This window comes from Thamnophis sirtalis, unplaced genomic scaffold (genome assembly GCF_051295495.1).
Source record: "Thamnophis sirtalis isolate CommonGarterSnake01/CBP01778 unplaced genomic scaffold, rThaSir2_p1.2 scaffold_2, whole genome shotgun sequence".
NCBI classification, from domain to species: domain Eukaryota; kingdom Metazoa; phylum Chordata; class Lepidosauria; order Squamata; family Natricidae; genus Thamnophis; species Thamnophis sirtalis.
The window spans coordinates 5711123-5772157 of NW_028261382.1; the positions used below are offsets into that span (position 1 = coordinate 5711123).

At 46.8% G+C, this 61035-nt stretch overlaps 2 protein-coding genes across 9 annotated transcripts; both read right to left on the reverse strand.

The window, feature by feature from the left end:
- Nucleotides 1-9387: 9387 nt before the first annotated feature.
- Nucleotides 9388-43323, reverse strand: PARP6 (poly(ADP-ribose) polymerase family member 6). Of its 6 annotated transcripts, none has more exons than XM_087704103.1 (22): nucleotides 43077-43323; nucleotides 40197-40274; nucleotides 39628-39722; nucleotides 36729-36789; nucleotides 36428-36518; nucleotides 35627-35693; nucleotides 34954-35103; nucleotides 33033-33183; nucleotides 30096-30149; nucleotides 28403-28498; nucleotides 27988-28080; nucleotides 26227-26352; nucleotides 24957-25022; nucleotides 24278-24345; nucleotides 22343-22391; nucleotides 20756-20865; nucleotides 19190-19262; nucleotides 16105-16174; nucleotides 12453-12532; nucleotides 11916-11979; nucleotides 10048-10132; nucleotides 9388-9861 (listed from the first exon to the last, which is right to left on the reverse strand). In XM_087704103.1, the coding sequence occupies exons 1-22, from the start codon at nucleotides 43077-43079 to the stop codon at nucleotides 9759-9761; spliced, it is 1833 nt and encodes a 610-aa protein (XP_087560229.1). In that variant the 5' UTR covers nucleotides 43080-43323; the 3' UTR covers nucleotides 9388-9758. The 6 variants fall into 6 exon arrangements, 5 of the variants coding, with proteins under 5 accessions (XP_087560229.1, XP_087560228.1, XP_087560227.1 ...); XM_087704102.1 differs by having other exon boundaries at nucleotides 20756-20868; XM_087704101.1 differs by having other exon boundaries at nucleotides 33006-33183.
- Nucleotides 43324-47746: 4423 nt separating this feature from the next.
- Nucleotides 47747-59861, reverse strand: SHF (Src homology 2 domain containing F). Of its 3 annotated transcripts, XM_087704106.1 has the most exons (8): nucleotides 59365-59861; nucleotides 58836-59091; nucleotides 56046-56178; nucleotides 54576-54806; nucleotides 52913-53107; nucleotides 52244-52373; nucleotides 50842-50961; nucleotides 47747-49514 (listed from the first exon to the last, which is right to left on the reverse strand). In XM_087704106.1, the coding sequence occupies exons 1-8, from the start codon at nucleotides 59628-59630 to the stop codon at nucleotides 49307-49309; spliced, it is 1539 nt and encodes a 512-aa protein (XP_087560232.1). In that variant the 5' UTR covers nucleotides 59631-59861; the 3' UTR covers nucleotides 47747-49306. The 3 variants fall into 3 exon arrangements, with proteins under 3 accessions (XP_087560232.1, XP_087560234.1, XP_087560233.1); XM_087704108.1 differs by lacking the exon at nucleotides 54576-54806; XM_087704107.1 differs by lacking the exon at nucleotides 59365-59861 and having other exon boundaries at nucleotides 58836-59233.
- Nucleotides 59862-61035: the final 1174 nt, after the last annotated feature.

Here is a 61035-nt window from a genome sequence, read left to right on the forward strand (position 1 = left end):
AAGGCCAGCTTTTCTCCAAAGCCATCCAAAGCTCCACTCTACAGTTTTTCCAGATACATTCACAAAAAAAGAAGACCATGTTATATCTATAAAGACAAATCTGTACGTTAGATTTATGGACAGTCCTGGTTAGTCTCTGCCGGATATGTCACGCTTGATTTGTTTTTGGCCAAGTTCAAGGAGGGTGGGGAAGGACAACGTCGAAGGGCTCTTCAAGAAAACCTGTCAAGGAAATCTGTCATATATATATTTTTTTCTCCATTATATTAAAAGCACAGAATGATGCATGCCACTTCCAGTAATATCCCTTCTTTGCCAACCATTTCTTTTTCCTCCCAGATATTTGATCAGGAAAATATGAACACTAAACGGTGGGATATGTTGGATGCACATCCAGTGGTGGGATTCAGCCGGTTCGCACCTTATTCGGGACAACCGGTTGTTAACTTTCTAAGCACTTCGGAGAACCGGTTGTTGGAAGAAATCTCATTTTGGTTTTTTTTCCCCCACTTTGCAGGGCTAATCCTGTAAGGGAGGCAGGAAGGAAACATTCTGGTGTTGTTTCTAGCTTAATCTTTACTGCCTTGCTTACAGAAACTGCTTCTCCCGTTAACCCCGATTACATTGTAACTGCTAAGGCGAAGCGCTCATCGACGGGAGTAACGTTGAGTTGGCCACTCCCACCCGGTCACATGACCACTGAGCCACACCCACCCAGCTGATCATTAGGGCAGAGAACCGGTTGTTCAATTATTTGAATCCCACCACCGATGCCCATATTGTGCCGTTGCTAATGTTGCGGGTTACTATTTACTGTACCCATTCTCTATCGCTGCTTGAATACCTTTAAACACCGATGACCAAGGACAAGGAGAAAGATTGATACCTCTGATTTTGTCAGCTCCCTAAGCCTTGTCAGAATGAAGGGATCTGAGTTTTGCCTTACAGCAAAGCGTTTTTTTTTAAAAATGTAAATAACATTCCTTTTAGTTTTAGTAAAAAATAAAATAAAAAGAAGTCCAGGGATGGGTGGAAACGAACATCTTTGCAGGGTATTGAGATGAAGGCAGACAACTTAAAAGTGCCAAAGCCTGAATGTGTCCAGTTCTGTATATAAAATGGAAGACAGAGAACATATTGTGGTATCTCCTTGTTATTTCTGATTTAAGGACCTTCTGAAACATAGGGACCCATCTAGGTTAAGGGGCCTTCAACTTTGGCAACTGTTAAAGCTTGTGGACTTCAATTCCCGGAATCCCTCAAACAGAAATTCTGGGAATCCACAAGGGTTAAAAGTTGCCAAAGATGGAGAGCCCTTCTTCTAGATGGATTGACTTTCAAATTCAAGAGTTTTCAGCAGTGGTGATGCCACTCTGAGCATTCCGGAATTTTAAGTCCACGCACATCCGAAGAGTGTAAAAGAATGCTATCCATTCTGTTGGCTCAACCCCCAGTGTCCATAACTCCAGAGGGAGCAATGAGTGGTATGGCGTGTGGGTCAGAGGTGGCCTCCACCTCCTTATTTTAATTTTTTTTTTAATGCTAAACCATAGAAATTGCGCCCACAAAAATCGCGATATAATGCTTCATTTCGGCTTGACGCCTTCGAAAGCATTGCAAAGCACACGACAGGGGGGAACTGGGCCAATGGCCCTACTCCATGCGTGCCACCACAACCTGGTCAACTGTGGGTCTGTGGTAACTGGTGGACGTGGGGAAGATGGGATTAGCTGTGTCCTGGGGAAAAAGGCGACAGGGTTCAGGAAGGGGTTTAACTCTCCCTGGAAGGAGGTGAAGTCATAGAGTAGCCCTCCCCACAAAAGAGGGGGTGTGTGAGCTTGTCTGTGGATTCTGCCTCGAGTTTTACTTCCCATCATCCCACAACCATCTTAAGGAAGGGAGTGATAGGAAACATTGTTGTTGATCCTGTTGTAACTACCCTGTTTCCCCCCCAAAATAAGACCTCCCCGGATAATAAGACCAATTAGGCTTTTGAGCACATGCGCTGAAATAAACCCTCCCCTGAAAATATTGCAGCGCAATATTGCAATGAGGTGACCACGCTTGCCGCCTCCTGCACCTCAAAAATAATAAGACCTCCCTGAAAATAAGGCTTATTTTGGGGGTGGGGGGGAATCAAAAGAAAATAAGACCCTGTCTTATTTTCGGGGAAACATGGTATTCATTTCTAAGCTTCATTTCGAAGACTTTTTTTTTTTCAAGAAAAGGAAAGAGCTGGCCTGCCATTTTTCCATCCAGATATGAGGGTCCTCCTCTCCTTACCCAGACTAATGGCTGACTGGATCAGCCTGGTCAATTAGCCAAACCTTTAATCCGGAAGTGAGGACTCAAGGCACAGACTTATCCCACCGAAAAAACGGTTGCCCACTACTGCCATAAAGCACAAACCGCTTACATCTTTTAAGGGCTATGTTTTTGCTATTATGGTCTAGACGTTAGATGGGACGCAGAGCGGGGCAGTGGGTCTTACTGCAAAGCTACCTCCGATACATCCTCCTTTTTTTGTGTGTGTGTAGCCAAGTCCTTGCCGAAGATTTTGTTTACTCGTCGTTTCCTAGAAAGCGTGACGGTTTTTGAAGAAGGTGACTTTAAAAAGGGTGTTTTTTAAAAAACAAACAAACATATAAGGGATACTGTAAAGGAATATCCATGAAAACAAAATGTTTTGGAACTTGAGGGATAATTAGGCTATGCCGTGAATTCCGATGGGATCAAGTATGAATTCTAGCAAAACTTGTCCTTGCAACTTAAATAGTAGGTCTATTAAAACATACTTTGCTCAATACCCATCATCAGAAATAGCGCCGTAAAATTAAATCTTCCCTTCTGGTTTCTTCAGTAAAAGACAGCCTCCATATAGCTGGAGTTAAAAGATCTATTGGATCAAAGATTAAAGCCTTCCAGAGAGCCACTTTCCCTACATGGGGTACAAAACCAGATCTGGAATGCTCGTGTTTGTTACATCATTTTAGGGGTCAATGGGTCAAGGCCTACAATTCCCCCCTGCCCCCTTGAAACATCTTCCTTGGTTTTGGCCACACTTGGAAGTCATGAGGACCCAAGGGATGAAGTCTATGCCAAATATAGCCGTAACCTTTCTTGATCGCCAAATGGATGGGGGATGTAGCGATGACCAACACCCATGTGTCTATGCACCTCAAAAGAGGGAAGAGGGCTTCTTTTCATTGGGACAAATCGGTGCGTCTAGAATTTAGCCCATCAACAGAGGGTGTGGGGAAAGAGGCCACAGTTTCTGATATGATGTTTGAAGGCCGCCACCACCACCGAAGTGGTCAGTTTATGCAAAGGACTGTGTTGGGGGGGGGGAGGAGGGGGAAATGATCCGTTTCAAACAAACTTTCCACAATTGTTGTTCCTTTAGCAAGATCATGGTATGAATTGTAAATTTGGCTTTCTGTATGCAAGATATTTTCTGTTCTTTTCTCCCCCAAAGTCCTCGGATGACCATCGGCTTTTCCATCCCAGATTACAAGCACAGGGGAGTGGAAAAAATTGGTTGTAAATGCGGTGATATTGCTGAGTCAAAAACCTTTGAAGAAAATCTGTACCTCCTGCATTGTTTCCCCTCCGCCCCCCAAAAAATCGGGGTTATTTGAAAGCTGCCAACTCGAGTGGGCACATGGGATTTCAATAAAAATCACACACACGCACCCCCACGCACTCCACTCACTTCCTCTCATGCTCTTCCGCATCCCGTCTTGCTTAATCGTGTTGTTTTCTTTCAGCCCCACCAAGATTTTTTTTTAAATGTCAGCAACAGGAAGAGGTCAACCACTTATTCCCCACTTCCTAAAATGTTAAGGTATGCAGGAATTACATGCAGGAAATGGGGAGGTTTTGGGGAGGTAAGAAAGGGATGTAAGGAAAATGGGGGGAAAAAATTAAGTCATCATTCCCCAAGGTGGTACCTGCTTAGTAGCTGGTAGAAATTCAAAATATCTCCACGATGGGGAAATCTGAATGAAGTGAGAGTTGATAAAACAGCCAAGTGAAGGTCCTCCTCATTCAACGTCTACTGGTTGGACCAACTGGTGAGATTCCCCACCCCAGTAGTTGGTTATTCCTTTAAATCTTTGGCTATGGAATTCTCATCCTACATAACCAGACTGATGTCCCATTGAAGGTCCACATGTAATGATAGTTTGTCCCTAGTTTGTTTCTCTGAAGGGCAATGCTCCCAATCTTAAGTCTCTTCTTCTGCCCTTCCCCTCCCCACCCACTCCTGAATTTTGGGAAGAGGAGCTTTCTTTAGGCCATCTCCCCCACCCCTCCATTCCCATTCCCCCCCCCCACACACACAAACACACAACTCATGAGCTTTCGGTTTCCATCCTACAAAGGAACACACTGCCTCCCAACGGTGGGGAGCATTTTTTTGGCATTCCAGTGGATTATACGAATTCTTTTCGATTGGTCTTTCTTATGATTTCCTTGTAGTATAAATAATAAAGACAGACAAATGGGCGTTGTGATCTCTGTAGCTCTGTAGTTTAAAAATGATATTCTGCTTAGACTGAAATAAAGCACAGTCCAGTGGGAATTTGAGCGGATGGCTTGCGTGAGTATTCTTGCTGGGCGACACAGCACTAAAAACTTCCATTGGCTCGTCTTCATGCTTCCTCTTCCCAGTCTCTGGGGAAAGAGCCGAGGTGGCGCAGTGGTTAGGGTGCAGTACTGCAGGCCACTTCAGCTGACTTGTTATCTGCAGTTCGGCGGTTCAAATCTCACCGGCTCAAGGTTGACTCAGCCTTCCATCCTTCCGAGGTGGGTGAAATGAGGACCCAGACTGTGGGGGCGATATGCTGACTCTGTAAACCGCTTAGAGAGGGCTGAAAGCCCTATAAAGCGGTGTATAAGTCTAACTGCTATTGCTATTGCTAAATTCTTCAGCAAAGCCCAGTTGAATCTTGGCAGCAGTCACCAACTGGTGGTCCGCCAGAAAATTTTGGTGGTCCACAGAAAAACCTTTTGCATTTTTTATATTGCACTAAATCAGGGATAAGGTGGCTAAGACGCTGAGCTTGTTGATCAGAAGGTCGGCAGTTCGGCGGTTCGAATCCCTAGCACCGCATAACGGAGTGAGCTCCCGTGACTTGTCCCAGCTTCTGCCAACCTAGCAGTTCGAAAGCACGTAAAAAATGCAAGTAGAAAAATGGGTGGGAAGGGAACAGTGTTCTATGCACCTTTGGTGTTGAGTCATGCCGGCCACATGACCACGGAGACGTCTTCAGACAGCGCTGGCTCTTCGGCTTTGAAGAGATGAGCACCGCCCCCTAGAGTCGGGAACGACTAGCACGTATGTGTGAGGGGAACCTTTACCTTTAAGTCAGGGATCCTCAAATTACGGCCCCTGGGCCGGATAAGGCCCGCCAAAGCAATTACTCCCGTTCACTGATGGGATTTGGGGGGGGGGGTCCTTCAGGCACTTAGTTCAGCTGCCTGTTTAGTAGCCCCAGCCCTTCTCCTCCCTCCCTGGGAGTCCAGGCGCTTCAGTGAGCGGCGCACGAAACTTCGGATTGGTTCCTCAAAAGTAAAGTTTGCAGGAGGCTGATCAAGGCAAACATTCATTCTTGGCTGTATTTGAGATTCCTAGCTGCAACGGACAGCAAACCCAGGGGTGACCCCAGGTGCTTCTCTCCGCTAACAGGCGGCCAAGCTAAGTGCCTGAAGGACCCCATCCCGACACTAATTCATATTAGTGGTCCGCGGGATTTAAAATTACAAATTTAATGGTTCCTTGAAGTCCGAAAGTTTGGCAACCCCTGAATCTTTTGAGAAATAGGAATCTCCTGGCTCCACAGGATCATAAATAGGCTTTTGGGTTGCTGCGGGGTGGATAATTTGTCCGCAAGAGCCTCTGTTTTGAGTCCAAGGCAGAAACTTCCCTAGCCCCAAAGGAAGCAAGGAGGTGAGGCCACAATCTGACCAGGTGTTAAGAATCCGAAATGCACCTCCTCATCAACAGCAGCTCACGGGAAAGGAGGAGGATCCATTCCTAGATATTATTATCTGATAAGCACACACTGGACCAGAGTTTGGAACACTGGTAGGTCTCCCAGATGACATATTGTGTAGGCCGGTCTTCCTCAATCTTGACCACAGTGGACTTCCACTCCCAGAATATCCCCAGCCAACATTCTGGGAGCGGAAGTCCACTCGTCTTAAAAGTAGCCCGGGTTGAGGAACGCTGGTCTAGAACCTCTTCTGCTTGACGTCAACTTTGTCCCTTATTTATTTTTTATTTTTTGCTCCAGGGTCGGTCTAGGGCAGGGGTAGTCAAGCTTTTTATACCTACCGCCCACTTTTGTATCTCTGTTAGTAGTAAAATTTTCTAACCGCCCACCGGTTCCACAGTAATGGTGATTTATAAAGTAGGGAACTCAATTACATTAAAAAAAGGAAAGTGCTTCAGTATCGGACGAAACCCCTACCGCCCACCATGAAAGCTGAAATGCCCACTAGTGGGCGGTAGGGACGGTTCCACCACAAAACCGCGCTCGACTAAACCGCGTCACCGATGTCAACAGGGCGACAACAGCGCGGAGACAGAAGCACGCTGTAAATCCTAACCTAAAATTAATCCCTAACCCTAACCCCCCCTAAACCTAATCCTAAACCTAATCCTAAACCTAATCCTAACCCTAAAGCTAACCCTAAACCTAACCCTTACCTTAAGTTGAATCGGCTTGCTTTCAAAGTGCTATTTAAAGCGCCCTTCTTTCTCCGCGCTGGCTGTTGTCGCCCTGTTGATGACGTCAGGCGCGGTTTAGTCGAGCGCGGTTTTGACGGGTTACGGGTAAGGACCAGGTTGACTACTACTGGTCTAGCTTATGAGGACTGGATTCCAGGTTCCTACCCCCCCCCCCAAATTCCTAACACCACAACTTTTCCCCCCCGAGAAATCTGAATTATCTCTCTTCCATCTTTCGTTTTCTTTCCTATCGGCCCTTCCTAAGACAGCATAGAGCACAGCAGGCAACCGTAAGTGGGAGGGGGAAGATCCAGGAGCCAAAGGGGGACAGGGACCATAACTGCATCTTCTCCTCATCCAAAAGTCCAAAACATACAAAGGAGAGTTGCAGGATTTGGGCTTGGCTAGTCTAGAGGAAAGAAGGACCGGGGGGGTGGGGGTATGATAACCAGTATTCCGGTATTTGTGAGGCTGCCACAAAGAAGAGGGGGTTAATTTATTTTCCAAAGCACCAGAAGGCGGGACAAGAAACAATGGAAACTAACCCAAGGAGAGACGCAACCTGGAATGAAGGAGAAACTTCCTAACAGGGAGGACAATTAACTGGTGGAACTGCTTGCCTGAAGAAGTTATCGGTGCTTCATCACTGGAGGTTTTTAAGAAGAGACTGTCTGAAATAGCATTGGGTTTCCTGCTTGAGCAGGGGCTGGGCTAGAAGACCTCCAAGGTCCCTTCCAACTGTATTCTGATTCTGAAGTGGGCAACCGGCAGCCCCAAAGAACCATGCTAATTATGTTGGCTGAAACCCCATCGTGTTTTTTCTGCCATTTGCAGCAAATAAATCAAGTTGTCACAGTTCAGAAACAGCCACAGATTCCCACCTCCCACACTGATAGGTTCATCAATATATGTGATACGGCCACTCCTCCTTCCCTCCCTCCAACCTGCCACCCCCCCCCCCTCAAAAAAATGGTCAAATGCAGCCTTGGGTTTCCCAAAAATGGATTCCCCAGTCCATCTGGGCAGAGGGAGGTAGATTTCTATAGGGGGAGGGGGAATATATGTGAATAGAGTCCTTTTTTCACGCACTCTGAGAAAAGTGGAGAATAACAGGAATCCAGATCTTGGTATATCCTAAATCTGAATGAAAACTGGATTGTTCGAAGGGCTGAAAGTACAATTGCAACAACCACAAAAACACCTAGTACCACTCTTATAAAACCCTAGTAAGGCCACACCTAGAGTACTGCACACTATAAAAAAGATGTTGAGATTCTGGAAAGAGTGCAGAGAAGAGCAACCAGGATGATGAGGGGACTGGAGGCTAAAACATACGATGAACAGTTGCAGGAACTGGGCAGGGTTAGTCTAGTGAAGAGAAGGACCAGGGGAGACAGGAGAGCATCTTCCAATATTTGAGGGGCTGCCACAGAGAGGAAGGGTCAAGCTATTTGGTCATTACACTATAAAAATATGTAGAGACTCTGGAAAGAGTGCAGAGAAGAGCAACCAGGATGATGAGGGGCCTGGAGGCTAAAACATAACAATGGACGGTTGCAGGAACTGGGCAGGGCTATCTAGGGAAGAGAAGGACCAGGGGAGACAGGAGAGCATCTTCCAATATTTGAGGGGCTGCCACAGAGAGAAGGGGGGGTCAAGCTATTTCCCAAGGCCAGACGATAGAAACTGAACAAGGAGAGATTCAACCTAGAAATAAGGAATTTTCTGACAAGGAGAACAATCAACAGAAGTTGCCTTCAGAAGTTGTGGGAGCTTCATCCCTGGAGGCTTTCAATAAGAGGCTGGACTGCCATCTGTCAGAAATGGTGTAGGGTCTCCTGCTTGGGTGGGAGGGGGGTTGGACTAGATGACCTACAAGGTCCCTTCCAACTCTGGTATTCTGTATTCAACGGAACAGGAGTTGCCTTCGGAAGTTGTGGGAGCTTCATCCCTGGAGGCTTTCAAGAAGAGACTGGACTGCCTATCTGTCAGAAATCGTGTAAGGTCTCCTGCTTGGGTGGGAGGGGGGGTTGGACTAGATGACCTGCAAGGTCCCTTCCAACTCTTGATATTATTCTGTTATTCAGAAGTTGTGGGAGCTTCATCCCTGGAAGCCTTCAAGAAGAGACTGGACTGCATTTGTCAGAAATGGCATAGGGTCTCCTGCTTGAGCGAGGGTTGGACTAGATGACCTCGAAGGTCCCTTCCAACTCTTGATATTATTCCGTTATTCAGAAGTTGTGGGAGCTTCATCCCTGGAGGCTTTCAAGAAGAGGCTGGACTGCCTATCTGTCAGAAACGGTGTAGGGTCTCCAGCTTGGGCAGATGGGGGGGGGGGGGCTGGACTAGATGACCTATAAGATCCCTTCCAACTGTAATCTGTTAAACCTATCACACACACACACACACACACACACACACACGGAGAAAGAGCGTGCAAAGGGAAGTGCGGCGCCGTTCTGCGTAAACAAACGAGGAAAAAACCGCCAACATCTGTTGGCGGCTTTTGAAAAAGGACGGGCGCAGGTGACACCGAGCGTTGCTTCTTTTTTTCCCAAGAGAATTTTAATAAGCTAAAACCGCTTGCTTGCACGCGCGCGTACTCTCTCTCTCTCTCTCTCTCCGGGGCTCTGTATCATTGTGGGGTGTGGGGGTTGGTTTCGTTTTTTTGCTCGTTTTCGCGGTTCGAAACGCCGCCGACGCCGCCAACGTGGGCACGCAAACTCTTCAACCATTCCGACCGTTCGCAGGAATTGGTTCCGGGTTCCTCCCACGCAACTCTACGGAAGGGGAGGATGGAGCTGCCGCGCTTCCCCCACTCCAGGGCTGTCGTCCGTCCGTTCCCCCCACCCCCACCCCTCCGCTCCCGGTATCCGCAGTCCAGACGTTGTCAGTGGTTGCTCCCTCCGCTGGGTCTCGGTCTTCAGCCGGGCAGAGTCCCTTTATGGTCTCCAACAACGGTCCCTTTTCCTGCCCCCCGGGGACAGCGCCAGCACAGTCTGAAGGGAGGGGCTCCTCCACCCCCTCAGTTTGTATAGACCTGAGTGCCGATTACACGCATGATCTCCTTCTGAATTTTAGGGTCCTGAGTATTGATGTTGGCGTCCCCGACTTGGCCGTCTTCATACCTGTGAGGATTGGCGGGAGAGAACTATGAAACGGTCTCTTTTCGGGGAGGGGAGGTTTTCCCTCCTTCCCATCAAGCCCGCCGCTGGGGATCTGGGCTCCCGAGCCATCCCACGGAGGGAGGGAGGGAGGGAGAGAGAGAGCGGGCCCTCCTCCCACGTGGTTAAGGAGACCGAGTTTTTACTCACACAAAGAAAAAGCGAGTGCAGACGTGGTCGGAGACAGGACAAACCCAGATGTTGCCATGCTTCTGGAGATCCTTTGATGTGATCACTGCAAGGGAAGAAGGGGGGGTTCAACAAGGGAGCAGGGACAAGTTGACAACGCTCGCAACTGTTGGCCCCTTTGTGCCAGACAGCCAGACTGGGCAGGGTTCCAGGGTAGGAAGCGCACTTAAGACTTGTATACCGCTTCACGGTGCTTTTACAGCCCTCTCTAAGCAGTTTACAGAGTCAGCATATTTCCCCCCAACAATCTGGGTCCTCATTTTACCTACCTGAGAAGGACAGGAGGCTTGAGCCCATTAGAATCAAACTGCTGGCAGTGGGCAGAGTGAGCTTGCAATATTGCATTCTAACCAATGCCCCACCATGGTCCTTCCTTCCTTCCTACCTACCTACTTAGCGATATAAGCATACTTGTATACTTATATACTGCTTCACAGTGCTTTTACAGCCCTCTAAGCAGTTTACAGAGTCAGCATATTTCCCCCCAACAATCTGGGTCGTTATCTTACCCACCTCGGAAGGATGGAAGGCTGAGTCGACCTTGAGCCAGTCAGGATCGAACTCCAGGCTGTGGGCAGAGTTTACCTGCAATGCTGCATTCTAAGCACTGTGCCATTATGATCCCTCCTTCCTTCCTTCTTTCCTTCCCTCCCTCCCTCCTTCCCACTTAGCAATAGACTTATATACCGCTTCATAATGCTTAAGAGCCCTCTCTAAGCAGTTTACAGTGTCAGCATATTTCCCCCCAACAATCTGGGTCCTCATTTTACCCACCTCCGAAGGATGGAAGACCAAGTCAACCTTGAGCCATTCAGGATCAAACTCCAGGCTGTGGGCAGTTTGCCTGCAATACAGCATTCTAAGCACTGTGCCATCATGGTCCGTCCTTCCTTCCTTCCTTCCTTCCTTCCTTCCTTCCTTCCTTCCTTCCTTCCTTCCTTCCTTCCTTCCCTCCCTCCCTCCCTCCCTCCCTCCCTCCCACTTAGCAATAGCACTGAGACATATACAACTTCATAATGCTTAACAGCCCTCTCTAAGTGGTTTGCAGTCAGCGTATTTCCCCCAAGAATCTGGGTCCTCATTTTAGTGACCTCAGAAGGATGGAAGGCTGACTCGACCTTGAGCGGGTCAGGATCGAACTCCAGGCTGTGGGCAGAGTTTACCTGCAATACTGCATTCTAAGCACTGTGCCACTATGATCCTTCCTTCCTTCCCACCTAACAATAGCACTTAAGACTTATATACCGCTTCACAGTGCTTTTACAGCCCTCTCTAAGCGGTTTACAGAGTCAGCCTCTTGCCCCCTACAATTTGGGTCCTCATTTTACCCACTTCGGAAGGACAGAAGGCTGAGTCAACTTTTGAGCAGGTGAGATTCGAACTGCCAAACTGCAGCTAGCAGTCAGCTGAAGTAGCCCACAGTACTGCATTCTAACCACTGCGCCACCTGGGCTCTACGGCCTGCCCACTGTTAGAATGGACTGCAGGAGTAATTGGGACTTCAGATTAACTCAGCAAAGCCTGCATGATGCCCCCAAAGGTTATTTTTTCCAAAGACAACTGGACTTCCTTGGCATTTCCCTTGAAAAGAACTGAAGAAGCTCATTGGATGAGAAGCGAAATGTTTTCAAGGGGGAGAAAAAAACTCCCCCAAGAAAGCTCCGTTGCCTTGTTGTCTGATGGTTGAGAATCTCCATGGACAAGATTTTTTTCCCACCTCTTTTCTTTCTGCGAATAATCCCATCGATTAGCATTTGCGCGAACAAGGAAGTCAGTTGACCGCGGTGTGTGAGTGGACAGGCATGATGATCTCACAGGAGTGAACTCACCTTCACAAAGTGCGATGCAGTTCAGATTGCGACTCTGCAGGAATCTGGACTGGATGGATCGCGTCTGGGGACGAAAGCAGAGATCCAGAAATCAGCCCCCCCTCCCCCACCTTGCTTGGGCCTTGCCCCCAATTTCCCCACCCTGCCCTCCTTGAGTGCCTGTCCCTGAGCCCCCACAGGTGCTCTCTCTAAAGAAATGGGCGTCTCCATCACAACAAACATGCAATGAGGAGAGAGCGTGGGAAATCGGGAAATCCAGGCGGTTCAAACGAATAGAAGGGTTTGATTTGCAAGCTTAAGTTCTCTACAAGAATCTGACCTACTAACGGTCAAAGCATATTGGCGGTAGAGAACTCAACGGAATTCAAGGTGGGCTGGACTTAAGATCTCTCGTGGGCCTGAAGGGGCTGGTGATGTGGCTGGCCCCCTCCTTTGGACTCGGCCAGGTCTCCTCCTACATTTGCTTAGGACACTCAATGTGGCAGATCCACGGCAGATCCAAAGATCGGCATAACGCCTGTGCATGCAATCCGTTACCTGGGGAATCGTGTTCATTCTGTTGTACCTCTGAACCAGCTCATCCTTGGAGGGCATCCGGTGCTGCCCTTTCCCCATCCCTGCATGGGACAATAAAGTGGGTAAGAAGAAGCCGCCATGGGGGAACACCAGGATTCGGTTGATCTCCTAGCCCCGTGACGGCCAACCTATGGCGCGCGTGCCCGAAGTGGCATGCGAAGCCATGTTGCCCGGCACATGCGGCCTTGCCTGTTTGTCTTCCGTGTTTCTGGCACGCACGCACGGACGACGATCAGCTATCCCTCACTGCGTGCAGCAGTGCCGAAAACCGGTGTGTGCGTATGTGCAGAGCCAGCTGATCATCGGGCGCACATGCACGCTAGAACTTGGGACTTTGGCTTTTCCGGAGCACATCCCCGTTGAGCATGTGTGCGCGAGCGCGACATTTCCGCAGGACCTATTTGGCACTTGGTGCTGAAAAGGTTCGCCATCCCTGTCCTAGCACTCATGCGAGCGGTGCAAAGCTTTGTGGAGAGCGGAGTGATGCAAACAGTGAACATGATCAAAAGTGATCCCACATATCAAGAGAGCAGTGAGTCAAGCGCCCTTGATCTCACATGTGGCTTCGGAACAGATTCCTTGCTGCCTGCCAAGTCTCCTCCCCCCCCCTTTTTTTCTTCTTCTTTTAATCTTTCCATTAAAAGAACATGAACTCGAAGATAACACGCTGCAAAGCTAAACCCCAGCCTCACAGATATATTTTGTATCTCAGAAAGACTCCAGATTTTTAGAAAACAAAAGACTTCATAAATGGCTACCAAGAAACAGGTTCATCGCAACTATTCTCAACTTAAGTTGTAAGGCAAGGTCTAAACCAGAGGTCTTCAAAGTTGGCAACTTTAAGACTTGTGGACTTCAACTCCCAGAATTCTCCAGCCAAGTTGCCAAGTTCGCTGGCTGGAGAATTCTGGGAGTTGAAGTCCACAAGTCTTAAAGTTGCCAACTTTGCTGGCTGGAGAATTCTGGGAGTTGAAGTCCACAAGTCTTAAAAGTTGCCAAGTTTGGGGACCCCTGGTCTAAACATTCATTTGATGCATGGTTGGCACCCAACTGCCTTCTTCAATTCCTACTCAGGAAGAGACCTCAAAGTCTGCATTCATCAAGCATATGTAACCTGGTTACCGAATTAACCCTTGTTCAGGCTTTGCACAATACATTAAACTTTAAAACTAATCAACAAGCTTGAGTTCACGCAGCGTGTATTTTGCACCTCTAACATCGGGCAGGAGACAACGAAGCACAGCTTAATAGGTTTAAAAATAGTTTCTATCCTTGGGCTGTCAGTTTTAAACACAACCACAATCACTCCACGCACACGGGGAAACAAATGACTAGCTTTTTCTTTTTCTCCTAATTACTTGCATAGCGATTATTCTTTATGCTATTTATGTTGTTTGTATTTGTTGTTATGGATTTCACCAGTGAGGCTAAAACCAATTTTGTTGTATACATGATGTACAATGACAATAAAGGCTGTACTCTACTCTACTCTACTCTCGTACATAGTATATAGTATATACCATACTATAGTATATACTACACTATAGTATATATTATATACAGCTACAAAAAAAGGTTAAAAATTAATTTAACACGTTGCCACCTGCAACGTGTTAAGTACTCTCAAGTACCTGGGTACTTGAGAGACCACCTGCTGCCAATTACCTCCCAAAGACCCATTAGATCGCACAGGGTCGGCCTCCTCCGGGTTCCGTCTACCAGCCAATGCCACCTGGCTACTACCTGGGGGAGGGCCTTCTCTGTGGCAGCTCCGGCCCTCTGGAATGAACTCCCCGCAGGGATTCGGACCCTCACACTCTTCATGGAAGTGGGCCTGGGTATTTGAGAGACCGCCTATTGCCAATTACCTCCACTAGACCGATACGATCGCATCGATTAGGCCTCCTCCGAATTCCATCTACTAGCCAGTGCAAACTGGCAACTACCCGGAGGAGAGCCTTCTCGGTGGCTGCTCCGACCCTCTGGAACGAACTCCCCGTGGAGATTCGGACCCTCACCACCCTTCAATCCTTCCGCGCCCTTTAAAGATCTGGCTGTCCCGGCTGGCCTGGGGTTAAGATTTCAACCCCACCCGAATTGTGTGACTGTTGTGCTCTTTTTTAATATGTTGTATTGTTTCCATATTGGAATACTGTTTGTCTTCCCCCCCCTCCCTTTTTGAATTGTGAGCTGCCCTGAGTCCCCCCAGGGAAAAGGGCAGCATACAAATATGAATTTTGAAATTCAAAATTCAAAAAATTCAAATTCCAGGCCTTCCGAAAAGCCGTCAAAATCTGGCTTTGCCGGCAGGCCTGGGGTTGATGAGTTCCCCTCCCCTCTCGACTTGTGTGGTTGTGTGATTCTTGGCTATTTTAACTTTGTTATTGTGTTCTATGTTTCCCTTTCCCTCTTGAGTTGTTCACCGCCCTGAGTCCCTCCCGGAGAAGGGCGGCATACAAATAAAATAAATCTAAATCTAACCCTTTGAGCCCCTCACCTCCTCACTCCAGAACCACATCATGTCGTTGCTGTGAAACAAAAAGCAGAAGATATCTATCTGTCGATCTCCATTCTTGGGAGGAGGAAGGGCATTTTTTAAAAATAAAAATAATTAAAAGGGCTTTGTGACACTGTCACAGTCGGTGTTTTTCAATCTTGATCCCTCTGCTTCAAGAGCCAGCCCACAGATTGGATGAAGGAGGAGGCTATGGCGTCTATTCTTAATTTTTAAATAAATAAATAAATCGGAGGATAAAACAAAGGAGCATGAGGTCAACCCCCAGCTTTTCCCTCCTGTTCTTGTTCCGTTAGCTGCATTCCAAATGTGTTTCTCTCGGTTGCGGAGGGAAGAGTTTGGGGGAACCCAACCTATCTATAGGACGTCGATTTCAGGAAGCTGGAGACGACCTCCTGGCAGCCAGCAGAATAAAAACGGTAAAAAGCAGCAAGTTCTAGGAGAGTCAAAGGCCAACCGCGTCTCACTTGAAAAATTAAGTCTCTGTGGCAAACGTGCACATTAAGGCGGTCCCCCGGTGCATGATGCAACTGTGACAGGGATCACACCTGTCCCGATTGTGCACCTGGGTTACTTGGGACGTTTACTGGCCGTCTTCAAACAAGCTTTACGCCAATCCACGCCGTATCCCAAACTTCCATGACAAGCCGCTGTGGCAACGCAGCAGAAACCCCACCCCTCCCGATGGCCTCAAGCTAGCAACCTGCTCCGCGCGAACGCAACCGTCTCAGGCCACAGCGGAGGGAAATCCTTCTCAACCTTTTCAGAAGGACAGGGAGCCCTATGGGGGGGGGGGGGTAAGGCTCCCCAACACAAAAGAGAGAGTGGGGGGAGGAGGAGAAGACAGAGCCAAGGTTAGTACCGGCTGCCACCCCCAGTTCGAGACGCTCGAGATGCCCGCCAAAGGAATCGACCCCAGATGCGTGGCGTGAATGGTCCCTTCCCCGCCCTCGGGAGCATGTGGATGAAGAACACAGGGGGGGGTGGGGAGGGGAGGGAGGGGAGAGGGGTGAGAGCGGCTCTTGGATGCAAGGCAAGCGCATGTGCAGGACATGAGGTGCACTGACAGATGGAGGGGACGACGGGAGAGCCGCTTACCTGAGTATCCAAAGGAAATACTGGAGATGGGGCTCAGATAGATGCCTTTGCCATAGGCTGCTCCATGCAGCTTGCAGAAAAACACCAATGTGAGCCAGAAAAAACAGAACAAAACAAAACAAAACAAAAAACAAAACAAAAAACAAAACAAAACAGGCTAGGGCAGGGGTGTCAAACTTGCTTTCCTGGAGGGCCGTCATCAGGGCTGTGGCTGACTGGGTGGGCGTGGCCAGCCTGACGCCTCTCCTCAAACTGCTGGCACGTTTCCTCTTTGCACTGGGTAGACTGGGCCGAAGCCACGCCGGCCTGATCTTTCCTCCTCGCATTGGGTAGGTAGACCAGGACGGCCCCGTGGGCTGTATCCAACCACAATGCGGCCATGGGCCGTGAGTTTGACACCCCCGGGCTAGGGGAAATAGGACCCAAAATGGTCTGGTCCCTGAGAAACTGCGATGTTGTCTCTCTCTCTCTCTCTCTCTCTGGAATTATCTAGAAAGAGTGGCCTTTCTCCAGCCTGGCTGTGGATTTCCCCTGCCGAGCCTAGTACTGTATTTTCCAGACTATAAGACGCATCGGTGTGTAAGACACACCAAGATTTCAAAGTGGTTAAGTAACAAAAAAAAAACGTTTTTGGCTCCCCTCAGCGCCCAGCAGCACTCAGAAGGCTTCAGGAGGGCTGAGGGAAGGCAAAAACGCCTCCGTTTTTGCGAAAAACGGGGAGCAGGGCTTCGGGAGGCCAAAAATGGCTGTATTTGGTGTATAAGGTGCACCGACATTTCCACGCTCTTTTAGGCGGGGAAAGGTGCATCTTATACTCCGAAAAATATGGTAAGTTCCATTCTGTGCAGTAGCCAATCACTGGTCAGATCTTCCGATGCGGGGCTCTTCCCCCAGGCTACCTTATCTAGAGAAAGCCGGCTGCAACTGAGTCAGCCTTCCAGGCGGGGGCCCGGGATGGTGCATCCCAGCCCACCCCTCCCGGAGACAGATGTGGGGCAGGGCTCTCCTCCGAGGCCGCTGCTCCCTCTCAGCATATAAGAGCCAAGGTGGCGCAGTGGTTAAATGCAGCACTGCAGGCTACTGCTAGATCAGCAGTTCAGCGGTTCAAATCCCACCGGCTCAGGGTTGACTCAGCCTTCCATCCTTCCGAGGTGGGTAAAATGAGGACCCAGATTGTTGGGGGCAATATGCTGACTCTCTGTAAACCGCTTAGAGAGGGCTGAAAGCCCTATGAAGCGGTATATAAGTCTACTGCTATTGCTATATAAGCACGTTAAGGGCGTGGCTTCGATCTGTTTGATGATAGAGCCGGCCCTGGGCACTGACCTCTTCAAATTAGACGGGGGTGGGGGGGAAGCACGCACGGAAATGGAAGAGTTAAAAACCTTTAGGGGAGGGTGGCTGAAATGGCCTCCTTCCCCTAGTATTTCCTTCTTCGCTCTGTCCTCTTTTAAAATAGTCAAGTCAAGAGTCTGTTCTTGGACACACAACCCCCTACCCCCGAATTACTTGGGTCTTTCCAGGTCTCCTTTTATGAACACAGAATCATCGCTTCCCCCCGCTCCCCCAAATCTCCCCACTGCTAAATGCCTGCTGCAGCTATTCACTGTCTCATAATCAGAAGAAATTGTCCCTCCACCAGAACGGATTCCGTGGTTTAAAGAGAGATAGTTGCTGCAAGGAACTATTTAAACTATTTAAAGTTGTTGTTGTTATTATCGTGTTTCCCCCCAAAAATAAGACAGGGTCTTATTTTCTTTTGACCCCCGAAATAAGAACTTGGCCTTATTTTCGGGGAGGTCTTATTATTTTTGAGGTGCAGGAGGCGGTGAGTGTGGTCACCTCCTGGCTGCTACCGCATTGCAATATTTTTTTGGGGGGGCTTATTTTAGCGCATGCGCTCAAAAACCCGATTGGGCTTATTATCCAGGGAGGTCTTATTTTCAGGGAAACAGGGTATTATTATTATTATTATTTTTAAGAACAGGGAGAACGACGTGTCCTCTTGAATTCCTCAGAAGAAAGGGTACACAGAAATAAAACCAGATTTTTTAAGGCCATAACGCACTTGTATGGAAGAATTTGAGTGCCTGTAGGTATGCGGGTGTGTTTATTTCAACGAACACAACCAGGAGGTATGAAGTGCCACAGCATTTCCTCCAAGAAACACCATTAGGGATGCGATGCAGTTAATCCACGCTGAGTTGCTAACTCATGCCAGCCTCCAGGACGGGCACAAGCGGCCCTGTTGCATTGAGCCACACGATGCTACTTCCCCATGGCACCGAGGGGATTGAAGCCAGCTGTGCAGCCCAGCACACGGAGCCCTTATGCTCTACCAGGGGGAGTCAGACTGCTGAAGGGCTGGGAAGGAGAGGTCAGTGTCCAAAGGATCATTCAGAGAGAATCTTGGGAGGGGGGCAGGAGTACCACGGGGGCAGGAGTACCACGGGGGCAGGACTGGAGGTAGATATCTAGAGCTGCCTGTAGCCAATTGGACAGGAAGGGATCCTAGATGAAGCAGGACAAGTCAGTGTCAGGCCTGCATTTATATTCCTTTTAGAATTTTGGCCTGCCACACTTTCTCTTATTTCGTTATGCTGTTTCTTTAGTATAGTTGATGGGAGGGGGGAATAGACAGGAGTAGGATTGTGGAATGTATTGTTTTCATTCTTTACTAGAAGCCAAGATCATCCTTTTGAGCCCGCATCAGTACACCTGACCGGAAGAAGCTGGGTGTGGATGCCAGCGTGGAAGAAGAAGATTGGACCATGTGATGGATTGTGGGTGTGGGGACAAGATCATAAACTTTTAACTGGGTGGGATTCTGATGTCATTTCCAATATTGGGATTAACACAGATGTGCTAAGATGTCTGCTTTATTAAATTGGAACTTTAAGGATCGTTTTGCCTTTGATTCTGATTTAATTCTACATGATACTTGGAACGCTGACAGTCAGCCGTGATTATCATTTGAAGAATTGGGGTGGGGGTGGGGAGTTTGTTGTTAGCCCAGGAAGCCGATAGCCTCCTGTGTTTTGAGCGGTCCCGCTGAGAACGTCAGGAGCCCGCCACAATCTCTTACCTGCAATTTGGTGTAGGATGCATTGACCAGGCCATTGCGCAGAATGGAATGCCAATTCTCAATGTGAGAGCCACTGGGTGGGTGGGGAAGAAGGGGGGTGAGGGGAAGAGAGAAAGAAACTCGTCACTCACCAGTCCTGTCTGCCGCCACAGATAATCAAGTGAGCATCAATATTAAGACCTCGTGGCAGAGACCACCTCCCCCTCCCCAGGCTAAGTGAATCTGCAGAAATTGCTTGCAAAACCACTGCGTTTCTCAAAGCAAAGGCAAAAAATGAGGAGAGAGAGAGAGAGAGAAGAGAAAAGAAAAATCAAGGAAAATAATTGGTATATATATGAAGTGACTATTTAGAATACCTTGTTGAAAAATGAAGGAATAACATCTCTGTTTGAATGTATGATGTACAAGGACAATAGCGAACATAAGCATACTCGATAGCTGATTGGTGGGATTATACATAATTGAAAACAGTGATATACAAATATAAATGGTTGGTAAATCTTTTTTTATATCAGGATATGTGATCATATAAAGGTACATTGTTATTAAACAGACAATCAAGAATGTAAGGGAATTAGGTTTATTGGAAAAAAAACATTAATTGTAATTGAATATACCTTGCACAATGAAAGTGAGGTATCTATGAAAAATCTGCGATTGCAAATGTAACTGAGAATATGGATGGAAAAATACTTGTAACCAAACGACATGCTGTATGTAACGGATGAGAATTTTTTTTAATGTTTTTTTATGTTTAAAAATAAAAACAAATTGCAAAAAAAGAAAAAAGAAAAAAGGAAAGAGAAAAAGAAAGAGGAAAAAGGAAAGAGAAAAGGAATGGAAAGGAAAAAGGAAAGGAACGATAGAAGGAAAGGAGAGGGAAGGGAAGGGAAGATAGAAGGGAAGGGAAGGAGAGGGAAGGGAAGAAAACGAAACGAAAGAAAAGAAAAAGAAAAGAAAAAAGGAAAGAGAAAAGAAAGAGGAAAAAGGAAAGATAAAAGGAATGGAAAGGAAAAAGGAAAGGAACGATAGAAGGAAAGCAGAGAGAAGGGAAGGGAAGATAGAAGAGAAGGGAAGGAAAGGGAAGGGAAGAAAATGAAACAAAACGAAAGAAAGAAAAGAAAAAAAGAAAAGAAAAAGGAAAGAGAAAAAGAAAAGAGGAAAAAGGAAAGATAAAAGGAATGGAAAGGAAAAAGAAAAGGAACACTAGAAGGAAAGGAGAGGAAAGGGAAGGGAAGATAGAAGGGAAGAAAACAAAATGAAACGAAAGAAAGAAAAGAAAAAAAGAAAAGAAAAAAGGAAAGAGAAAAAGAAAAGAGGAAAAAGCAAAGATAAAAGGAATGGAAAGGAAAAAGGAAATGAACGATAGAAGGAAAGGAGAGGAAAGGGGAGGGAAGATAGAAGGGAAGGGAAGGAGAGGGAAGAAAACGAAACGAAAGAAAAGAAAAAAGGAGAAAAGAAAAACCTGAACAGTCTCTTGCCAAAGGCCCCCCCCCCCCCACATCCCACCTTCTCATCCTGGATAGACTGGGAGGGGGGACTGGGAAACGGAGCCGGGAGACTTACTGAAAGGCGAAGGTGCTGCCGTACAGTTTCTTGGCCGTCCGAAAGCGAGCCTCCTTGGCCGGAGGACTGCTCAGCAGGAGAAATTGGTGTGAGGTGTGCATGAATTTCAGCTGCTACCAAGGGAAACGGACCCACGTGAAAAAGAGAAGGGGGGGGGGGGGGAAGTGGGGCACAACAGCAGAGAGAGAGAGAGAAAGAGAGAGAGAGAGAAAGAGAAAAAAAGAAGGACCATCATGCAAGGTAGTTTTTTTGCCGACGAGCCCAAGTTCCGATTTAACAGCCTGCCTTTTCCTAATCCAGGGGTTGTTGTTGTTTTTAAAAAAGAGGTTTTAATGAGCATTTTAGAAGTCTTTTTACAAATGGTAAATTACTCTGGCTCATAAGATAGGACTTCCAAGGGGGTGCCCTCCCCTCCAACATGTTCGTTGACTCTTACTTTAAAAACCGTCGTGTAACCGTGCTGTTCTTTTTATTGAGTCGTTCCGGGAGAGAAAGCTAGCCATAACTTAAAGATAATTAGCAATAAAATAACGAATCATTGGGAAGGATCCCAGACCCTTCCCAATGAAACTCAATTAACAAAGGCCATTGATACTGGCAAACTTACAAGCACGTTATAAGAATGCTAAGTCCAAAGGTGTGGGAGGCAGTGGTGGGGTTCAATTTTTTTTACTACCGGTTCTGTGGGCGTGGCTTGGTTTGGTGGGCGTGGCAGGGGAAGGATACTGGAAAATCTCCATTCCCTTCCCACTCCAGGGGAAGGATACTGCAAAATCTCCATTCCCTTCCCACTCCAGGGGAAGGATACTGCAAAGTCTCCATTCCCACTCCACTCTGGGGGAAGGATACTGCAAAGTCTCCATTCCCACTCCACTCCGGGGGAAGGATACTGCAAAATCTCCATTCCCACCCCACTCCAGGGGAAGGATACTGCAAAGTCTCCATTCCCACTCCACTCCAGGGGAAGGATACTGCAAAGTCTCCATTCCCACTCCACTCCGGGGGAAGGATACTGCAAAATCTCCATTCTCACCGCACTCCAGGGGAAGGATACTGCAAAGTCTCCATTCCCACCCCACTCCAGGGGAAGGATATTGTAAAATCTCCATTTCCACCCCATTCAAGGGGAAGGATACTGCAAAATCCCGATTCCCTCCCGATCAGCTGGGACTCGGGAAGCAGAGAATAGATGGGGGTGGGGCCAGTCAGAGATGGTATTTACCGGTTCCCCCGAACTAGTCAAAATTTCCACTACCGGTTCTCCAGAACTGGTCAGAACCGGCTGAATACCACATCTGGGTGGAGAGGATGGGGGTTGGTCCCCGGGAAGTGGCTTCAGGACGACAGCTTAAGGGGGCCTAACTTCACAGCATTTAAAAGGTGTGGATGTTTAGGGAGCCAGGTGGGATGGTGGCAAGGTAAGCAGTTGGCGGCATCCTTTTAACTGGGAGAGGTAGGAAAGGAACGCGGGACCAGCTGCCTGCGAAATCTGCCATTTACTACTGAGTTGTGGGGTGCTTGGCTGCTCTGATGCTTTGGCGTTGAGCGGGTTGGCTGCAAGCGAAGGAGTGGAGGCTGGCGACATACCCTGCTGAGAGGTAGCTTGACAATGTGAGATCTGTTGCTGGAAATGATCCTAGGAAGAGCAGAGAGAGAGAAAGTCAGAACAGGGAAAAGGCTAGAGATCATTTCATCCAGGGGTCTCCAACCTTGCCAACTTTAAGGCTTGTGGACTTCAACTCCCAGAGTTCCTCAGCCAGCTTTGCTTTAAGGCCTGTGGACTTCAACTCCCAGAGTTCCTCAGCCAGCCTTGCTTTAAGGCTTGTGGACTTCAACTCCCAGAGTTCCTCAGCCAGCTCTGCTTTAAGGCTTGTGGACTTCAACTCCGCACACGCACACAAAAAATGGTGTGGTAGGGGAAATCGTCGTGGCTGTGTTTATTCGGCACCAGAGAAGGCCACGCCTACAGAGGAGGTTCCAAAATTTTTTGAAACCCACCACTGACACACACACACACACACACACACACAGACTCACAGAGAGAGAAAAAGAGAAAGAAAGGAAGAAAAAAAGAAAGAAAAAGTGAGAGAAAGATGAAAGAAAAAAAAGGAAAAAGGGACAGAGAGACAAAAGGAAGGAAAGAGAGACAGACAGACAGAAAGAGAGAGAGAGAAAACACATGGCCGGCAAGCCACTCCCACCAGGTCACATGGCCGGCAAGCCGCTCCCACATAGGAGGCCACACCCACAGAGTAGGTTTGAAAATTTTTTGAAACCCACCACTGATATATATATATATATATATATATATATATATATGTGTGTGTGTGTATGTATGTATGTATGTTTGTGTGTGCGCGCGCGTGCACGTGTGTGTGTATATGTGTATATATGTATTAAATATATAAATATATAAACATATATTAATATAAACAATCCATCTTCCATTACACAGTTTCTGGGTACAAATATTTTCTGCAATAACGGTTAAAATGTACAATTATATTCATGATTTAATCTATTCCTAGCTTAATACCAATACTTTAAATGTCTAATACTATAACAATCCTCTCCTTGATTCATTGAACTCTATTAATACATTTTCTATATTTTACTCATTTACTTTTACTTCTAATTCTTATATTTATTCTCTAACCATCAATAAAATAATTCCCTTATAATCACCATTTCGTTCTTTCTCTTTAATTGCCTATCTGTTCATTTCTGCACATTCTAATAATTTTCCTCGTCGCATTCTCCTCTGTAGGGAGGAGCCAAAACAATAAAGTTTTCCTGTGGAAACCAAGGACATGCTCACAGGGGGCTGGCCAGAGGAGGAGCAAAGACACCAAGCAACCAGCCAGCACTTTGATTGGAAGCATGACTAGTACTTGGAGGGGGGGGGAAACCTTTACTTTTTTAATTAGGCAAAAGCCGTGGGAACTCTCAGAGTCGGCTTTCTCCAGTTGTGCCAATAGGATGTTTCCAATGAAACTGTCCTTTGAGGAATTTGCCTGCCTCAGAGTTCTGCTCTCTATGGGTGCGTTACTTGCAAGGCTGACATACCGCAGAGATAACTTTGCTTACTATATATACCAGTGGTGGGTTGCTAATCCCGTTCCAACCGGTTCGGTTGGAACGGGACCGCCGGCGTCCTCGTGCATGCGCGCAGTTCACGCATGCGTCGTAGCGCCTGCGCAATGCTCCAGCTGCTTGCGGAGAATCGCGCAGGCGCTGTATGTGCCATCCAGCTGCTCGTGGAGCATCGCACAGGCGCTGTATGTGCCATGTGCCTGTGTGGAAGCGCAGAAGCCTTCAAAGACCGGTAAGGAGCGCGAGCGGGCGGGCCCTTCGCCGTTCCCGGAAGTTACTTACATCCAGGTTCGCCAACCAACCGGTTCGCAGGGACCGCCGCGAACCGGTTGAAACCCACCCCTGCTATATACCAAGTCCAGTCTCATGCCTTACTCTTAGTTGGCTTCCCAGCAGCCTCTGCACCATAGTTGCGATCTGCTTGCTTACCACTGTAGGAGGGGATGGGCCAAAGGATCTAACTTGTCCATTTGCTTCTTGATCTCCAGGTAAGAACCCTGAAAAAAAAGAAAAAGAAAAAGGAAAGCAGCCAATTCAAAGGGACGGCAAGGCTCCCTCCGAATAAGCCAACGTACTGATTTCACAACTCTAGACAGGAATGTGTGCATGTACCAATTCCGTTGTTATTTAAGTACAATGACAATAAAGATTATACTTATGTACAAACCTATGTCAACACATACAGGGATTCGTGTGCTCTAGTTCGCACAATTTCTACGCATCCCATCCAGTGGTGGGATACAATTTTTTTTTTACTACCAGTTCTGTGGGCGTGGCTTGGTAGGGCGTGGCAGAGGAATGTTGTAAAATCTCCATTCCCTCCCCACCCCAGTAACCTGCTTCCCAGCTCCCTTCTCCTGTGCAGAGCAACAGAAGAAGACCCAGCCGATCAGCTGGGACTCTGATCCGCTGGGACCCGGGAAGCAGCAAATGGATGGGGGTGAGGCCATTCAGAGATGGTATTTGCCAGTTCTCCAAACTACTCAAAATCTCCACTACCGTTTCTCCAGAACCGGCTGAATTACCACCTCTGATCCCATCAAGGTCAGAGCTGCACCCTGACGAGATGGGCTTAATCTAACCCAGACATAAAAGCGTGAATGCCTACTTGAGTCATCTCACGGATGGACATGACGCTGTCCAGGGCCTTCTGCAGCCTCTCGTAATTCTTTTTCTACGGGTCAACGAAAGAGATGCGGATCAAAAATACAAATAAAACACTCTTACGGTTATTTGCCCATAGCAAGAAAGCTCCGAGAACCAAAAGGCTACACAGATTCTGGTTCAACTGGTGGTTGAATTGCTGATAGGCTACAAAGTTCTTGTTGCTGACCATGGGCTTTGAGCCTCCTAGCTCAAGGCTTCTCATTCGTGACGGCTTTAATATAGCAATAGCAACAGCACTTAGCCTTATATACCGCTTCACAGTCCTTTACAGCCCTCTCTAAGCGGTTAAGAGTGTCAGCCTCTTCCCCCAACAATCTGGGTCCTCCTTTTACCCACCTCGGAAGGATGGAAGGCTGAGTCAATTTTGAGCCTAGGAAGATTCAATTTTATGTCAGTGGGCAGAATGAGCCTGCAATACTGCATTCTAACCACTGGGAAGGAAGGAAGGAAGGAAGGAAGGAAGGAAGGAAGGAAGGAAGGAAGGAAGGAAGGAAGGAAGGAAGGAAGGAAGGAAGGAAGGAAGGAAGGAAGGAATAGCACTTATATACCGCTTCGCAGTGCTTCACAGCCCTCTCTAAGCGGTTTACAGAGTCAGCCTCTTGGCCCCAACAATCTGGGTCCTCATTTTACCCACCTCAGAAGGATGGAAGGCTGAGTCAACCTTGAGTCGACGAGGCTCAAACTACTGACTGTGGGTAATACTGGATTCTAACCACTGGAAGGGAATGAATGAATGAATGAATGAATGAATGAATGAGGGAGGGAGGGAGGGAGGGAAGGAATTGCCCCCAACAATCTGGGTCCTCATTTTACTGACCTCAGAAGGATGGAAGACTGGGTTAACCTTGAGCCTGGTGAGAGCTGAACTGCCAAATTGCAGGCAGCCGGTAGTCAGCAGAAGTAGCCTGCAGTACTGCACTCTAACCACTGGGCCACCACGGCTCATATGTGGACTTCAACTCCGAGAACCCCCAGCCAGCCTAGGTGGGAAATTCTGGGAGCTGAAATCCAGCCGTCTCTGATTTCAATTTTAGGAGTTGGTCCACCCATCCTAAAGCTGCCATGGTTGGGAGAGGCCACTCCAGCTAAACCATAAAGCAACAGGTGAGTGGCTTCTATAATGGGGACACTGGATTCGTAGCGTGAATGTTATTGGCGACTGTAAACCCTGTGGCAGATAAGAAGGCTTTATGCTGAAGAATTGCACCAACCTTGGGGTTGAAGGCAAGGGTCTTGGGGTCGCTGGGATCCACAACAGACGGGTAAGGCTCAAAGATGATGCTCTTGCGTGGGGATTCCAAAGCCGCCCGGCACATGGCCACCAGCAGGTCGACTACCTGAAGGAAAGGAGACATGGAGGAAAGACTGGGATAGGCTCATCTCCATTATAACATCTCTCCTACTCTGGCATTGTCAACTGATGGCCCAGATTGTGAGCTGCCAAGGGGAAAGAAAGAAAGAAAGAAAGAAAGAAAGAAAGAAAGAAAGAAAGAAAGAAAGAAAGAAAGAAAGAAAGAAAGGAAGGAAGGAAGGAAGGAAGGAAGGAAGGAAGGAAGGAAGGAAATAGCAAGAAAGAAATAGAAAGAAAGAAAGAAATAGAAAGAAAGAAAGAAATAGAAAGAAAGAAAGAAATAGAAAGAAAGAAAGAGAAAGAAATAGAAAGAAAGATAAAGAAATAGAAAGAAAGAAATAGAAAGAAAGAAAAAGAAATAGAAAGAAAGAAATAGAAAGAAAGAAAGATAAAGAAATAGAAAGAAAGAAAGAAAGAAAAAGAAAGAAAGAAAAAGAAAGAAAAAAAGAAAAAAGAAAAAAAGAAAAAAAGAAAAAAAGAAAAAAAGAAAAAAAGAAAAAAAGAAAAGGAAGAGAGGAGGAGGGAGGGAGGATCTGATATTTCATTTCTATCATAAATATAGATGATGATTAGACAGAGCCAGACAGACAGATATACAGACAATGAAGAAGAAATAGATTCATGAATAGACAGATATAGATCAAAGAGAAAGATAGAAAATGATACAGAATATGAGGGAGAGCGAGAGAGAGAGCGCGAGGGAGAGGGGGGGGGGGAGAGAGAGATGATAGATGGATGGGATGGGATGGAATGGGATAGGATAGATAGAGCCAATCTGATATTTCATTTCCATCCTGATAAGCAAGAATTATGCAGAAAGATTAGGGACCCCCGTATGGAAATGAATATGTATCAGAATCACACCCTGAATTTTCTCCCCTGCTATACCAGGAGTGAATTTTTTCCCCCAGTCCTTTTATTTCTCTTTCTATTTCTCACATGACATCAATATTTGGGGAAACGATATTCAAATTCAAACTTCCGGAGGTGCTGTCACACTATTGGGTGGGTGGATACAGCATGTTTGAGTGAGGGCTTCATAAGAGACGAGGCCTAATGGAACTTGATGTTTCTTTAGGACTTTAGGCCTCCCACACTTTCTATTATTCCGCTATACATTTTCTATCATGGGAAAATGGGGAGGGGAGGATTGTACGGAGTTAGATGACAAGTAGCCGTAACAAAATTCTTTCTAGAAAGCCAAGGTCATCCTTTGTCTCTGCACCTCACTGGAACTGGATGGGTGGAACTGCCAGCATGGGAGTGGGAGATTGGACCATGGGATGGGCTCATGGGTGTGGTGGGCAAGATCTTAAACTTCCAACTGGGGGGGGGGGAAGCTTTCAGATTCGAGTTTTTCCAGATGTGCCAAAAATGGCTCTCTTAATAAATTGGAACTTTGAGCAATACTTTGCCTTGGACTCTGATTTAATTTTGGAACCCTGATACTTGAGGGTACCAAGTTCCACTAAAGGTTGTTATGAAGTGACCCTTGATGGAGAAGTCCAGAATTAGCCCAGGATTGAAGACAGGCCTTTCCTGAAACCAAAGTTTTTCGGCCCAAGTTCTAACCCCGTACTGTAGATGCTTCCCTTCCGGGTTGGCCTCCCTACCCTTGTACCTCTGCTCCTGTGGCCACTTCTTCCGCAGCACCGGACATCACCCCCAAGGTGTAGAAAGAGAAGACACACAGCTCTCGTGTGCACACAGCTGGCTGAAAACAAAAGCCATGCCACTAGTGAGAAAGGACCCCAAAGCTTGTTCGACCGAGGCTTCCCAAGAGCATGAAACAAACTCCTTGTCCTGACAAAAACTCCCTTTTATTAATTGACTGTGAATTCCGCTCACTGACATCCAGCAAAGTCTTTTAAGGGAGGATTTACAGTCAGGGACCTTATCTGGCTTGGAGAGCTGCCAGGCCGATATCGGCAAAACCTGGCAAGGAGTCTCGGAGAGTCACGGACCAATTCAGGGAACTAATGGTCTCCTGCAAACTCCACTCCCCTTTCGCTCCTCTTTTATTTAAAGGGCAGTACCTTCAGCATGGATCCATTCTGGAAGACGTGCTGTTCATCGCATACCACACAGTATTCATTCAAAGTAGGAATCCTCTGCTCTGCATATTTCATAATCTGAGAGAGAGAGAGAGAGAATGAGAGGAGGAGGGAGAGAGAGAGAGAGAGAGAGACTCCAGCAAAGTCAGTAAAACCAACTCCCCTAAGGGAAGAGAGCAGAAGAACGGAGGCTCAGCTTGGAGAAGGTTCAGAGTTGATCCTTTCCCATTAGTGGATCTCAAAGCAGTTTGGGACAGCATTGCCAAAGACTCCTTAAGTCAACCTCATCTCAGAAGCAAGGGATCCATTTAAGAGCCATGGTGGCGCAGTGGTTAGAGTAGGGGTGGGCTGCTGGGGGCTCACATGGGTACGGGCAATCGTCTAGCTAGGATTCTACCCAGTTCGGCGAACCCCCAAAGGCCACCTCTGGCCGGCCCCTCCCAGCTTGCCCTGCCCCTCCCAAGAGTCTCCACGTGGCCCATTCATCATGCCAGGTAAATGCAGGGCCTGTGCAGAGGCTCCGGGAGGGGGGGAAAACAGGCCTACCGGAAGTCTGGATATGAGCCTGTTTCCGGCCTCTGGGGGAAACAGTTTTCACCCTCCCAGAGGCTCGAGGAAAGCCTCCGGAGGCTGGGGAGGGCGAAAAATCCCCCCTGCAATTTTTGAAGCCCACCCCTGGGTTAGAGTGCAGTACTGCAGTCTCCTTCTGCTGACTGACTGCAATTTGGCAGATCGAATCTCACCAGACTCAAGGTTGAATCAGCCTTCCATCCTTCCGAGGTGGTAAAAAGAGGACCCAGATGGTTGGGGGCAAGAGGCTGATTCCTTAACCCGCTTAGAGAGGGCTGTAAACCACTGGGAAGCGGTATATAAGTCTAAGAGCTATTGTAAGTGAGTGAGAAGGAAGGAAGAAAGAAATGGAGGGAGGGAGGGAGGATCGCGATGGCACAGTAATTAGAATGCAGTATTGCAGGCTAATTCTGTCCACTGCCAGTAGTTCAATCCTGACTGGCTCAAGGTTGACTCAGACTTCCATCCTTCCGAGGTGGGTAAAAGGAGGACCCAGATGGTTGGGGGGCAAGAAGCTGACTCTTTAAACTGCTTAGAGGGCTGTAAACTACCGTAAAGTGGTATATAAGTCTAAGTGCTATTGCTATTGCTATGGTTAACTCTGCCCACTGCCAGCAGTTCGATCCTGACTGGCTCAAGGTTGACTCAGCCTTCCATCCTTCCGAGGTGGGTAAAATGAGGACCCAGATTGTTGGGGGCAAATAGGCTGACTCTGTAAACTGCTTAGAGAGGGCTGTAAACTACCATAAAGTGGTATATAAGTCTAAGTGCTATTGCTATGGTTAACTCTGCCCACTGCCAGCAGTTCGATCCTGACTGGCTCAAGGTTGACTCAGCTTTCCATCCTTCCGAGGTGGGTAAAAGGAGGACCGAGATGGTTGGGGGGCAAGAAGCTGACTCTGTAAACCGCTTAGAGAGGGCGATAAAGCCCTGGGAAGTGGTATCTAAGTCTAAATGCCCAAACAAACAAGGTTGGGTTGAGTTGTGGTCAGTTGGGTCTTTGATCCCAATCAGGCCAAAACCAAACTGGTTTATTATGTGACAGGAGCGGGATATCACGCTTAGTGAAGTAGAATACGCTAAGGGGGATGCACAGATATTTTACCTGGACGAGAAAGCCGTACTCCAAGGTGGGGATGTTTTTGCAATGGCCGCCAACCTGTGGACAAAACACACACACACACACACACAAAAAGAGACCACCGCATGACTTGGCACCTGCTCCCTCATCATCTGGGCCCCTTCATCCACAGCTATTGTCATTCCAGGAAGTCTTTTCAGGAAGGAGCTCCGGGAATCTCAGCTGAGAATTTAGTAGTCTATGTGAGCTCACTATCTTTCTAGCAGCAGGGGGAATTCACTTGGGTCCACCACCGGTTCACAACTGTGAGCACACACAAGCCTTTCGCACGTGTGTGCGGCCTTCTGCGCATGCGCTTCGCATGCACGTGGGGTTGAAAACGAGGCTACATAGGACATTTTGGAGCTAAGGTGGGTGGGTGGGTCCACCTTGCAGTTCGCTGCAACAAGTTCGGGCGGGTTCCACCACAAAACCGCGGTAGACTAAAGCGCGCTCGACGAAAGCGCGTACGTGACGTCATCACAGCGCGATGAAAAGAGCACGCTGTGAGCGGTAAACTTAAAATTAACGCGTAAATCTAAACCTAACCCCCCCAAACCTAACCCTAAACCTAAGCCTAACCCTTAACCTAACCCTAAACCTAACCCTTAACCTAACGCTAAACCTAACCCTAATGCTTAACGTAACCCTAAACCTAACCCTAACCCTAACCTTTATGTGAATCGGCTTGTCGCGCTGCTGATGACGTCACGTACGCACTTTAATCGGGCGCGCTTTAGTGGACCGCGGTTTTGACGTGCCACGGTTTGGGCGAACCGGTCAGAACCGGCTGAGTACCACTTCTGCTCTCTAGGTAGGAGAACCTGTGCTAAGAACCTCTGTTGAGGGGAGGACCACCATTTCCATGATCTGCAAGCATTGACCGTTTGGGTTGAAACTGGCACATCTGGAGGGGCAACTGGCGTCCCGTCACTGCAAATGTGCCAAGGAGAAAACTGCTTGTTGATCCCCACGGGGTGAAGGACGACAATCGTTCCTTCAGATTGTAGAAAGGAGCACTTCGAGAGGATGTGTGTTCAAGATGCAAAGTTTCGGATATCATCTGTCAAACTAACCCCCTAAAAACTAAACCCCCCTAACCGGGAGGTGCACTATTGACATATACGACTAGGCAGCTTAATGCCAAGAAACCAACCTTACATCAACAAGTCCTTTCTCCCGGTTAAAACATTTCATCGAGCCGGTAATGGGAAGGTGTCCCAGCCATAGATTAGATGGGAAAGGGGCCTTGGCGGCTCCCAGCCATCTATGGCAGGGGTGTCAAACGTGATTTTATTGAGGGCCACATCAGGGTTGTGTTTGACTTTGGGGGGGGAGGGGCAGAGTAGACGTAGCCAGGGAGGACATGGCCAGCTCGAAGTCACTCATGTCAGGGGTACCTGTGGTGGCCCAAGTGCTCTGCCACCAAAAATGGGCTCTCGAGCTCCGTTTTCAGCTGCGACGGCCTCCTGCAGCCCTCTGCCAGCGAAAACGGGTGGCCTGCCCGTGCTCAGTTTTCACTGGCAGAGGCACCGCGGGCCTTGCTGTTTCCAGGGCGGCCCAGCAGGCCAGATCTAAGCACCCCGCGGGCCGGATCCAGCCCCTGGGCCTTGAGTTTGACACCCCTGATCTATGGCACTTGCTTTGCTTTCCTCAGACAGCCAACCAAATCTGGCTTCCTACATCTTGGGGATATGAACATGGAAAGAGGGATGCTACCCGATTCCCTAGGCAGAGTAAAACAAACACACACAAAAAACAGGCCATTTCCAGCCAGATTCCAGCAAAAGGAATTTTATCCCTCAGCTGCGCTTGGTAGCTAAAAGAAGACTGAAAGTCTCTGTGGAACTCCAGAACGAAAACCCAGAATAAAACTCTGAACAGAACTACAGTCGCAGCAATGACTGGATGGTCCTTTCCCCAAGATTCCAAGTGAGGAATCTTTTCAGAAAATGAGGGAAGGGCTTTTAAAAATTTTCTCTTAACCATATTTTTTTTTAAAAAAAGAATTCAGAATAGAAAAGAAAATTATAATAAAACAGAATAGAAAAGAAAATATAGAATAGAATAGAAAATTAGAATAGAAAATTTGAATAGAATAGAACAGAAAATTATAATAGAATAGAACAGAAAAGAAAATATAGAATAGAAAATTAGAATAGAAAATTATAATAGAATAGAAAATTAGAATAGAATAGAAAATTATAATAGAATAGAAAAGAAAATATAGAACAGAAAATTATTATAGAAAATTAGAATAGAATAGAAAATATAGAATAGAAAATTAGAATATAATAGAAAATTAGAATAGAATACAATAGAAAAGAAAATATAGAATAGAAAATTAGAATAGAAAATTATAATAGAATAGAAAATATAGAATAGAAAATAAAATATAGAATAGAAAATATAGAATAGAAAATTAGAATAGAATAGAAAATATAGAATAGAGTAGAAAATTAGAATAGAAAATTAGAATAGAATAGAATAGAAAATATAGAATAGAAAATTAGAATAGAATAGAATAGAACAGAATAAGCAATAGAAATAGAATAAAATGAGCTGGAAGGGACCTTGGAGGTCTTCTAGTCCAGCCCCCTGCTCAAGCAGGAGAACCTATAAACAAATTAACAAGGCAGTAGAACCTTCACATTCTACTCAAGGAGCTAATTTTGAAATTGCAGGATGTTTCCCAATTGGGTAGTTTAGTGGAGGGAAGCCTTTCAACCTGTTCTTTTCCCACCTTCCCAAAGCGTCTAACCCAGGTCTCTGCTCCAGGAGTCTGCTGATCATCTCTTTCGATTCTAATTTCCCCAAGGAGAGAGGCACCAACCCCCCCAAAAAGGGAACTCTACCCAACCAGCCCGAAGGGACAAGGGCAGAGAGGGAACCCACCAGGATGTTGAATGGGACGACACCTGCCTGGGTGCTGGGAGGGTAGCCAAAAACTTCCACCTTAGAATTCTTCATCGTGCAGGAGATAGAGCGGTTCATCAGGCGGTTGACCCTTAGATCTGGCACGCCAAGCTTGCCCTTGAGCATTGAGTCCTGGATGACGGGGAAGCTGGGAGACCTGTGTAGCCCAAAGAGATGTCCATCAGTCGAGGGATCAGCTGAGGCCACGGAAAAGGAGAACCGTGAGAAAGGTGACTGGGTAGAGTTGGGTTTCAAAGCTAGGGGCCAACAACTGTGGTTGGGCTTTTGGCTTCCATCCATTTCCACATCCAGCGGAGGACAGGCGAGAACAACCAAACCACCTTCCACATCCAATGGAGGCTTCCAACCACCTCCATGTCCCCTTGAGAAGAGAGGTCAGAGAAAAGCAACCCTATACCTTTCAACCACCATCCATGTCCAATGGAGGCTTCCAAGCACCTCCATGTCCAGTGGAGGCTTACAACTACCTCCATGTCCAGTGGAGGTCTCTAACTATCTCTATGTCCAATGGAGGCCTCCAACTACCTCCATGTCCAGTGGAGGCCTCCAACTACCTCTATGTCCAATGGAGGCCTCCAACCACTTCCATATCCAATGGAGGCTTCCAACCACCATTCATGCCCAATGAAGGCCTCCAACTACCTCCATGTCCAGTGGAGGCCTCCAACCACTTCCATGTTCAATGGAGGCTTCCAATCACCTCCATGTCCAATGGAGGCTTCCAATCACCTCCATGTCCAGTGGAGGCCTCCAACTACCTCTATGTCCAATGGAGGCCTCCAACCACTTCCATGTCCAATGGAGGCTTCCAATCACCTCCATGTCCAATGGAGGCTTCCAATCATCTCCATGTCCAGTGGAGGCCTCCAACCACCATTCATGCCCAATGAAGGCCTCCAACTACCTCCATGTCCAGTGGAGGCCTCCAACCACTTCCATGTCCAATGGAGGCTTCCAATCACCTCCATGTCCAATGGAGGCTTCCAACCACCATCCATGTCCAGTGGAGGCCTCCAACCACCATTCATGCCCAATGAAGGCCTCCAACTACCTCCATGTCCAGTGGAGGCCTCCAACCACTTCCATGTCCAATGGAGGCTTCCAATCACCTCCATGTCCAATGGAGGCTTCCAACCACCATCCATGTCCAGTGGAGGCCTCCAACCACCATTCATGCCCAATGAAGGCCTCCAACTACCTCCATGTCCAGTGGAGGCCTCCAACCACTTCCATGTCCAATGGAGGCTTCCAATCACCTCCATGTCCAATGGAGGCTTCCAATCACCTCCATGTCCAATGGAGGCCTCCAACTACCTCTATGTCCAATGGAGGCTTCCAACCACCATCCATGTCCAAGGGAGGCCTCCAACCACTTCCATGTCCAATGGAGGCTTCCAATCACCTCCATGTCCAATGGAGGCTTCCAATCACCTCCATGTCCAATGGAGGCCTCCAACTACCTCTATGTCCAATGGAGGCTTCCAACCACCATTCATGCCCAATGAAGGCCTCCAACCACTTCCATGTCCAATGGAGGCTTCCAATCACCTCCATGTCCAATGGAGGCTTCCAATCACCTCCATGTCCAATGGAGGCCTCCAACTACCTCTATGTCCAATGGAGGCTTCCAACCACCATCCATGTCCAATGGAGGCCTCCAACTACCTCCATGTCCAGTGGAGGCTTCCAACCACCATCCATGTCCAATGGAGGCCTCCAACTACCTCCATGTCCAGTGGAGGCTTCCAACCACCATCCACTCCCCTTAGGAAGAGAGGACAGAGAAGAGCAACCCTACTTCTGACCACCTTTCAAACTTCCTTCCATGTCTAATGGATGCCTACAACCCACCCACCCACCCGCCCAACCGCTCTTAGGAAGAGACAAGAGAAGAAAACAGTCCTACTTGGGAATGGGTGAAAAGATGCTGAGACCGGCACGGAATTTTTTGATTGTGCCACTGGCTTTGAACCAGCTGTGCCGCTTTTCTTGCTGGGTCTTGAGGAAGTCGTTGCTGAGGTGTTTCCATTGCTGAGATGTGAACATGCCCAGGATTCTGTGAAGATGATTGACAAGGATTAGATAGAACGAGATGGTTCGAGAACACACAAGGCATACTCTGGAGGCTTTCCCCGCTCCATCGGAATGGAACTAACTGTCTCCTGCAAACTCCACTCCCCTTTGGCTCCTATTCCCTCTGGGAGGGGCCATTCATCATCCACCTGTGGCCTTACTCCCGAGTAGACCCCTGTTCTTTAGCTGTTCCCTTCGTCTGGCTGCTCTGCGCATGGGCACACTGGGAACAGACTCCAGCTGTTCATCTGCCTCACTGATGTCTGAAGGCAGCTGATAACTGGCATACGGCCCTGGCCCCCTCTCTGCCTCTGACACAGAGCCCATGTTTCTCCCCAACCTCCTCATTGTCTGAGCTGGCTGCTGGCGGCCACAACATTAGGCATTCTGGGATGAGAGAGGGACTTGTTTTCCCTTTCAGGAAATAATCCCTCGGTCCCACAGTCAGAGGCCTTAGGAATGGGGTTGCTATATCTCAGGATTCATAGGCCCAATTCCTAACTCACTTCTTCAGTTGCAGGCCCAGTCCAAACCCTTCCTTGTTGGATGGTTGGAAAACCTCGATGGACGGTTCTGGAGAAGGAAGCCAGATGTTAAATGGTTAGCAATTGAACAAGGAATCTAGTGTGAAACCCCCGTAACCTCGATGGGAAGTCACGCGTAGAAGGGAAGAGACCACAACCCTCCCTCAACTCCTTCCCCTTTCCTGGTGTGTAATTAAAAAAAAAACATTTGATAAGGATGGGGAAGGGGTTTTTTTTCCCCCTCTGCTCATAAGGTAAAGGTTCCCCTTGCACATATGTGCTACTCGTTCCCGACTCTAAGGGGCGGTGCTCATCTCCATTTCAAACCCGAAGAGCCAGCGCTGTCCGAAGATGTCTCCGTGGTCATGTGGCTGGCATGACTCAACGCCAAAGGCGCACAGAACGCTGTTCCCTTCCCACCTGGTTGTAATTATATACATCTCTATTTTCAGTGCTAACATTTATAATTTACTTTCTCTAATTCCTACCTCTTGCCTCTCTCCAGTCAAAGAATTTATTGCAAATCATACAATATTCTGTGTCGTCTTCATCTTTAATTTTAAAGGTCAGTCTAACCCAGTGTTTCTCAACCTTGGCAACTTGAAGATGTCCGGACTTCAACTCCCAGAATTCCCCAGCCAGCATTCGCTCAACCCTCAAATTAAGGATATGTCAGATAACACTCAGCTAACGGTGCCCCTAATCTTGACCAAAAGGTTAACAAGCAAAAAATGAGACTCTTTCGTTCTCCTTCCGTGTATCATCCAGAGGCCTGTTACTCACCGGGGCCATCCAGATACTGGGAAAGGGAGAACCGCAGTCGGAGGACGATGGGCTCGGTCCGGAGGACCTTCCAGGCGGTGGCGACCTCTTCCTACAATGCGAAACAATAAAACTTTGAGGTGGGGAGGGGGATTATTTCTCATTTATCAATTTTGATGAGGGGCAGAGCAATTCCAGACCAAACGTAGATAAAGGTTCCCCTCACACCTATGTGCTAATCGTTTCCAACTCTAGGGGCGGTGCTCATCTCCGTATCAAAGCCGAAGAGCCAAGAGAGGCACTGGCACAGCGTGCAACTTACATCTAGGAAGCCGATGTTGATATGCAGGTCGATGTCCACATCATCAATGGTCCCATATTCCCTGCAGGGGAAAAGAGGAGGTTAGGAAAAAGGTCCATTGAAACAAGGAAGGCAGGGAAACCAAAGCTGCGGGGCAGAAGCCGAAGAGGAAGCTGGCCTAACCCACAGAGGTTTTCTCCCTGTGTTATTGATTTACGGCTTAAGATGAAAGGTTATAGGAAAGAGAGAGTTAAGTTGTCATCACAGAATAAGTGACAAATTAGGTCCACGTCCTGGACAAAAATTGTTTCCATTTCTACCTTCAAAACGATGCTATAGGGCAGTGGTCTCCAACCTTGGCAACTTTAAGACCTGTGGACTTCAACTCCCAGCAAAGCTGGCTGAGGAACTCTGGGAGTTGAAGTCCACAAGTCTTAAAGCAATAGCAATAGCAATAGCAGTAGCAATAGCAATAGCAGTAGACTTATATACCGCTTCATAGGGCTTTCAGCCCTCTCTAAGCGGTTTACAGAGAGTCAGCATATTGCCCCCAACAATCTGGGTCCTCATTTTACCCACCTCGGAAGGATGGAAGGCTGAGTCAACCCTGAGCCGGTGAGATTTGAACCGCTGAACTGCTGATCTAGCAGTAGCCTGCAGTGCTGCATTTAACCACTGCGCCACCTCGGCTCTTAAAGTTGCCAAGGTTGGAGACCACTGCTATAGGGCAATGCACACCGGAACAACTAGACCGTGGCACGACAAAACCACGCTCGACTACAGCGCGCCCGATTAAACCGCGTCGCTGACGTCATCAGCAGGGCGACAACAGCGAACGCGGAGAAAAAAGGGCGTTAGGTTTAGGGTTAGGTTTAGGGTTAGGTTTAGGATTAGGTTTAGGATTAGGATTAGGTTTAGGGGGGTTAGGTTTAGGGGTTAATTTTAGCTTTAGCGATTACAGCGTGCTTTTTTCTCCGCGCTGTTGTTGCGCTGTGATGACGTCAGCTACGCGGTTTCGTCGAGCGCGCTTTAGTCGAACGCGGTTTTGTGGTGGAACCTAATTAGACACAAGGATAGTTTTTCCCCCCAATGCCATCACTCTGCTTAACAACTAATCCCAACACTTTCAAATTATCTACTAAGACTGTGTTACTGTTGTTCTTCTTATCCTTCCTAGTGCCTATCGCCTCCCACTTATGACTATTCCCCTGTTGCTTGTATCTTTACAATTTATATTGTTTTGTTTCCTAGCATGATTTGATTGCTTATTAGTAACCTGTGACTATGACTAAGTGTTGCATCTTGTAATTCTTGATGAATGTATCTTTCCTGACAGTGAGAACAATTAATCAGTGGAACGGCTTGCCTCCTGAGCAGAGGTGGGTTCCTACTGGTTTGCACCGGTTCGGTAGAACCGGTTCGTCAAATCTACCAAACCGGTTAGAAGAGGTTCCACCAGTGGACCCGGAAAGCAGGCCACACTTGCAGAAGAGGTTTAAACATTTTTTGAAACCCACCACTGCTCCAGAAGTTGTGAACGCCCCAACACTGGAAGTCTTGAAGAAGATGTTGGATAGCCATTTGTCTGAAACGGTATAGGGTTTCCTGCCTAGGCAGGGGGTTGGACTAGAAGACCTCCAAGGTCCCTTCCAACTCTGCTATTGTATTATTATTGTATTATTCTATTTTATTTTTCTTTATGTACACTGAGAGCATCAGTTATGTGCACTTATGCACCAAAGACAAATTCCTTGTGTGTGCAATCACATTTGGCCAATAAAGAATTCTATTCAATTCTATTCAGAATAGTTCTTGCAACTGCCTTAAAAAAATAAGGGAGGGGAAGGGAATGGGGAAGGAAAAGGGGAAGGCAAGGCAAAGCAAGAAGGGAAGGGAAGGAAAGGAAAGGAAAAGGAGAAGGAGAAGGAGAAGGAGAAGGAGAGGAAAGGAATGGAAAGGAAGGGAAGGGAAAGGCAAATATCCCTTTTAGGAACCTTTTCCCCCACAGCTCCAGCTTAGGCTGAAAGCTCCAGTCCACGCACCTAGCTCTTTCCCAGCTCTGCGGCCCTCATCCCGCTCCCCTCCGCTTTGATACGCTTCACTAAAAATCCTCCCTGGTTTATTTCTCTGACCTTAACATTTCTGCTGTTGCTATCTAATAATTGCTGCTTCTGCTTCAGAAGGCAACAAAAGAAGCAACTTGTCCTCAGGGCACTAGCAGCTCACAAATACACATACACACACAGGCACACACAGACAGAGAAAGAGAGAGAGAGAGAGAGAGAAAGTGAGAGAACATTGTCCTGGAAGTCACCTGAGAGAGATTTTATTGCTTCTCCAAGGAACTATATTTAGACGGGAAATTAGACAGTTCCTCTCCATTGCACGTATATAAACTCGGCTCTGCATTAACCAGCACATTGTCTGGGCCTGCAGCCATCTTTTCTTTTGGATCTTTGGCCTGCCACACTTTCTATTATTCTACTATGCATTTTCTATGGTGGGAAAATGGGAGGTGGGATTGTAAGGAGTTAGATACTAGGTAGCCATAACAACATTCTTCCCAGAAAGCCAAGGTCATCCTTTGTCTCTGCACCTCTGCGCCTGATCAGGATGGGAGGAACTGCCAGCATGGCAGTGGAAGACTGGACCATGTGATGGGCTTGGGGGGGGGGAGGGCAGGATCCTGAACTTTCAACTGGGTGGGGAAAACCAGGAAGCTTCCAGATTTTCCCAGATGTGCCAACATGGCTCTCTTTATCAATTGGAACTTTGAGCAATACTTTGCCTCGGGCTCTGATTTTGCTTTCGGATGCTATTTGGAACCCTGAAACATCTGCACGTTCTTCAACGTTCCAACCTTGAAAGCAATTCTTGTTTTGTCTCATCTTGTTTAAAAGGAAGTTGGTACAGGACTCACCGGACGGAGACGGAGTTCTCGCTGTAGAGTTCCTTCACGGCTTCGATGTCCACATCCAGTTGAGGATGCCGATAGAGGTCTGCAGCACAGGTGCCCTGCAGAACGACAGAGAAAACCCCCCCATGGAGTTGTTTCCAGAGACGTTGGCCGGTTTGCACGTCACGTTAGCCGTAGTTTGGCGGGCGAGCCGCGACACTTGGTTTGCACGGTGGCTTAACCCCAAATTTCATCTCTCCACATTGTGGTTTAGCCTAAAGTGTCCAGAGTAAAGACAGTGATATGCCAAATCCCTAGATATTTAATCGGGATTCGTGATTAGACTTCACTACGAAACGATAACATTATTTCTACTTATTCCCAGTCAGAAAAGGCCAGCATTTGAAAAACTAGAGAGCTCTGCATTGGGGAGCCAATAATCCAGGTGGGATATACAGAACGGTTGTTATTTTATTTGAGTGAGTGCGGTTTTGTGCTGTCCCAATTTTTTCTAGGAAATCCTACTCGCTCCCACCTTAAGTTAGCCACCACAACTCATCATCTTGACCCTTCAGAGGTCACAGGGGCCTGACCTGTACTCCATATAAAAATTCCTCGGACTCATTTTCTCCATCAGAATCATCATCGGTCCAGTACTGGCCTTTGATGTCCTAAAAAGACAAGAAAGGTACCTGAGAATGAAGAGCTGGAAAATCAACATGTTCACCCTCCGCTAGAATTGCATATCCTGAATCACAGAAGCGCTTCATCTTGTCTTCTTGCGCTTCATCTCAAAAATATTGTCCCCATCCCCACCACTCAGCAATGAATTTATCACCCATGTTAAATTATCTTAAAACTGCATGTAAAACATAAATTGGCATATTCCCCCCATCGCTCTTCTACTTTCCTTCCTGTTTGTTCTTCCATCTGTGGAATCAGAAATTGCATATGCCTCAATGAGACCTCCAGCTGCCTTCTTCTGGTTACAAAGAGTTAACCAGGAATCACCATCATTAGCCACTATGTCCTGAGCTGACTCATTCACACACATGTATAAATATATAACTTTATTTGCATATAACTTATAAATAACATAATTGTTTATAATAAAGTAATTGATTTATAAATAAAAAATTTTAATTGATTTATACACACACTTAAACAAAAAGGTTGAAAATAACAACAACAAAATAATAATAATAAATGTTCAGTTGACTGAGTTTCATGCTTAATGAATAAAGGAGATTATTATGTGGTTAATCTTTGGTGAGATTCACAGCCTTTGGGGCTGGTTGGTAGCTCAACAGCTCGAGTCCTAACCAAGGACCTAGGGACTGTTAAGGTAACGTCGGAGGATATGAGCTGTTCCAAGTAGGGTGGTTTTTTTGTAGAATCAGAATGTCCAAGTCTGATAAATTTAAAATTTCCAAATACCAAGGTAGCCCTTTAGGTATTGCTCCAAGGGCTCCGATTACAATCGGGACAACACATGATTTCTTTTCCCACAGTTGCTCAACCTCAATTTGCAAGTCCCGGTACTTTGTGATTTTTTCTTGCTGTTTATCTTCAATTCATGCATCTCCAGGTATTACAATGTCAATGAACCATACTTTTTTCTTTTCAATTATTGTTATGTCAGGTGTGTTGTGGGCCAAGTGCCTGTCAGTCTGGATTCTGAAGTCCCACAAGATCTTGACTTTCTCATTCTCTAAAACCTTCTCAACCTGATGGTCCCAGTGGTTTTTGCTGTACTCAAATCCAAACTTTTGGCACAATTTCCAGTGAATGATCTTAGCAACACGGTCATGGCGTAGTATTATTATTAATATAACAATAATAAAACCGAAACTACAGCTATGGATGAATCATGTGATACCCATTGTCATCGGGGAACTTGGTACCATGTCCAAGAATTTTACAAAACACATCAAGAAATTGCAGCTTCCTGCAAAGACACCAGCGGAACTGCCAAAAACTGTGCGGCTCAGAACATCATATATTTTAAGAAGATACTTGGTTGATACCTAGGACGCTGGCAGCAACCCGTATCAACCATTAGCACCAGTCAATGGTATTTGTGACACATTTTTAAATGTTCAGTATATAATAATAATTATAATATAATCCTATGGGACTTTCAGATCCAAAGAGACAAACATTTTGGCCCACAACACGCCTGACACCACTATTATGGAAAAGGAAAAAGTCTGGTTCATTAATATTGTAATGCCAAGTGATGCACAAATTGAAGAGAAACGGCTACAAAAATTAACAAAGGATTGTGATTTGCAAAATGAAGTTGAGCAATTATGAAGAAATCAATGGTTGGACCAATAGTCATAAGGAGCCCTTGGAGCAATACCCAAAGGGCTGCCTAGATGCATGGAAATTTTAAACTTATCAGACCTGAATATCCTGACTTTGCAAAACAGCCCCACCTTACTCAGAACTGCCTATGTACTCAGATGCTACCTTAACAGCTCTTAGGTCCTAGGACTTGAACTGTTAAGTTTTTGACAGCCCCAGGCTGTGAATTTAATAGAAGATTAATTATTATTATTGTTGGTGGTGGTATTATGATTATCTCTTTTATTCATTAAACATGAAACTCAGTCAACAGAATATTTAAAAATGTATCACAAATATCACTGACTGGCACTGATGGTTGATATGGGTTGCTGCCAGCATCCTAGGTATCAACCAAGTAGCTTCTTCAAATGTGGTTGTTGTTGTTATTAACCTGGATGTATTATTGTTATTATTTTATTACCCAGATTATTTATTATTTCTATTCTATCTATCATCTATCTATCTATCTATCTATCTGTCTGTCTATCTATCTATTTAGTCCATTCGTCCATCCTCATTCTATCTAACGTCCATCGGTACATCCACCATCTATCATCTATCTATCTATCTATCTATCTATCTATCTATCTATCTATCTATCTATCTATCTATCTATCGTCCATCTGTACATCATCTATCTATCTATCTATCTATCTATCTATCTATCTATCTATCTATCTATCTATCTATCTATCTATCTATCTACTGTCCATTCGTCTATCCTCTATCTATCTATTGTCCATCTATCTATCTATCTCTCTCTCTCTCTCTCTCTCTCTCATCTATCTGTCTGTCGTCTGTCTGTCTGTCTATTATCCATCCATCCATATCTTATCTCACTCCAATTGTCTAGCTCATCCTCCATCCATCTAACCATGGACCAGAAAGGGCTAGCAAAAACTGGGCTGCAATGCTCACCATGGGCACTAGAGGGGCAGCAAAGGCAGGCCGGGCACGGCCCCCTAGCGGAGCCTCGGAGTACTGCAGCCCAGGATTGCCCTTCCGGAGGGTCCCTTTTTCTCCCTCCCCGGCCGCCTCCCCAGAGTCCAGCCCCGGGGGGCAGAGAGCGCCCCTCCCCGCCGCCGCCCCTTCCCCTCCGCCTCCGCCAGCCCTCCGCTCACCATTTGCCTGGCGGGTTCAGAGGCGCTGCTCTCTGCTCAGGGCCAGGCCTCGCCCCTCCATGCCACCCTCCGCCAGCCTGCGAGCTGCCAGACGGGCATCCGGGCTGGGCGAGGGGAAAGGAGGCCTCGGGGTCAGGCCGGGCGGCCGATTCCTCCGTCGCCCGGCAACCAAGGCTCCGTCCTCGAGGAAGCGGCGGCGGCGCGGCGGCGGTGACGTCAGCGCTTCCTCATTGGTCCGGGGAAGCTCCGCCTCCTGGAGGTGGGGGGAAAGAGAGAGCTAGAGAGAGAGAAAGAGAAGGGGGAAGCCTTGGGGGGGCTTGCTGCGGGGGCACATGGGAGTTGTAGTCCCATCTCATCTGGAGCTGGGATAAGATGCTGCCTGGCCCTGAATTTCTCTCCTTTCCATGCATTGGCCATTCAGAATGAATCTGGGGCTTTATTATTATAAGGGAGAGAGGGATGGTCAGATGGATGGAGATGAGCTAGACAATTGGAGAGAGACAGAGATGATAAGATAGATGATAGATAGATAGATAGATAGATAGATAGATAGATAGATAGATAGATAGATAGATAGATAGATAGATAGATAGATAGATAGATAGATGATAGACAGACAGACAGACAGACGAGAGAGAGACAGATGAGAGAGAGAGAGATTAGATAGAATAAACAGACAGACAGATCATAAAAATGGAGATTGGGAGAGAGATGATAAGAGACAGACAGACAGAAAGAAGGAATAAATGAGCTAGGTTGGTAGGTAGGTAGATGGATTAGATTAGATGAGATGGAGAGATTAGATAGAATAAACAGACAGACAGATGATAAAAATGGAGATAGGGAGAGAGAGATATATAAGAGATACAGTCAGACAGATAGAATAGATTAGATAGATAGATAGATAGATAGATAGATAGATAGATAGATAGATAGAAAGAAAGATGATAGATAGATGATATCGATAGAAGAGAGAGAGAGATTAGATAGAATAAACAGACAGACCGATGATAAAAATAGAGATAGGGAGAGAGTTGATAAGAGATAGACAGACAAAGAATAGATGAGAGGTAGCTAGATAGATGGATTAGATTAGATGATAGATAGATGATAGATAGATAGATAGATAGATAGATAGATAGATAGATAAAGAGAGAGAGAGATATTAGATAGAATAAACAGACAGATGATAAAAATGCAGATAGGTATATATATATATATATATATATATATATATATATATATATGAAAGAGAATTGATGAGATAGATAAGTTGATTGATTGATTGATTGATAATGGATGGATAGGTAGATGATAGATAGATAGATAGATAGATAGATAGATAGATAGATAGATAGATAGACAGACAGACAGATAGACAGACAGATAAATGGATAGAGATGGAGAGATTATATATAGAGACAGAGAGAGATAAGATATAAATGGATAGATGATAGATGATAGATAGGATATAAATGGAGAGATGATAAAATAAAGATGGAAAGATAAGTAGATGATAGACATAAATTTGTAGTGTAATAATGGATGATAGATTGATGATAGATTAATAGGGAGTGCAGTGATAGATGATTAGTAGATATGTAAACAGAGAGGTAACAATTTCGTTGTATTTATTTTGGTACAATGGCAATAAAGGCTATACTATAACAAAAGAGACTAGAGAGAGAATGAATTAGAAGTTGGAGGATAGAGAGAGTGGACTAAACAGGATAGGTAATAGAATAGGTAGGAGCTAGACAGAAGAGATAAAAGATGTATCTTCTAAGTAGATAGAGTAGACATTAGATACATTGATATAAAAGCTAGAAAGAGAGGTGAGAGTTAGGCGTATACACGACTTACTCTGCACATATATTTCTATCCATATATTTGTATTCTTCAGAGCAAGGATAATATTTTAAAAAAATAAGTAAAATGGATACAGAGACAAAAGTGGAAGGAAACTCTGAGGCACAGTGTTGGAGAATGAATTAAGCCAGTGTTTCTCAAACTTGGCAATTTTAAGATATGTGGGCTTCCCTTTCCCAGAATTTTGGCTGGAGAATTCTGGGAATTGGCATCCGCACATCTTACAGTGGGCAACTTTGAGGAAGTCCGGATTAAACAAAACTAACATTTTTATAGCTCGGGTTAGAACAACAGTGTTCCCTTCCCCTGTCATAAAATCTAAACAGGTTGGAATACAATGCAGGAAACATCCAAAGCTTTTTGCTTCCTTGGCCATAAGAATGTTATGATAGTTAATTCAATAGCCCAATTTCAGAAAAACAGAAAGGAATAACAGAGTTGGAAAGGAGGTCTTCTAGTCTAACTCCCTGCTTAAGCAGGAAACCCTACACCACTTCAGACAAATGGCTATCCAACCTCTTCTTAAAAACTTCCAGTGTTGGAGCATTCACAATTTCTGGAGGCAAGCTGTTCCACTGATTAATTGTTCTCACTGTCAGGAAATTTCTCCTTAGTTCTACATTGCTCCTCTCCTTGGTTAGTTTCCATTTATTAATTCTTGTGGCTTTGGAGAATAGCTTGACTCCCTCTTCTTTGGGGCAGCCCCTGAGATATCGGAGACTGCTATCATGTCTCCCCTGGTCCTTCTTTTCATTAAACTAGACATCCCCAGTTCCTGCAGCCGTTCTTCATATAGAATCATTTCATTCTCTTGATATCCTGCAACCTTCAGATCAAAAATGATTCTTCCCCTACGTCGGAGGGTACAGTCGCTTTCAATTAATGTTTTAGAAATGAGCAAGGACTCATTTCCTGGCCTCAAACCCTGATGTGACACTCCTTCGTTTTCAACACAGCCCCTTCGCACGCTCCAGTTGTAGGGAAAGGATCTGGATTTCAAAGCCCTCTCAAGGTTCCTTGCGGTTAAATGTCACCTTCTAATTCTTCAAGATCCTTGATTTATTCCTTTGGAGGGGATCAGGAAGAACTGTGAAGCCATTCCCTGGAGTGTTACTAACGGACAGGACCCAATCCTCTTATTATTACGCACGAAAACTGGAGACCATCCCCCCTTTTCCTAGGAACCCCCCCCCCAAAAAGCTATCCATATGTGCATGAATATGCATGAACAAAAGCAACCCCCATCCTTTGTGCGAGGTTTACAACACCAGATTGTGGTTTCCCCCCTCTCCCGGAGTAACCGTTACAAGCCAAACAGAGGCAACGGTTGTGGGGAAAGAGTTGCTATGTAGCAGGTGGAGGGTGGGAAGTGGTTAAGGATCCTGGCTCCCCCCTGCTACCTGCCCCCCAGCAACTCTTCTTCCAGCCTGATCCATGAGCCTGAGCCAAGCAGGCTTCCCAAACCCTGCAAACCATCCTCCCCTCCTGCCCTACTCACAGCGATTGCCACCCTGATGGCGGGACCGTCTGCGAGGAGATGCGCCAGGGGGAGGGGGGGAACCTGGCCAGGAGGTGCCGAGTGTCAAACGGAGACTGTAGGATCAGCCTCGCTGCAGGAGGAGGAAGCGGCTCACGAGAACATCCCCGAGCGGGCCTGCCTGCCTTGATGGAGACAAAAGGCTTGCCTTCGGCCAGCTGCTACTGCTGCTGCTCTCTTTGTTGTTCTCCGAATGCACCTGCCTGGCGGCCCAGATGGTTGTGCCCATGCTCGGTGCAACTCCAGGCTGGGGGGAAATCACGTGATGGTTCCCTGTCAGCAGAATGGAGCTCTGGAGAGGGTCTGCTGGCAAAGGAGCAGCCATACACCGGGATCGGTGCACGCACGGGGGGTGTTGCCTGAAACAGCGCCAGCCGTTGATCAGCCTGATCAAAAAACGCAGCCTGGTGGCTCACAGATCCTCCGATGTGGTTGGCACAGGTGTGCCACAGAGGAGGAGAACAGGTGTCGATAGTATAGACCCCGTGATGGCAAAGCTATTGCACGGGTGCCACAGGGGGGCACGCAGTGCCCTCTCTGTGGGCACTCGAGCCATCACCCCAGTTCAGTTCTACCATTCATCCGTGGGCACCTCCCGCCAGCCAGCTGGTCTTCGGGTCTCTGCTGCACATGCGCAAGGGGTGGGGGCACATGTGCAGGGGAGATGCGCATGCGTGGGGCGTGTTTGCAGACATGGGGCACATGCGGGACACGCAAGAATGCACGAGGATGCGCGGGGGGCTATGCACACATGCACGGGGCAGGGTGCATGCAGGGGGGCAGCACACGCATTGCATTTGGGGGGTTCGGGCACTTGGTCCGGAAAAGGTTCGCCATCACTGGTACAGCCTTTATTGTCATGTATACAACCAAATTGGTTTTAGCCTCACTGGTGCAATCCGTGGCAACAAATACAAACAACATAAATAGCATAAAGAATAATCCCTATGCAAGTAATTAGGACAAAAAGAAAAAGAAAGAAAAAGAAAAACTAGTCATTCATTTCCCCGTGTGCGTGGAGTGATTGTGGTTGTGTTTAAGAGTCTTGACAGAGTCTTAAACAAATAAGAGATCAAGGCTTAATGCATATAAAGAGGATATATAATGTATTAATACAGATGGATTCGGAAACAGAATTACTTAAAGATTGTATGATAAAGTGGGCTCAAAATATTGAAGAACCAATAATGTTGGATACATGGGAAAGAATATGGGTAACAAATGTGAAATTTACACAGCAGCGAAGAAGGCAGCAATCTAAGTATGCCATTTTGCATTTTTATTATTATTATTTGCTTGAAGGAACCAACAAAAGACCACTCTTACTAAAGAAAAGGTTTCACAATGCATCCTGGATAAATTCATAATACTGAGAACTGTTTCTAGCCACATGCAAAGACTTCCATAACAAGCTATCTACTCCAGGCCAGCTTCTTCGTCCATCTAGCCCACACTGTTGTAGTAGCTTTCCAGCAATCCGGCAGGCGTTTCCCACATCATACTATAACTTGATTCTTTTTTAGTGGAAGTTCTTGGGAATTAGATCTGCAACCTTAGCCCATCAAACATCCGTTCTGGCGCTGAGATATGGGCTTTGTTTTCTAAATCCTTTCTGTCTAGCTTCCCAGCACATTAGCCATCACTCCAGGTAGCAATCTTCTCAACGCATCTGCTTTCCAATTAAGCAAACAGCAGAAATCCATCAGTACTGAGAATCAGGTAAAATATCTAAGAGAAATCTGTTCTCTTAAGCTGAGAAATTAAAACAGCCTTCAATATCTCTAAAAATAAAAAACCCCGTTCCAATGGTGGGATTCATTTCTTTTAACTACTGGTTCTGTGGGCGTGGCTTGGTGGGCATGGCAGGGGAAGGATACTTCCCCTGCCATGGGTACCCCATTCCCTCCCAACTCCAGGGAAAGGTTGCTGCAAAATCCCCATTTCCTCCAGATCAACTGGGACTCGAGAGGCAGAGAATAAATAGGGGCGGGGCCAGCCAGAGGTGGTATTTTACCGCGTCTCTAAACTACTCAAAATTTCTGCTACCGGTTCTCCAGAACTGGTCAGAACCTACTGAATACCACCTCTGCCCCGTTCAATCATGGGATGGAACCCACCAGAATTAATCTCATAGCTCACTAAACCTAGTTATGTTGATCTGGGCTTCTGGGCTGGCTATCAAGTTACAACAGACCATGATCTAAAGAGGGGCACAGATGTATAAATGACCCGGTGAAGGGATGACGTTTCCAAAGTCAGTGAAATAAAGTGGCAGCTCAGGCGTTAGGTCTTCTAGTGATGTCCTCAAACATTCAAGCTGCCACCCAATTTTTTTTTTTGATGGACACAATATTAGAGCCTACAAACATTGGATCTGCAAGGCCTCCATTGCAGAGGCAGCCATGAAGCAGTAGAAGAGATGCACCCAAGAGGCAGGAATGGATGAGCACTGATGGGATTCAGGATTTGGGAGGCGAGCGGGGTGGATGCAGGGGCATCGGCGCAAGAGTCTGGATTTGATGATGCTCACAAGGTCCATCTCAGAACTGGCCACTCCCTACATGGAGAAGAAGGATGATCTGGAACCCTTGAAGAAGACTTTGGAGTCCAACATGCAAGGTGTGGCTACATTGGCCATGACGGAGCATATGACGCAACCATTCTTGGATCTGCTGACCTCTGGTCCACCAATGAACGGTTTCCAACCTCAGGGGCTTCTTGCCTGCTCCATGCAACGAAGAGCCTGTAGACCACACATGGTCCACCCGACCTGGGATTTTCATGCATGGCTCCAGCCCATGCCTTTCGGGCCCTTCAGTGCAAGTCACTGCTCCGCAACCAGGCAGCTGGAGGGCTGAGTAGAGACCGGGTAAAGCAAGGACATGTGTTCAGCCCCCTGGATGGGCAGCTTGTGGCTGGCGTAGTGATGGATCACTTCCGGGACGTTGTTGAAGGGAGGGCTGTACTGGCCCAAGACAAACTTGTTGTCTTCTGTCTGCAAGAGTTTCATGTGAAGGAACCCTTGGCTGCTCCTAGAGAAAAAGAGGAACACAGAACATATGTTCATATGTGCGATCAAGGTACCAGCTTATTCCCTTTTAAGGATTGTAATACCCCTCTCCTAAAAGGGAAATTCCAGATAGCTTATGATTAAGAGCCGAGGTGGCGCAGTAGTGGTTAAATGCAGCACTGCAGGCTACTTCAGCTGACTGCAGTTCTGCAGTTCGGCTGTTCAAATCTCACCGGCTCAGGGTTGACTCAGCCTTCCATCCTTCCAAGGTGGGTAAAATGAGGACCCGGATTGTTGTTGGGGGCAATATGCTGACTCTGTAAACCGCTTAGAGAGGGCTGAAAGCCCTATGAAGCGGTATATAAGTCTAACTGCTATTGCTATTGCTATTAAGATCAGGAATGATATAAATTGTTTAAAGCTAGCTTAGCAAGGAGGAGCTAAGTTCAAGGTAAAGATGTTATCAATTTTCTATTCTTTTTCCCCAATATATTTTAGACTGTTTTTGTTAAAGATTTATACCGTGTTCTGGGAAGTCGGGGGAGGGAAGGCTGGCAGGGGGGGGGTTGGGGGAAGGGGGGGAGGGAGGGATATATATCAGGTTTGACGAGAGGCGTTAGATTTTAATGTAATTTGATTCCACGTGTATACTGTCTTCTCTTATTTTTTTCTTTAAAACTAGGATATGTTAAGTATATTGATATGGAAGTGGAAATACACCAATGAGAGGAAGAGTGGGAAGCAGAAGGGAGAAGAAAGATGGGAAGAGAGGGATAGGAGAGAGGGTGAAGGGGGGAAGATAAGGAGGATAAGGAGAAGTGGAATGAAGAGAGAGGAGAAGGAGAAAGGAAGGGGAAGTAGAAAAGGATGATGGAGGGAAGAAAGGAGGTAGGAGAGAGGTAGAAGAAAGAGGTGTATGGAGAGCAGAAGATCTAATATGTTAAGTGTATTGAAATGGAAGCATAAATACCATCAACACAAAAGGGAGTTTGCTCAGAAGCTGAAATACACCAAGTGAAGGAGAGGAAGAGTGGGAAACAGAGGAGAGAAGAAAGATAGGAAGAGAGGGATAGGAGAGAGGGTGAAGGGGGGAAGATAAGGAGGATAAGGAGGAGTGGAATGAAGAGAGAGGAGAAGGAGAAAGGAAGGGGAAGTAGAAAAGGATGATGGAGGGAAGAAAGGAGGTAGGAGAGAGGTAGAAGAAAGAGGTGTATGGAGAGCAGAAGAGCTAATAATGGGTTTTTATCTTTCTGGGCGTTGATGACAAGAGGAACTGATGTAATTACTACTTAATACAATAGGATATTGGCTATGTAATAGTACACATGTGATTGTATGATTACACTCACTTGAGGGAGAGGGAAAAGGCATCGTGGCTACTTTCGCTATTCCGAACCAGGTAACTGGCTTCCCGGCAGAGTCGGAGAAGGGTCTCAGCATCCGCCCGACTCAAGGTCCCATGATACCACCTGCAAAGAAGAGATTCCCTTTTTTAAAATTATTTTTAAAAAGTTAAACTACATTTTTTTTGGCATTTAATGACCCCCACAATCGTGGGGTGGAATCTGGGCAACTGAATGAAGCTGAGTTTTTACTGGCCGGCTGCTCTTCCTGTCTCTAACACGGAGTTTTGTTCGGCGGATATATTCTCATTCTGCCCAAAGAGAGAAATATCAGCCTCTACCTAGGATCGAACTCACAGCCTCCGGGTTGTGAGAGGTCCACCCGTAGGCCACCGCATCACAAAAAGTTAAAATACAAATCCCGAAAAATAAAAGAATTACAAGCAAGACCCCCCTCCCCCCACCCTGCAAACAAAAATGGAGAAAATGTTTTTAAAATGCCCTTTTTAAAAAAGATTTTTATTAACAAACATGTAAAATACACACACACAAAACTTAGATGTACACCACATTTACACAATACAATACAAACAGGAGCTTCCTGTTCTTTCTAATAGCAATCATCAATCGATACCGCTCACCTTATATTATTTCCCCTTCTATTGTATTTCGTTTGGATTTCACCATTCTTAACCCTCTTATTTTACTCATAAGTATTATTTTTTGAGTCTTGTTATATCCCTTCATTGATTCTTGTTCCTTTCCTCCATCCACCTATACCTCCATTTATCCCATATCTGGTAGAATTCTGATTCTTCTTTTCCCTGGATTTCTTTAGTTAGCTTGTCCATTTCAGCACAGTCCATAACCTTTCTTATTATTTCATTTTTGCTTGGAATTAATGTGTTTTTCCATTTCTGGGCAAAGGCAATCCTTGCCGCCGTAATTATATGTAGTATTAAATACTGGATTTCTTTTTTGTATTTCGCAGACATAATTCCTAATAAAAAAAACTTCAGGTTTCCATTCTATTTTAACCCCTGTTATTGCCTCCAGCCAATTTTTGATCCTTTTCCAAAACTTTTTAGACAAATGGGAAAAAAATTTGGGGAATAAATTTAAAAATGACACTATCGGTTGCATACAAGGAAAATCAGTGCGAAATGTTTTACAGATGGCACCTGGCACCAACAAGGTTAGCTAAAATCTTAACAAATACCTCCCCAAAAATGTTGGAAATGCGAATCAATGCACGGAACATATTATCATTTATGGTGGACCTGTGAGGAGGCTAAAAATGCCCTTTAAAAAAAGAACAGAAAAGAAAGAAGGCGGAGAAGAGATTCCTCTACGTAGGTCAGGATCTCCCTGGAAATGAGAGGGGTGGTCTCTAAATCAGCCTACTTACGCTTGGCTCTCCAGCGGCAATGCAGGATTGACATATTCGCCAAAAGCGACCCCATCCTCTGGGCTCAACCAGCAGGGGGTGCTCTTTCCCTCTAGGCACACGGGAACGTGGTCTTTCGCCGCGGCTGCACCTTGGAGCAGAAGCACATAATGGAATGTGAAAGGTGGAGCGGTGGGAGGCGGCTGCGGGACAAGAGGGAAAGGCAGGATCAGGCCCCGGGGGGTTATGGGAAGGGGCGCATAAGATGGAGATGAAAAAGATAGCCGATGTGCTGAGGATTCGGCAAAAGCAGGAGGAGCAAGGGGGCCTTTACAATTAAGGATTTTTACCCCTTTTGACACATTATATAATTGTGATAGGCGAGGAGGTAGATTTCCCCCCGGAGGGAGGGGTGGAATTCCAAAGGAGCAAGAGGCAGCCCAGATATTTTGTGTGAGGGAAAGAGGGTGAAGACAGTTTCTCCTCAATCGTTCCCAGAGTATATCATAGACAGAGATAGGAGAGTTTACAGGGAGAAGATTCTGCCTATAGGCGTGGCACAATCAAGAACTCAGCTGGGTAAGGATTGTCATGTGCCATACTTGGTTTTGGGTCTGACACATGATGACTGAGGTGTTCTGGGACTTGAAGTCCACACAAAACACACCTTTGTTTAATCAGCTTACTCACCACTGACTTCCAGGGGACAGGACAAAGCAGAAGAGTCCGGAGCGCTGGTACTGGCATTCTGGAGGCCCGGAGGAGCATCTCTGGAGCTGGCGCTTTGGAGAAGGAGGTGTTTCTCAGGTTCCGAGTGGTTAGTTGAGCCATCAAGCTGTCCAACCGGCGGAGGCCACGGCAAGTCTTTGACCCCTTCAATCTCCACTGGGTGAACCATCAAGAGGGGAAAAAAATTAGGAGGAGGACGGAATGGTTGAAGATGTCCAGGGAGCAGGAGGAGACCCCCGGGCTGGGCAGCCTTGCAACTGTGGGTAGGAGGAGACCAGCCACTGAGTCCAATTCTCAGGACCTCTCCCACTCAAAGGAAAGAAAGGTGGAGGGATTCAGATGTAGATTCTGCAGGCTACAGATAATGTGTTTTGCAAATGTGGGGGTGGAGGAAGGGAGGTGAAGGAGGGAATGAACAGATTGGGGGAAGGGTTTTGACCTCCTATTTTATTCCTGCTCTTATCTACACCTAACCAGAGATGGCTCATGAGAGGGAGGGAGGGAGGCGAGAAAGGAGGAGGAGGAGGATTATTCTGACCTAGGCTTCCCCAAAAAGCAGGAGGCAGAGTCCTGGTCCCGACAAAACCCTTTTCATTAAACGAATGTGAATTCCTCTCATTCACATTCAGCCAAGGCCTGGTAAACAGTCTTTCAAAGGAATATTTATAACCACAGACCTTATCTATCTTGGAAAGCTGCCATGGAAATATTGAGCAAGGAAAGATTGGGCACAGAATCTCTGAGATTCACGGACAGATCTTCACACTCCTGAAATGAATCTAATGACTGAACGAACGAATAGTTTCCTGCAAAAGCCCCCTCCCCTTTCGCTCCTCTTTTATGCCTTATGGGAGGGGCCAATCACCTTCCACCTGTGGCTTTACTCCCAAGTCGACCCTGATTTCTGAGTTGTTCTTTTCTTCTGGCAGCTCTGCGCATGGGCACACTGGGAACAGGCTCCAGCTGTTCCTCTGCCTCACTGCTGTCTAGCTCCGTAGGCACCTGATCACTGCCAAACGACCTCGGACCCATCTCTGCCTTCGATGCAGAGTCCATGTCCGAACCTTCCCCAGCCTCCAGGACTGGCCCATGCTCCTCCCCAACCTCCTCACTGTCTGACTCTGATGCCAGCTCCACTGGCTGCTGATGGGCCACAACAAGGAAGAGGAAGAGGAGGAAGAGGAGGAGGAAGAAGAGAAAGAGGAGGAGAAATAAGAGAAAGAGGAGAAAGAAGAGGAGGACGAGGAGGAAGAGAAAGAGGAGGAGGAGGAAGGAGGAAGAGGAGGAGGAAGAGAAAGAGGAGGAAAAAGAAGAGGAGGAGGAAGAAGAGGAGAATGAGGAGGAGGAGAAAGAAGAGGAGGACGAGGAGGAGGAGGAAAAAGAAGAAGAGGAGGACGAGGAGGAAGAGAAAGAGGAGGAGGAGAAAGAAGAAGAGGAGGAGGAAGAGAAAGAGGAGGAGGAGGAAGAAGAGGAGGAAGAAGAGGAGGAAGAGGAGGAGGAAGAGAAAGAGGAGGAGAAAGGAGGAAGAGGAAGAGAAAGAGGAAGAGGGGGAGGAGAAAGAAGAAGGGGAGGAGGAGAGATTTTGCATCTCTGCCAAATGGTGGAGCATCTTATCTTGGTTTACCAGCAAAGACTCTGGAGATCCGCTCCTTCTTCCACTCCCAGGGCTGGTCATACTCCTCTGGAGGCCTCTCGTCATCTTCTGGCAACCACGAGTAGCGGCAGGAGACAGCAGGCTGAGAAGAAACTTGGTCCTCTGGGCCCGATTCATTCTCAGGGGCTTCGTAGGGCGTGTCATACAAGTGCAGAGGCTTCTGAGTGGCCAGTTCCTCCTTGGACCCGTTCTTCTGAACCTCTAAGGTGGCAAAGAGGAGAAGACTTGAAGACTTCCCATGCCTGGATATGCAAGCGTCATGACACCAACTCTCCCCTCCAAGTAGAGTTTCTCCTAGCATCTTAGAAGGACATTCTGCTGTGGAGGAGGAGAGGAGGAGGAGGAATAAGAGGAGGAGGAGGAGGAAGAGAAGGAGGAGGAAGAGAAGGAGGTGGAAGAGGAGGAAGAGGAGGAGGAGGAAGAGAAGGAGGAGGAAGAGGAGGAGGAAGAGGAGGAGGAGGAAGAAGAGGAGGAGGAAGAAGAGGAGGGAGGAGGAGGAAGAGGAGGAAGAGGAAGAGGAGGAAGGAGGAGGAAGAGGAGGAGGAAGAGGAGGAAGAGGAGGAGGAGAAGAGGAGGAGGAAGAAGAGGAGGAAGGAGGAGGAAGAGGAGGAGGAAGAAGAGGAGGAAGGAAGAGAAGGAGGAGGAAGAGAAGGAGGAAGAGAAGGAGGAAGAAGTGGAGGAGGAGGAAGAGGAGGAGGAAGAAGAGGAGGAGGAGGAAGAGGAGGATGAAGAGGAGGAGAAGGAAGAAGAGGAGGAGGAAGAAGAGGAGGAGGAAGAAGAGGAGGAAGGAGGAGGAAGAGGAGGAGGCGGAAGAAGAAGAGGAGGAAGAAGAGGAGGAGGAGGAGAAGGAAGAAGAGGAGGAGGAAGAAGAGGAGGAGGAAGAAGAGGAGGAAGGAGGAGGAAGAGGAGGATGAAGAGGAGGAGGAGAAGGAAGAAGAGGAGGAGGAGGAAGAGGAAGAGGAGGAAGAAGAGGAGGACTGTAGGGTCTTTGGTGCTCTCTGAACTTAGTTGCTTTCTTGCAGACATTCCACGACCCTACTAGGTAACATCATTAGTACTAGAAGGGAGTGGGGTTTCCACTGGGAAGATGGAGGTGGTGGTGGAGGAGGAGGAAGACTGTGGGGTCCTTGGTGCTCTCTGAGCTTGATTTTTTTCTCAACTAGATAACAGCCTCTGTGCACTGATGGTATTACCTCCTTGGGTCATGAGACGCCTGCAACAACACAACCAAGCTCAGAAAGCAGTAAGGACCCCACAGTCCTCTTCCTCCTCCACTCCGGAAAAAACCCACTCCCTTCTAGCACTGATAATGTTACCTCGCAGGGCCCTGAAACGTCTGCAAGAAAGCAACCAACCTCAGAGAGCACCAAGGACCCCATAGTTCCACCCTGAGTGACCCAAATCCTCTTCATCTGCCCATTAAAACACCTCCCTCCTTACCAGCCAGCATCTTCTGAGCTTCGAAGGGCTCCACATATCCGTCATTTTTATCCCGTTGCTGCTCCTCCGTCTGACTGCGAGTGTCTTGCCTTGTGTCGAACGGGTCCGAATAGTCTTGCGGAATAATGGCCATCTGAAAAAGGGGGGAGGCATTTAGCCGTGGGTTCAGCAGTAGCAGGAGAAGACCCACTTTGGCTTGGGAACAAGGAAGAAGGACCCTCCTCCCAGCCAAGATGCCTCCGTGTCTTTAACTCCAGAAACTCTAAATCAGTGTTTCTCAACCTTGGTGACTTGAAGTCCTGTGGACTTCAACTCCCAGAATTCCCCAGCCAGCACAGCTGTGCTGGCTGGGGAATTCTGGGAGTTGAAGTCCACAGGACTTAAAGTCATCAAGGTTGAGAAACACTGATCTAAATTAACAATGTCGGCCTCATACAAAGAGAACTTACATAACATGTTCTACTGTTGGCATCTAGCACCGGCAAGATTGGCAAAAAATCTACCCAAATTTGAGTCCCAGATGTTGTAAATGTAAACATGAACATGGGCTCATACTTTCACATATGGTGGACCTGTCCGGAAGCAAGGAAATATTGGAGTAAAATAAGAATTTGGTTGCAAGAAATAACAGGCCTTCAAATCCCAATTTAAATCGGAGATATTTTTTGCTAGGGATATAATTAAAGGAACATTTACAAAGGAAATCAATTATACCATTATTCATATACTGACAGCCGCAAGAATAGCCAAACTGGAAAATAGATAGCATAATAAGAACCGAGGTGGCGCAGTGGTTAGGGTGCAGTACTGCAGGCCACTTCAGCTGACTGCTATCTGCAGTTCAACGGTTCAAATCTCACTGGCTCAAGGTTGACTCAACCTTCCATCCTTCTGAGGTGGGTGAAATGAGGACCCAGACTGTGGGGGCAATTTGCTGACTCAATTTGCTAAAAATCTGTAAACCGCTTAGAGAATGCTGAAAGCCCTATGAAGCGGTATATAAGTCTAATAAATAAATAAATAAATAAATGCCCTCCGAAAACATGATAATTTAAAAAATAATGGACTGCATGGAAATGGTTCAATTAACTCTCAAACTGCAAGATAAAGAAGAAAAAGAATACTATACATTATGGGGCAAATGGTATCAGTGACTAGAGAATAGGAATAACAAATGAAAGTAGAATATTGATATATGTAAATATTAGGTTATAGGAATTCCAGAAGATCCAATTCGACTTATTGTGTCCTGGCCGTGCTGGAGGATTTCGAGATCTAAGCAAGAAGCAAAGTCGCTAGTCCACCTTGTTCATTCACCAGCAATCTTTAATTAATGCCTAACATGGAGGCAAAATCTATAGCAATATATCTGCTTGTATATTCAAAAGAAAGGCCCCAAAAGCAGCAGCTCTAAAATCTACAAAACCTTAAAAGACCAAAGTGTAGGTAGGGCTTTCTGTCTAAGCAGGGGGTTGGACTAGAAGACCTCCAAGGTCCCTTCCAACTCTGTTATTCTATTCGATGTACAAAACGCTAAAAGAAGGTTGAGCAGTTTGCAACTCCAGGCTGTGCATGTTGTGTGAACACCAGTTCAAGCTACTGGGTGCAAACCCAGCATTTGTTGTTTTAAGGAAGATTTAGCCTCTGAGCCCGTGAGTTTATGGGGTGGTGTTTTGTTTTGTTTTTTTAAGATAAAAGGCTGCCGTTAATTAATTCGTCTATATAAATGCGTGTTTCGACTTTTCTAAAACGTAAACAAAATACCTGTTTAATTTGGGGATTTTTTTTACAGCTTTTTCTTTTTAGCGCCTGTTTAATCGAACTTTTTAAAAAATTTATTGTAAATAAATTTACAATAAATATAATTGATCTTTATTTCGCTTTCCTGAGCTGCCCTAAAAACCCATCACCCACACATGAATTCCAGCCGATACAACCAAACCAGTGGTGAAATTCAAATTTTTTTTTTACTACCGGTTCTGTGGAACGTGGTGCGGTGTGGTGGGAGTGGCAGGGGAAGGATACTGCAAAATCTCCATTCCCAGCCCACTCTGGGGCCAGCCAGAGGTGGCATTTGCCGAATGGCGGTTCTCCGAACTACTCAAAATTTCCGCTACCGGTTCTCCAGAAGCTGTCAGAACCTGCTGGATTTCACCCCTGGTTCAGTTCCCAGAACCTCCTAATTAGAATGGCCATAACGGAGGGAGCCTAGACTCTGAAAGGGAACAGCGAAGTTCCACATAGCTCTATCATTGGTGGGCGTGGAGTGGGTGGTGGGCATGGCTTGGTGGGTATGGCAGGGGAAGGATACTGCAAAATTCCCCATTCTCACCCCACTCTGGGGCCAGCCAGAGGTGGTATTTGCCGGTTCTGCAAACTACTCAAAATTTCCGCTACCGGTTCTCCAGAACCTGCTGGATTTCACCCCTGATCCAAGCCCCCCACACACCTAAGGGCACCATCCCTTTGCCAGCTACCCTGCTTTCTCTCCCCCAACGGGAGGGGCATCAAAGGCAGACTGTGCCCCCCCTCCCAGATGCTTCCCAGGACCAACTCCATAGACCCTCCACCTTTAGCAGTGACCCATGGAGGTTGGAATCCCCCAACAGCCCAGCCAAAAGGAACCAACGCGGATTCCAAACCCACCCACCCACCCCAATTCCCCCCCCCCGCAGCCCTGGAAAGGCGAAGGGCTCTTCTTTCCCTCGCCCACCCCCACCCCACTCTTCCGCGGGAGAAAAAAAGATGGGCGGAGATGCCCAGCCCCCCCCCCACCTCCCGCCGCAAGACCTTGTTCTCCTTCTGGTCCGGCGGGTCTCCCAGCCCGAGGGAGGGGGAGCCCGCCGCCGCCGTCGCCCTCTCCGCTTCCACCCGGATGAGCCTCCGGCGGGGCGAGCGGCAGCGTGGCGGGGCGGCCGGGGGGTCTCCGGAGCCCCCTCCGTAAGGATCCTCGAAGTCGCGCTCGCGTTGCAGGCGGTAGGCGGCCAGCAAGTCCGGCTGCTCGGGACCCGCCGCGTAGTCCGGCTGCGGGGGCTCCGGCTTGGCGCTGCGGAAGAGAAGGCGGTCGCGGAGCCAGCGAGCCATCATGCCGGGCCCCCTCCGAAGACCCCCGGGCCCGCTCCGAGCGCAACGGCCCCCGGGTAGGGGGGGGGGAGCTCAGCCGGCCGGCTCCACCGCCATCCCCGATGCCCGGCCGGCCCGGAGCCCCTCGCCCAGCTACCCACCCACCCACCCAGCCGGCCCGCTCTTGCCCGGCCCGGATGGTCTCTCCCCCAGGCGCCCAACGCCGCCTTTAAACCCGCATCCTCCGCGTCTCTACCTTCCAGATGCTGCGGGACTACAAAGCCCGGCGGCCCCGGGCGGGCGGCTCTTGGTGAGGGATGATGGGAGCTGTAGTTCGCCACTTCGGAGTAGTCTTCCTCCTCCTCCTCCTCCCCCAGCGCCCAGCCTCAGTTCAAGAGCAGGGCGAAGGGCTGCTTGCAAGACGCGGGACCCTGCCAGATGTTGTACCGGCGTGCAGTTCCATGGGGCGCGGCCATTTGGCAGTGGCTGATGGGGATGTTTGAGTCCCAAACTGGTGTCCATCGTGCAGGACTGGTTCGGGCTGAGCGACCCCGAGGGCCGGCGAGCCCTAAGATGCAACGCTAGAATACATTCAATGCAGTTTGTTCCCTTGGGGGGGGGCCTTGAGATTTATGTTGATTGTTTCCTAGTGTGATTCGAGGGCTTAAAAGTAACCTCTGACTATCATTCAGTGTTGGACCTTATGATTCACCACGAATGTATCTTGTCTTTTTATGTACACTGAGAGCATCTGCACCAAAGACAAATTCCTTGTCTTTATTGGCCAATCACACTTGGCCAATAAAGAATTCGGTTCAGTTCGGTTCGGTTCTATTCTATTCTATTCTATTCTATTCTATTCTATTCTATTCTATTCTACAATCATTCCACACACGGAAACGTATGACTATTTTTTATTTCTTTTATTTTTTCTTTCCCCATAATTACTTGCATGGGAATTATTCTTTATACTATTTATGTTGTTTGTAATTGTTGTCATGTGGTTGCACTAGTGAGGCTAAAACCAATTTCATGGTATTTATTTTCTACAATGACAATAAAGGCTATTCTATTCTATTGTATTCTCTTCTATTCCTATTCCTATTTCCATATTCCTATTCTATTTTATTCTATTCCATTCCATTGCTATTGCTATTCTATCCCTATTCCTATTTCCATATTCCTATTCCTATTTCCATATTCCTATTCTATTCTATTCCATTCCATTCTATTCCTATTCCTATTTCCATATTCCTATTCTATTCTATTCTATTCCATTCCATTCCATTCTATTGCTATTGCTATTCCTATTTCCATATTCCTATTCTATTCTATTCTATTCCATTCCATTCCATTCCTATTCCTATTCCTATTTCCATATTCCTATTCTATTCTATTCTATTCCATTCCATTCTATTGCTATTGCTATTGCTATTGCTATTCTATCCCTATTCCTATTTCCATATTCCTATTCCTATTTCCATATTCCTATTCTATTCTATTCCATTCCATTCTATTCCTAATCCTATTCCTATTTCCATATTCCTATTCTATTCCATTCCATTCCATTCCATTCTATTCTATTGCTATTGCTATTCTATTCCTATTTCCATATTCCTATTCTATTCTATTCCATTCCATTCTATTCCTAATCCTATTCCTATTTCCATATTCCTATTCTATTCCATTCCATTCCATTCCATTCTATTCTATTGCTATTGCTATTCTATTCCTATTTCCATATTCCTATTCTATTCTATTCTATTGTATTCTATTCCATTCCATTCCATTCCATTCCATTCTATTCTATTGCTATTGCTATTGCTATTGCTATTGCTATTGCTATTCTTATTCCTATTCCTATTCCTATTTCCATATTCCTATTCTATTCTATTGTATTCTATTCCATTCAATTCCATTCCATTGC

What these genes read in the sequence shown, in the direction of transcription:
- SHF (XM_087704106.1), bottom strand. Translation starts at nt 59,630, where the DNA reads ATGGACACCAGTTTGGGACTCAAACATCCCCATCAGCCACTGCCAAAT. An exon ending in AGTCCCGCAGCATCTGGAAG is followed by an intron (nt 59,092 to 59,364) that starts GTAGAGACGCGG and finishes TCTCTTCCGCAG; the next exon opens with CGCCAAGCCGGAGCCCCCGC. An exon ending in GATCTCCAGAGTCTTTGCTG is followed by an intron (nt 53,108 to 54,575) that starts GTAAACCAAGAT and finishes TGGTTCACCCAG; the next exon opens with TGGAGATTGAAGGGGTCAAA.
- PARP6 (XM_087704100.1), bottom strand. An exon ending in CCATCCGTGAGATGACTCAA is followed by an intron (nt 24,346 to 24,956) that starts GTAGGCATTCAC and finishes CTTTTTTTTCAG; the next exon opens with GGTTCTTACCTGGAGATCAA. An exon ending in TATTTCCTTTGGATACTCAG is followed by an intron (nt 12,533 to 16,104) that starts GTAAGCGGCTCT and finishes TGTCCCATGCAG; the next exon opens with GGATGGGGAAAGGGCAGCAC.